Source organism: Martes martes (assembly GCF_963455335.1).
Source record: "Martes martes genome assembly, chromosome: 1".
Classification (NCBI taxonomy): domain Eukaryota; kingdom Metazoa; phylum Chordata; class Mammalia; order Carnivora; family Mustelidae; genus Martes; species Martes martes.
In genome coordinates this window covers 108,086,799-108,158,887 of record NC_137888.1, presented here as the reverse complement: position 1 = coordinate 108,158,887, position 72,089 = coordinate 108,086,799, and the positions used below count along the sequence as shown (strand labels likewise).

General features: G+C 42.5%; 1 protein-coding gene across 8 annotated transcripts; it reads right to left on the bottom strand.

Annotated features, from left to right (window-relative positions):
• Nucleotides 1-18,111: 18,111 nt before the first annotated feature.
• On the bottom strand, nt 18,112-65,965 carry RTP4 (receptor transporter protein 4). Of its 8 annotated transcripts, none has more exons than XM_080812682.1 (5): nt 65,645-65,846; nt 64,122-64,215; nt 38,876-39,010; nt 38,040-38,201; nt 18,198-18,765 (listed from the first exon to the last, which is right to left on the bottom strand). In XM_080812682.1, exons 1-4 carry the CDS (start codon nt 65,824-65,826, stop codon nt 38,070-38,072), a joined length of 543 nt encoding a protein of 180 aa, XP_080668808.1. In that variant the 5' UTR covers nt 65,827-65,846; the 3' UTR covers nt 18,198-18,765; nt 38,040-38,069. The 8 variants fall into 8 exon arrangements, with proteins under 8 accessions (XP_080668813.1, XP_080668808.1, XP_080668812.1 ...); XM_080812686.1 differs by having other exon boundaries at nt 18,718-18,765; nt 38,141-38,201; nt 65,645-65,829; XM_080812683.1 differs by lacking the exon at nt 18,198-18,765 and adding an exon at nt 24,143-24,896 and having other exon boundaries at nt 65,645-65,860.
• Between the last annotated feature and the right edge of the window lie 6,124 nt (nt 65,966-72,089).

Genomic DNA, 72,089 nt, shown 5'->3' with positions numbered 1-72,089 from the left:
AAATAGACAAGGACAATCTATTGGCATTAAACACTGGCTAAATGAGACCCAATATTATCCTTTATTAAGTCAAGCTGAGAAGTTGAATGCAGGGGGTGTTTTATATGTCAGCACCATAGCCATTATGAATGGACTGATTAATAAGTAAACAAACAAATACTAGGAAACCAGGCCTGTTTTGATCCTTCAAATTCACAATAACACCCTGTTAACATGAACTTCAAGTATTAACACTAATAACCACACTAATCACAGGGATGAAAACTCCAAATTAATTCAAATGCTGCTCAACAGACCATCACTGTGTCCTCACTGCTTGTTCCTTTTCTATCTGTTCAGATCTCTATGCAGTAATTAAATCCATTAAAATGTAAAACTAGCTTTTGTTCTCAAGGGGAAAAATGAAAAAGGGAGCTGAATAACATCCCTGAAGATGGACATGTGACTTCTCAGAACTTCCGTTATATCCAAATTCTTGGCCCTTTTTTTTGAAACAACAGCTCTCCCATGCAGGTATCTTGCTGCCAGGCTGGGTCCATGGTATTTCTTATCAAGAAAGAAGATGTGGCCTAATGAAGAGAATGAGTTTAGGACTAAGAGAAGACTTATATTTACATCCTGGCTCTGCTTCAAATAGCTGTAAGATCTTGGTTTTATAAAACATGTTGTTTTCTCTGGCCTCATTCCCCCATTTGTGAAATAGGAATTATATCTGCTCTCCCACGTGGACTGTAGGAATCAAAGGAGATGATAAAAGTGGGTGCTTTGTAAACTCTAGAGTATTTTGCAAAGTGAGTTATTATTCCCCAGAATGCTCTGAAGCTCACAGAAACTTCCATTTATTCTTTAAGTGAGGTGTGGGAACAACATGCAGAGTGAAAAAACAAGGTGTATGCATGGTTTACACTGACTTATTAAAGGATACATTTTTAAAAGAGAATGTAATCATGACTCTCATATGGATAGAAAATGAATATATACCAAAGATTTTATTTAATTCATTAACTAATGAGGAAATCAGTAGATGTTGCAATGAATCCAAAAACAAACTCACAGGGTTACATATTTTTAGTCAAACATGGAAAGCTGAAATGAATTTATAAAAAGACACAAAAGTGCTCACAATAATCAATTGCATCCCATTAGACTCAATTTGCATTTCTGTGGACAGGAATTATTTGCACTTCTATCCATTTTCTACAACTTTATTTCTATCTGTACGGGGCTGTCAAATAGCCAAATCAAAGAAAAGGAGAATCAGAGAAAACCTAGGTGGGTGAACAAATGATTAAATATTAAATGCTTTCCCAATTTTCCCTTACAGAGCCTTGACTGAAAGAATCCCAGCTGCACTCCAAGTAGCTGCTGAAATTTGGGTTTCATTCCATGCCGACTGTACAAACCTTAGGTAAGCATTGGGAAAACCCTGGGCTGGCCTCAAATAAACCTACTCAGCTGCCTTGGATTGCCAACAAATGTACTATGTGGGATAACCTTGGCCAAACTTCCTCCTTTATCCAAGCCTCAGTTTCCCTCTCTGAAAAATGAGTGCATTAGACCAGTTGACTACTGACCCATGTCAATGAAAGTGCAGACTAAAAAGTGCTTTCTGGAGTTGAGACTGTTTTATCCCCCCAAGAGGGTGTATTACTTTTATCTGACCACTCTGAACAGAGAAATAACATCATGTGGTTCTCCAACTGCTTTACTCCTAAAATACTCTTGTTTAAGAAAACTAACAAAATAAGAATTGTCCAAGAAAGACAATGGAAAGAGTATTTATGCACACTATCTGTGCTGGTTAATTTTATGTCAACTTGGCAGGTGTTTTGGACGAGTTGAACATTTTATCAGTAAACTTTGAGAAAGCAGATTGCTCTCCATAAGGTGGGTGGGTCTCACCCAATCAGCTGACGGTTTGTATAGCACAAAAAGACCAGTCTCCTGGAGCAAGAGGGAATTCTCTATCAAACTACCTTTAGAGTTCATCTCCACCATCATCTCTTCTGGGTCTTGAACCTGCTAGTCTGCACTATAGAATTTGGACTCAGCAGTCTCTATAACTCTGTGAGCCAATTCCTTATAATAAATCTATTTCACTCTCTCTATATATGTCCTCCTATTGGTTCTGGGTTTTGGGGGAAGAATTCTGACTAACACACCACCCATTACCCAAGTGGGAGTCCCCACAGAGGTAACGGGTCTTTTTGACTCCACTTATGGGCACTCCATAAAGACCTAAGAAGAGACTTCCCAATGATAACCTGGATGTCCAGGTCAACAGACATCCCTGGCTTTCCTAACAAGTGAGTTAAGAAAAAGTTTTGGGGAACCTGAGAACTGGAGGGCAAGGATAGAAAGAGAGTTATACCCACATCAGAAAGCTCCTGGGAAAAGAAACAGACTCCTAAGAAAAGGTTTGTGCCCACCTTTGTTGAGACTCCGAATGAAGACACAGTAGCACTACTGTGTTATCATTTATTGAGTCTGGCCAGTATACCAGGCACTGTGGTAAGTGCACTTTATACAAATTATACATGATCATATCAACAGTGCTGAATATAAAGGTATTATCCCCATTCAACAGATGAGTTTGTTGAGGGTAAGTAATTCACCCTAAGTCACCCAACCCCTGGGAAAGTGTAAGATAGTTCCCTAAGGAAAGAGTATGACCCACAACCAAGGACCAGTGAGAGAGACAATAAAAACAGCCAGGGAGCACCTACCAAAGGAGTTCAAGAGAAAAGAGAGGACATCAAGAGATTTGGGAAGGGGATTGGGCAGGCAGTCAGCTGCTTGAGAATGGCTTGGATGGGGGCCAGGATCTCCAACTGTCCTTCCCAAAGCTACTGCTCATTTATACATTTGGTTGTCAATCAGGGGTCACCACCAACATGTCACCTCTCCCTAATTAAGCCTTATTGGAGTCAGCCAAGGAAGGAGTTATGGTTGGCAGGATACAGCTCACCCAGCTCCAACACCACCCATGAACAGAGGCCATTTACAGGTTATCGATGAGTTTCATTTGCTAAGAATTACACTCCATTTCAGGGAGTCTGGGGAGCTGCTGATGCAAGCTCACATTTCTACATCCCTAGATTTCCTAAGTGAGCTCCTTAGAGACATTAAGCGAGGCATGTGATGGGGAATGGATTACAGGAAAAGGAGGTATCTCCATGCTGTCTATCTTGAAGAGCAGTGCAGGTGTAGGTGTGGTCAGGACAGTGGGTTGGAGATGACCAGTTCTGCCACCTTGAAGGTATGCAGGCTTGGATGCATGTCTTCCTTTTCTGAGCTTCTGAAAATGGAGATGTTACTGTAGGCCTAATATGGGAACCAAATGAATGTGCAAATTAAAGCAAGTGTCAGCAACCTTTTTCTGTAAAGGGACAGATAGTAAATAATTCAGTCTCTTGCAGTCACTCAAGCCCAATGTTGTACTGTGAAGACAATTGTAGACAATACATAAGAAAAAAAAAATGGGTATGGCTGTGTTCTGATAAAACTTTGTTTATAGATGCTGAAATTTAAACATTATATAATTTTCATGTGTCATGAAATAATATTCTTCTTTTGATTTTTTTCAACAATTAAAAAAAATGTCTTAGCTCTAGTCCAGACAGAAAGAGAAAGCAGGTCATATTTGGTCACGGGGCCATTGATTGCCAACCTCTGCCCTCAAGTGCAGCATAAAGGTAGAAAGCACAATAGGGGAAAGATGGTTGCAAAAATATAAGGAAGATTGCATTTTTTTTTCTATATTAATGTGAGGCTTTTAAAAAGCAATAGCTTTCTAGGTTTTGTGGTGCTACCATGAAGCGACTTGTAATCTAGAAGAAGAGGCTGGTGTAGGCTGGAGCACCCGACAGAGGGATTCATGGAAGGTGGGCATTAGGTTTGAGCTTGGAGGAGGAGGAGGACTGCAATAGGTGGGGCCAAGGCAAGAGAGCAGGTATTTGAGGAGGAGAGGAAGAGTAAGGGCCAGAGGACACAAAAGGACAATTGAAAGACAGCTAGAGAGAGGAATGTGGTATCATTGGCCATATCAAGACTCCAGTGTGATGCCTGGTAAATTGTGTGGATAAATAGAAAACCCAGATATGTCCAGCTCTAGGAGAACATATTGTCAGATTGGGAGATAGCAAGACATTTCAGAAGAAGTTATTAAAAATAACTCAACAATTGACATGACAGAAACAATAATGAAATAGTAATATCCCTTAACTGAGCACACGCTCAACTGAACATTTACTATTCTGCAAACACTATCTCATTGGGAATTCATAATAATGCTTTGGAGTTCTCGTTATCCCCATTATCCCCATTTAAAAATGAGGAGGCTGTGAAAAGGCTACCAGCATGTTCCACTGGGCTCAGTGATCATCCTTAAAACAACAAAGATCTGCATATTGTTTTCCAAAGACTCTTGGTAGGAATTGAGGAACACATGGTGAGGAATAAATAACCTAAGGGCTGGGGTCAGTGCCATGAAGGCAGACAGAAGCATGTCACAGGTGAGGCAGCCAGGGCTTCAGGTGAGACGCACATAAGCAGTGCCTGTAGATGAGTCAGTATCAGCCTGATTGGAGTGAGGGCAGACTTCTTAAATCCAATTGGAAGCCTGGAGCGGTTCACAAGGATGCTAAAGATGCCTTGCTGAGGAAGGCATGCTCTGGAAGGAGTTGTAGTAGCAGCAGCATGGGGGTTGGAATAATTAAATAACATTTTCAGATCTCCCAAGAGCCTTTAGACAAAAACAAAGAAGCAGGTGAGAAGAGGAAGTTGAGAGTTATTTGTGATTTTTTAATGGGCCTTTAATCAACAGACCCCCACCCGCCACCAGCAGCAGCCGGTCCCTGCAATCTGGGGAGACTGTGTACTCACAAAGCGCCCATTCAAATGCCGTGAAAGCTAGCACAATGCAGCAATCAGACAAGCCCTAGCTTCTCCATGACGCTACACCTGCACCTGTTTTCACAGCAGGAACTCCTTAATCAGCCTTAGAAACTTACAAAATGGAAGAGGTTGTCTATAATCACTTTTCCATCCAGCCTTTGGGTGTAGAGATATATAAGCCAATATCAAAGGCTAATTGCCCTCTTTCCCTGGAGAACCAGTGAGCCCATGTGGGTCTGGGCAGCTATAGGTCCACTATGAGCTGTTGACATGACTGAGTCCTTTGGACTGCGAACCAACTCCAGCTGTGAGGGTGGGAGTAGGAGTGTTACTGATGACTATAGCTGGAACCAGGGGGATGGAAGCTGCATTAACATCCTCCCCACCACTCTTGGGGAGAATGCATGAGCTGGCTTGTCAGGTGCGGAAGGAGGATGAATGCTTTTTTGATTGCTATAATTGCAGTAAATTGGACGCTTGAGAGCGCCTCTTTAACGAGAAGAATCTCATGGATGAGACTTAGGGAAGAGGCCCCTCTTTGGATCCCTCTCCTTTGTCCCATGTGTATGAGATAATTCCCCAGCCATTACGGGTTATGAATGGGCTGCTAATTTTAGTTGTGCAAGCCAAACAAAGACCCTGGTTGGTAGATCCGGAAGGTGATTCATCTGATATGATGTTTGTATGGTGAAAACTAAAGGTCTTGATAGGCACCCCTGCTTATTTCAAACTTTCCATCCAAACAGCTAGAGAAATTTTTAAGTGACCATCTCATCTCAGCACTGGCAACCAAACACAAACTCCAGTACATTCTTTTCTACTCAAGGTTTTTCCATCTTGGTGGTGCTGGGTACTTTGAGTGTGAGTGTCTTCTCATAATTCTCACTTGGGAAGAGTCACCAAGGCAACAGTGAAACCGAAGTCAGTGAAAGACCCACAGTAAAAGCCACAGAGACCCAACAAAGTCCAACAGTCTTTGATACCTCTGGGGAGAACAAACAAGAGGTGAGAGAATTTGGGAACTCGAGTGGAAGAGAAGTTCAGGAACTTGTGAGGAAGGTTGAAGGTGACTGGAGAGTCCTCATGCCTTCTTTACCTGACGTGTTTATTGCTTGTGAGTGGTTCTTGGACTTGTTGGGCTGAGAGATGCAGTGTCGTGACTTTTTTTTAATGTCCACCATAATAGGCAAGAGCATATTACACTGTATTTAGTTGGTTCTGCTTACTGACTTACTGTTTCTCTTTAGTAAGTTCCTCTATTTTGAAGGGCCTTGAAGTGACAAACTTATCCCAGTTTCCCAGGCACTTAATCGTTTCAGCTCTGGAAGTCCTGCATCCTGGGAGACCCCTCCGTTCCAGAAACCATACATCCTGCTTCACCAGGGCAGAGTACCAAGGGATAAAAGTGGAGAGGTAAGAGTTAAATGTGATGAATTTTGGGTCTTAGGCCGAAGGCCCCGACGTTATTTTGATAACCCATTTTTCATCAAGCTCTATCCAAACATTGCCATTGTCTCTCTCTGGAAGCCTGTGTCTCTCTAGCTTTTATTATACTAACTGATGCACTTGTCTTCTCTGTGAGCCATTTGAGGGTAAGGACCCCTCTCCCAGGGGCTGCATACCTGACACCTAGCAGGCTTGCGGTTAATGTATTATTGAAATAGATCCATCAGCCCTGGGGTCTACTATCTGTAGGTCCAGAGGTCATTCAAATGGACAGTTTCTTAAGATCATTGTGATAACCAAAAGGCTTGAATAGCATAAATAGAAAAGAATATGTCCAGGCCCTTAGAAATCTCCTACGGGGTGCCTGGGTGGCTCAGTGAATTAAGCCTCTGCCTTTGGCTCAGGTCATGATCTCAGGGTCCTGGGATTGAGCCCACATCAGGCTCTCTGCTTAGCAGGGAGCCTGCTTCCCCCCCCCCCCCCCGCCTGCCTCTCTGCCTGCTTGTGATCTCTCTCTGTCAAAGAAATAAATAAAATTCTTTAAAAAAAAGTTTAAAAAAAGATTTTTTAAAAAATCTCCTACAAATTTGCTGTGTGACTTTGAATAAATTACTTTCCACCTCTGCAGCAGTTTTCTGATGAGTAGTAAGACACTGATAATGTGGTGGTCTTATACTATATCAGCTCAGCAAACTGGAACTACAAATCCTAGAATTCTCTTCTTTATATGGTTTCAAGTTAGAGTTGGCCACAATACAATGTTGCAAATTAGGGCCATGTGAGCTTTAGAAGAGGGACACAAAGGAGAGTCATTTTATGCTTTTGCACTCTGAAAGTCGGTGAGGAAAGTCACTGTTATCATCAGTCTAAAAGCTTACTTGACTGCTATGGAGTACTGTTGGGCCTTCATCTCCTCCAGCTTCTCCAAGATCCTCTCCTTCAACTTCTCTGAGTCTTAGGCCAAGAGGGCCAACAGCACTCTGTGGTGTGGGGAGCCAGCTCTTCGTGTAGGTCAGCAGTGTCATTGAGATTGAAGGAACCAAGGAACAGAGACTATTCCAGATTATTATTACAGGTTCTAGTCTATTCTTGGTATCTCTACGTTATGTCTGTTCCCTTCTATATTTCTAGGTCTGCTGACTTCAGGGCCAACACTGAATGTAGAAATTATAGACTTTACTAGCCAACATTATCAGCTCCCACAAATGTGTATGGTCCAATCCTTGTAACATACTTCTTATTCTATACCACGTGAAGCAGTTCTGCTTTTTAGAATCCTGTGCTAGGCACTTTCTCAATGTTTCCCTGTTAATTTATTTAAGCCTTGCAAAACTTCTTGTGATGTAGATGTCATCGTATTTTATGTTATCTCCATTTTGTAGATGGAAAAACTAAAGCATAGAGAATTTAAGTAACTTGCTCAAAATCAGACAGCTTGTAAGAGGCCAAGCCAGGAATTGAACTCGGACACTTTGCTAGAGTCTATCTATGCCTTTACCCACTGTATGATACTGTTCCATTTGTAGAATGAAGCACTCTTCTAAATATCCTTGAAGTCTCTTTCAGTCTTCATACTCTATGAAATAGTTTCTGAATTGAACTTTTAACCCCCAGAATAGGGTATCTCAAAGTGTGTTGCAAGAATCATCTACACAGGAATCACCTGAGAACCTGGTTAAAACATAGATCCCCTGAGCCTGTTGGGTCTATGAGGTGTGATGGTGGTGATGGTGGAAGGAGTGGTTCCCGTGCATTTATAGATTATTCAGGTGATTTTGATGTATGTTGAAGTTTGAGAATTACTTAGTGCCCTGGAAGTGTAATAGTTAGAAAAAAATATATATATGTGGGGTTTTTTGGTCTTTGTTTATTTTATTAAATATTTATTTATTTGTTTGTTTGTTTATTTTGAGAAGGGAAAAGCTGAAATGAGTCCATTTAGAAGCTGTTTCTCCTGCAGGTTTACATTTAAGTGTAGGCTGAGCTGCAGGCTAAGTCAAGAAGGCACGGTTGATGGAGTTGGTGGTTATTGGAATGCTCTCGCAGGATTTGCCTCCGCTCCTCCCAGAAGCGCCCCTAAAAACAGTTTCAGAACGGTCTTTGCTGAGCTAAATCATCATCACCCTGCCCCATAACAGTCCCAGGAAGCAATTAGAGTGGCAGCAGCTGAAAAGAAACAATGTCACTTACATCCTGCCTTTCTGACCAATGCTCTGTTGTCAGCCCCATATTGTTAATGAGAAGTGTCTCCCTCCCCTCTCTGTGGTCTTATCAGCCATTTATCTTCTCCTGGGAAGTCAGAGTCATCCCGGCTGGAGATAAGCAGAGGTTCACTGGAGGGACCTTGCCTATTACCAGCCCCTGGGACCCAGGCTCCCAGAAGCAGAGCAGCCATAGGTTTCACAAATTAGTGTTAGAAAAAGGTACCATGACCGCTTCACTCATGGTCATCATTAGCAGGCATGTAGGGCTGATAATGAAGGGCTCTTCCACACAGTGATGCTGGCCTCAGGACAGCAGTACCCTTGCTGCAAAGCCAGTGAGCAGGCCCCCTCAGGCCTAAGATGGTTCTTCACACCTGGGGGTACTTCAGAGTCTGCAAAGGCTTTCCTATGTGCTACCTCCTTTTTTTTTTTTTTTTTAAATTTCTTTTCAGCGTAACAGAATTCATTGTTTTTGCACCACACCCAGTGTTCCATGCAATACATGCCCTCCTTAATACCCACCACCTGGCTCCCCCAACCTCCCACCCCCCGCCCCTTCAAAACCCTCAGATTGTTTTTCAGAGTCCATAGTCTCTCATGGTTCACCTCCCCTTCCAATTTCCCTCAATTCCCTTCTCCTCTCCATCTCCCCATGTCCTCCATGTTATTTGTTATGCTCCACAAATAAGTGAAACCATATGATAATTGACTCCCTCTGCTTGACTTATTTCACTCAGCATAATCTCTTCCAGTCCCGTCCATGTTGCTACAAAAGTTGGGTATTCATCCTTTCTGATGGAGGCATAATACTCCATAGTGTATATGGACCACATCTTCCTTATCCATTCGTCTGTTGAAGGGCATCTTGGTTCTTTCCACAGTTTGGCGACCATGGCCATTGCTGCTATAAACATTGGGGTACAGATGGCCCTTCTTTTCACTACATCTGTATCTTTAGGGTAAATACCCAGTAGTGCAATTGCAGGGTTATAGGGAAGCCCTATTTTTAATTTCTTAAGGAGTCTCCACACTGTTCTCCAAAGTGGCTGCACCAACTTGCATTCCCACCAACAGTGTAAGAGGGTTCCCCTTTCTCCACATCCTCTCCAACACACGTTGTTTCCTGTCTTGCTAATTTTGGCCATTCTTACTGGTGTAAGGTGGTATCTCAATGTGGTTTTAATTTAAATCTCCATGGTGGCTAGTGATGGTGAACATTTTTCATGTGTCTGATAGCCATTTGTATGTCTTCATTGGAGAAGTGTTTGTTTATACCTTCTGCCCATTTTTTGATATGATTATCTGTTTTGTGTGTGTTGAGTTTGAGAAGTTCTTTATAAATCCTGGATATCAACCTTTCGTCTGTACTGTCATTTGCAAATATCTTCTCCCATTCTGTGGGCTGCCTCTTTGTTTTGTTAACTGTTTCCTTTCCTGTGCAGAAGCTTTTGATCTTGATGAAGTCCCAAAAGTTCATTTTCACTTTTGTTTCCTTTGCCTTTAGAGACATATCTTGAAAGAAGTTGCTGTGGCTGATATCGAAGAATGCAACTTGACCATTCTCTTACACCGTACACAAAGATAGACTCGAAATGGATAAAAGACCTCAACGTGAGAAAGGAATCCATCAGAATCCTAGAGGAGAGCATAGGCAGTAACTGTGCTACCTCCTTTGAGCTTCTTCCCATCAATTTTGGAATGAATATCTTCAGGTACTTAGAACCTGATCAGAGAAAATGTTGATAATTTCCTATCTTTCTTGCCAAACTTCTCTGACAAAATGTGTGATTTTTTAAAAAGTATTTCAGGGGCACCTGAGTGGCTCGGGTGGTTAAGTGTCTGCCTTTGGCTCAGGTCATGGTCCTGGAGTCCTGGGATCAAGCCCCACATCAGGCTCCCTGCTCAGTGGAGAGCCTGCTTCTCTCCCTGCCCCTAATCCCACTTGTGCTCTCTGTCCTCTTTGCTCTCTCACTCAAATAAGTAAATAAAATCTTTAAAAAAAAAAAAGTAAAAGTAATAAAAAAATATTTCAGTTTTCCTCAATGTGATGATATAAGGCAAGTATTGGGTTCTAGCCAGGTGACAGGCACTGTTTGGCAAATTGCTTAAGTGATATCATTTAGTCCTTATGGTGCCGCCCAAACCATATCATCAATATCATGAAACAGATGAGGAAACTGAGGCTCAGAGAATTTACATAAATAATTTCATGATATTTTGAGGAGGGACTGGTGCATCTACATGCTGCTAATACAAGCATAAGCCAAGAAATTAGCTGATTGCCTCAAAGGCATCTTTGTATCGACCAGCTGATGGCAAACTTTTTAACATTAAGAACTGACTTAAATTTTCTTCTTGCCTGAGTCAGTTTAAGTGCCAAGCCTGGGGTGAAAGGAAACCAGTCTCATGCTTTCTTGAATTTGGAATTGGGTTAAACCTGGAGGGTGATTCTCCCTTTTTTGTGGACAAACTCTGATAATTCTTCACATTCCTCATCTCTCCCAAGAGGACTTGGCCTATGGCTGCTCCACCCCACATTGGTTTTCCTCCAGAGGAAGGAAGAAAAATATCTCCCTGCTTCCATTTCTTACTCCTTTTGAGTCTAATCCTAGTAAAAGGCCCCATCCCAGGCTCAGATGCCCATACTTATAAACAAGTTTTTATATTTCCATGTTGAGAAGGTATTTTAGAAATTTAAATCCAGTTCCTACCCAGTGCCGGAATCACCTCCAGAGTCAGGAAGATCACTACATAGTCAAGTATTCCTTTCCCTTTGCTGGATATCTTGAATTCAGCAATATCACATCACTCTCAAACACCGTAATACTGCATAACATTATAAGATGATTAGTTCAGAACAGAGACTGTAAATTATTTGTAGACAGGAATTATGTATGGTTTATTCACCCCTGATTTTTTGAGCTTTGACACACTGCCTAGCACATGTAGCTTCTTTTTACAAATTTGTTGTATATAAATTCAATTTGTTGAATAAATTCATTGGCTTCCTCTTGTTGGACTTGGAATGAAGGAAAGATTAAGAATTAAATGTCTGGGCTACAGGATCCTGAATCTTTGAATTCTGTTGTTAAACATTTCTAAGGACTCCCAAGTTAAATACATGCCAGGTATTATGTGAGAAACTCTTATTTTTTCCACCAATTCTAGTGACTAATAAGCAGATCAAAGGAGTTACCCTGTTTCTTATTCTCAAACCTGAATCTGAATTACACAGCTCTCCATTCCAATGGAGAGGAAGGGCGAGCCCAAAATTGGCCGACCATCATGGAGATGGAATTTTCCCTGAACAGTGTATCTCTGGAAACAGGACCAATCAGTGCTCTTGGCCTTGACCAATCCATAGTAACAAGCCTTCCTAATTTGTTATTCAAAACTCTCCACAGTCAAACTATTTTAAAGACTATAATCAAACTAACTCAGAATTCCAAACCAACTTCCAACACTACCAAAATGAGTCCTCCTGTCTCTAACTGGTCTACTCAGTAGAGACCATGTGCCCCAGAACATTCTTCTCTCCTTATCTTGATTGTTAAGTCCCTCCCTGTCATTGTCTCCTCCTATGCCTACTCTGCCCACTGTTTATCCAGGACCAGCCCAGTGTTCCTCCCCTTCCTGAACTGCGCCTAGACCTTTCTTCCTCAGATGCAGAGAGTAAGACACCAAGGAAAAACCTCTTATACTGTCTCTAACCCACACCTTCCCTACAACCCCTGCCCAGGATAGGGATGTATTGAATTCAGCAAGAAGGAAGGACCTGGATTCTGTACTTTCTAATTGTAAGATTTGGCCCATTCACTTCACCTTCCCAAATTCTAATGCCCTTATGTAGAAAATGGGGATAATTTCTACTTTACAAAGTTGTAAGAATTAAGTAATACCTAGTACTCACGCGATAAACTTTTACTAAGGGTTTTCTAGGTGGCTGATAAATGGTGACTGACATACAGTAGGTTATTACTAAATATTACTGGGTATTAATAAACTTGCATTAAGTGGTTTTGTAGGACTTGTCTAGTTAGAAAAATAATTGTTAAATTAAACATAGGACCTGTTTCCACAGTCTTCTTTATGCCTTATCTTTTTTGACTATGTACTAGACACAAAAGAAAAGAAATAGAAGCAGCTTAATGACTTTACACTTTATGTTCAATGTCCCATATGTTATCTATATTCTGTGTCCAAACATTTGGATTTCCATTGGTGGCACAACTGCAATATCTAAAGTAAAAATAATAGGTGTGACTATGAGTATTTTTCCTATATCTTTTGCATTGGTCAGTGACATTTGTTAGGTAATATTTGATCTTCTTTTTAAAGATTTATTTATTTATTTCAGAGAGAGAGAGAGATCCTGCACGAGCAGGAAGGGCAAAGTAAGAGGGAGAGAGAATCTCAAGCAGACTCTGGGCTGAGCCCAGAGCCCAACTCAGGGCCCAATCTCACAACCCTGAGATCACAACCTGAGGTGAAACCAAGAGTCAGATGCTTAACTGACTCAGCCACCCAGGAACCACAGGTAACATTTATTAAGCCAGCTTGAATGTTTTCTAAGAGAATAGGTTTGTAAAAGACATAGTAATTATCTTGAAATACATGAAAGCCTCTCATAAAAGATGAATTAGACCTTGTCTGTGTGTCCTCAGGGGAGAATCACCATTGACGAGTGGATATCCTTTCAGAGTAATGTGTGTGTTCATTTGGTTGGGGGTGGGCGTGGAAACCACTGAAATGACAGTCTGAGCCACAAGACTGACATGATTCTGGCAGGGATCAAGACTGAACAGAAGAGAAACAAATGCTTCTCATTTAATAATGGGGTTCCATTGACTCCATTTTTAAATGAGTAATTGATTCTATTTTTAATTGGCTAAAACCCATTTTACCTGAACCATCCCCCAGACCCTCACAAACACACTCACGCATGCCTGCACAGGCAAATACATGCTCACTCACACACACAATTGATGTTTGTCTTTGGGAATTTATCTTAATAGGCACCTGTTAAAAGGAAATTTCAGCCTCAGCATTCACAAGGGAATAAGAAAGGGAACCCTCAAAAGGCAACTCCACATTCAGCTTCCCCTGGGGATCCAGCACCCATCATGTGTCCACCTGTCTATGAAATTTGATTGATGACCAACATTATAAGGGCTTGGAATGCTAGGACCACATAATTAAAACTCAAGTCAAATTATATCAGAAAAGGGCAAGGCTCTATGGGGAAAAAAGTCTTCCTTCATGAAGAAGTAACTTTTCCTAGAAGGACGTGGGGTTGAGGTGGAAATTTCAATGGAGACCTTTGAACAATGAGACAACGAATATGAGAGAGGAGGAAATGGTCAAATCTGAAGATAGAGGTTCTAGGCTGAAAGCTCAAGAGTGGCCACAGAAGATCTTCATATCTTTAAGTCTCTTTATTTTTTTTTTTTAGATTTAAGGCAATATTCATATTTGCTACAATTATACTCTCTTCCTCTCTATGTATAATCCTCTATGAAAATCATCAAAAGTCTTTAGAAAAAGAAGGTGATATGTAACCATACCCCCAGAAATACTGGTCTTGAGAAAATGCAGACACAGTGGCAAGAGAGGAGGGGATGCCCTCACGTGCATCTGTACCTTCTACTGTCTTTATGTACCTCCTCTACAATCAAGCAGACAGGGTGTTGCTAGACATAAGAACCAGCTACACCCCTTCAAGAGATGGAGCCTATGTCTCCAACCTGAGTCTGGTTGGCTTTATGATTTGCTGTGGCCAATAGAAATGTGGCAGAAACAATGAGCTATTTTCAAAGTTAGGCGTTAAGAGAACCTGGAAGCTCCCTTTTCACCCCCTTGGAAAACTGCCGGGAGGCCACCATGAAAGAATGCCAGTTTAGCCCAGTGAAGAAAGGATGGGCATGTGAAGGAAGGTCGAGGAATCCCCAGCAACTGTCAGCCCTCACTGCTGGATGTAAGAGTGAGGTCATCTTGTCCCCTTCCACCCAGCCCAACTTTCCAGCTAAATGCACATTGAGGCCCAGGAGAAACCAGCAGAGCAACTTCCCAACCAATGCTCAGAACCTAACAAATAATGGTTTGTGTTTGTTTTAAGCCACTACATTTTGGGAACACATATTAAGCATCAGCTCATTTACTGGAGCAAGAGCCCCGGATGATGCCCAGGGATGTGAAGGCCAGCCATAGGAAAGCCAGAGGCAATAAGAGAGTCCCCCAGGGCTAGGGAGCACTCCAGAGAGGGAAGAGCCATAAACAAAGAGAGGAAGACATCTGCATGGATTAGAGACTACTGCTGTCTGGGAAGGGAAAGAGAGCGCCTGAGCAGACACCTAAGGCTCTAATGAAAGAAGGAACTTTCTGGCAGTACTGCTTAAGAATGGAATGGACCGCTTTATTAGGTGCTGAGTTCTCTAAATCAGGAGTATTCAAGAACAGGCAAGAGGGGTGATTGAAAGGCAGATTGGAGGACTTTGTCATTGGCTCTCTGAGTTTACTTCCAGTACCAGGCATCTGTTAGGTTCTCTAAATCCTGTTTGAGAAGATGGCAGTATTCACAGTTATGTCAATAAATCTGTCACGTTATCGTGAAAAGACTGGTTTATCAAGAGTGGCTGTGAAGTGTATGTGAGTGAGACAGTTCCTCTGTGTGCGAAGCTTATGGACATGGGTGTGGCCAGGCTGGTCAGAGCACACAGACGCATACCCACAACGGGCACCAGAAGACCTTGAGAATGAGTTACTGGATAAACATTTGGCTCCAAAATGAGGCCTCTAGGCAGAGATTACATCTTTTTTGAGTCTCTTTTTGGGGCCTGGCCCTGTTGTCACCATTGAGTGAACCTGAAACATGATCATAATAATGACATCAGTAATAATAATAACTGTAATGGGCAACACTCAAGTCCCCAGTGGCCTCTTATTGCCAGCAACAGATCTGCTGCCAGGAGGAGCCATCTCTCTCTTCTGTTCAGAAAAGGTTCATGAAATGCCAAGAGGTGTGTTTGGCCCCACAGCAAATTGTCACTTCCTTCCAGAAGCTGGTGGACCCTCTTGAAATTTCCTCATAAGAAAGGCTGCAGGCTTGATGTGTACTCATTACAGTGCCTTTCACTGACATTCTAAGGAGGGAATTAAACCTTGCAACGTGCTCATCAAAGGTTGTGCTGATTTTCTCTTCTAAAGAAATCCAAAGAGGCTCCCAAGACTGAGTTTTTTCATTTTGAACTCCACATCCCCACCCTCACTGGATGAAAGAGCTCAGAAGTAGAAAACACTTGGAAAACAACATTTAGAAATTACATCAACAAACTCTTTTGGGTTTAACTGCATACAGGAGAACCATATTTCAAAGCAAAGGAAAAGGAACCCAGCAAAAATATTTCCACAGGAAAACAAAGGGTGGTTGGTGGGCAACATGTCCTTAAGCATCCTCAAAAGAATGAAACTTCAAATATATACATGTAGGGTCTTTCCTTGAGAAATAGAGCCTGTTCAACCAGAGGGCACATCATTCTCTCCTTTTTCAATGTGAACCTTAACTGAAAGACAATCTCCCAAGAGAATCATTGCTTCTTGACTCTGAAACCTAATGGGGAAGGAAGAGACGTTATGGGAGCAATGGAAAGAATCTTTGCCCTAATCCTGCCACTAGCTTGCAGGGTGATCTTCGGTAAGCCATTTGCCGTCCCAGACCCTGGGATCATTTTGTATCTTTCCAGACTTATGAATTGGTGAAATCTTGGCATCAGAGCCTCTCAATTTCACTGTGTTTTGCAAAGCATTCAAAGGAACACATCCTGAGTGAATCCCATTTTGATATTAGAGATGGGCCATTTAGAGGATGGGGCAGACAAGGGAGGCTGCTCCTTTCCCACAGAAAATGCATGTGAAGTTGAACTGTGATCTACTCTTTGTACCTTGACTGTCATTCTTAAAGGAACTTTTCTATTCTGTGCTATTCAGAGACATGGAGAAGCCAATGAGAGGATGGTCAAGATTTAGGGTCTGGAGAGGAGGGTTGTATTATGAAGGCCCAGTGAGAAGGCACCAAATTTAGGTGCAACATATAATTTAGGGTGGCCCAGAATCAGAAGAAGCACCCAAGAAGGCAGCTGAGCTATGATTAAGAAATCATGATTTCGACTGTACACCTCACACTAATATAACACTATATGTTAATTATACTGAAATTTAAAAATCAAGAAATAAAAATTAAAAAAAAAAAGAAATTGTGATTTCACATTTGTGTTCCTTACCTGGGAAAAGCTATATGGGACCGTTAGTCTCCTCCAGAGTCCAGCGCTGTGACCTAGAATTGGAAGCTCAAGAAGTTGGCAGGTGGGGCTTGGCAAGGAAAGGGGGTTAGAATTGTGCTAGGGCTGTTCCAGTGAGGAGGCAAGCCCAGGGTGTCAGCTCACAGGGACAGGCAGGCCAGAGATCAACCCAAGCGATGCGTGCCAACCAGTGTCACGGCAACGATAGTGCCTCAAAGACCCAGGATTCAGTTCTAGCTCTGTTGGGCAAACCTCTGAGCTTAGTTTCTACATCCAAAAAATGAAAAAAATAATCCTAATTTTGTTTTTCTCTTGGAGTAATGTTATAAAGCTTGCATTCAAACATGAGTAGGAAAATTCCTTGTCCGCTAAAAAGTATGAATTAATATTTCTGAGAAGACTGTAAAGACTTGTGAAGAAAAGGGAAGGTGAATTCCTTCCTGGGTTCACTCCTCTAATGACATTTCAGACATCGATAACACCATTTGCAAAAGAAATCTCAAACATTCTGAGCGCCTCCCTCTTTAATCCACACACACCAAATACAGTGACCACCATTCTACAAAAGTAGAATCTTCAGTGTAAAGATAAAAGACTTTTGATGGAATTACTTTATCAACAATAATTTTTTTAAAGATTTTATTTATTTATTTGAGAGAAAGGGAGAGCATAGAGTGAGAGGGAAAACAGACTCCCTGCTGAGTAGAGAGCTTGCCGCAGGGCTTGATTCCAGGACCCTGAAACCATTATTTGAGCCAAAGGCAGACATTTAACTGACTAGCCACCCAGGGTCCCCTTATCAACAATAATTTAAAACCCTGGACCCTTCATGGTGTGTTTGGGCTGGTGGGGTAGAAGGTGCAGGGAATGGCAAGTCACAGGCTAGGTGAAGCCCTGAAGAGCCTTGCAGAGACACATTTGCTCTGGCTTTCAAACCTCTAATCTTTCATGAGGAGGGCAGGAAACTCCAGCTAAAGGGCAGATTTGGGCCATAGCTTTCTAGATCTTTAGCAGACCCAATCCTGAGACCCAAAAGAAAAAGTCCTTTTTTTTTTTTAAAGATTTTATTTATTTATTTGGCAGAGAGAAACACAGAGACAGAACAAGCAGGGGGAGCAGCAGAGAGAGAGGGAGAAGCAAGCTTCTGGCTGAACAGAAAGCCCGATGTGAGGCTCGATCCCAGGACCCCAGGACCACGACCTGAGCTGAAGGCAGATGCTTAACCAACTGAGCCACCCTGCAACACCAAAAACTCTTTTTTTTTTTTTTTTAAATAAAAATTCATCGAACTGCTGAATTCACCACCAGTCTTTGAGTGTGTACCCTGTTAATTTTCCTGGGGTTAGAGACTTTCACAGGGAGAAAGGAATAGAATTTATTTCAGCTTTATTGAAGTATAATTGATAAACACAATTGTAAGATATTTAAAGTATACAATGTCATGATTTAATATACATATACACTAGGTAAGTTCCCCTATTATTGAGTTAATTATTTCTGTCTGGCTTATTTCACTGAGGATAATGCCCTTCGCTTTCATCCATGTTATCCCAAATGGCAGGATTTCCTCCTTTTTTAAGGCTGAATAACATTCCATTGTGTGGATGTCACATTTTCTTCATTTATTCATTTGTTGACAGACAGATAGTTTCCATACCTTCACTATTACTGCAATGAACATGGGGTGCAGATATCTCTTCAAGAAAATTATTTTGCCTTCTTTGGACATATACCCAGAAGTGGGATTTCTGGATCGTATGGTAGTTCTACTTTTAATTCCTTGAGGAAGCTCCATACTGTTTTTCATAGTGGCTGTATCAGTTTACATTCCCAGCAACAGTGCACAAGGGCTCCCTATTCTCCACATCTTCACCAGCATTTGTTATTGCCTTATCTTTTTTAAAGGAATAGAGTTTGAAGAAGACCTGCAGAGAAGGCGAACAGAGTTAGGGTTAGGACTATGGGTTAAGACTAAGGAGTCTTGCTAGCCAACTAAGAACCCACTTGAAAAATATAGTTCTCATGGTTCACCTCCCCATGAGAGACTACGGACTCTGAAAAACAACCTGAGGGTTTTGAAGGGGCGGGGGGTGGGAGGTTGGGGGAACCAGGTGGTGGGTATTTGGGAGGGCACAGATAGCATGGAGCACTGGGTGTGGTGAAAAAACAATGAATACTGTTACGCTGAAAATAAAAAAAAAATATATATATACAGTTTTCTTTAAGGAGGGTTGACTGTGTGTTAGAATCTGAAGGACAGCCTCAGAGGAAGACTTTTTTTATAATGAGGTATAATTTACATACACAACTAGTAGGTATATGGACACATTTTATCTAGTTTCGTTTCCACTAACCTGGAGAGCGTTCCTTAACAGTTCTCCTAATGCAAGAGTGCTAGTGACAAATTCTCTCAGCTTTCATTGGTTTTTATTTTGCATTCCTTTTTAAAATATTTTCTTTGGATATGGATTTCTGGGTTGATAGATTTTTTTCCTCAGTGCATTAAGGATGTTGTTCCAATATTCTCTGTTTTGAATTGAGAAACCAGTGGTCATTTTTACAGTTATTCTTGTTTCTCTGTAATATGTCTTCCTCTCCTCACCCCTCCCCCATCTCAGCTTCTTTTAACATTCTTTTTAATCATTTGTTTAACCCATCTTGGCCTACAATAATGTGATTAGAATACAGCGTGGGGTGGGGTGTTTGTGTATATGTTTATGGGGCTTGAAGTATACTGTTTCTTATATCTGTGAGCTAATCTTTTTCATGTCCTTAAATTTTTTCAATCATTATTTCTGTAAATATTGTCTTGCTCTTGTCTCCTCCTGGTGATCAGGTTATATGTACACTAGACTCCTTGATATTGTATCACAAGACAATTGTCTCTGAGATTCTATTCATTTCCTTCTAGCATTTCATCTCTCTGTGCTTCAATTTGCATAATCTCTATTGTTCTGCCTTCAAGTTCATCAACCTTTCTTAAACATTATTTAATCTGATGTTAAATCCCATGATCTTTTCATTTCAAATATTGTATTTTTTAGTTCTAGAATTTTCATTTCTATGTTAAGTTTTTCTTTCTTTCTTAAGATCCCTACTCATTATGTAAATGTTTTCCTTTATTTATTAGAATTATAATAGCTGTCTTAAAGTTCTTGTTTGCAAATGTCATTGTCTTTCTCATTTTTGTTTCTCTGTTTCTGATTTTTTTTTCTTTTGATTATGGATCATGTATTTATGCTCATTTAAATGTCTAGGAAATTTGAATGGTGCATTATGGGTTCTACATTTTCAAGGATTTTGTCTTCTTTCATGAGAGAGTTTAATGTTTTATTTTCAGCAGACATTTAAATTGCTCATGGATCAACATAGTTCTTTCAAGTTTTGTTTAGAAACTTTTATTAAGCCAGTATAGAATGACTATTACCTTAAGGTTAGACTAATTCTATTTCTAAGGTGCTACCTTTCTATGGGTTTTATTTAATTTCTGGAATTTCATCCAAAGACTCTATTCTGCTGACTAAAATGCTCTCCCCTAGCCCTGTGCAAACATTGGTATTTGTTTAGATCCTGGATCCCCATAGTTGTTTTCCTCTGGTTGATATTTTCGGTCCAGCTTCATGCCATTTTTCTCTACACATGCACAGGTTAGTATTCAGCTGAAAGCTCAAGGCAGTCCCCAAGCAGATTTTTAAAGCTCTTTTTGTACCTAGGTCCCTTCTCTCACTTACCCTGTCCCAGAAATTCTAGCTGCCTTAGTGTCCTGAGTTCTGATCTCTGGCTTTTCAGCTCTGTAAGGCAGCTGTGGTCTGGGAGGGCTCCCCTTCTCTGCCCTACTGTCTGGAACATGCCTCTAAAAGAGAGCAACACTAATCGTGGTGATGACCTTGTTTGTTTCTCATCTCTCAGAGATCACAGTCCTGAATTGCTTTTAGTTCACATCAGAAAACAGTTATTTTATAGAATTTGTCCAGGTTTATAGTGATTTACTACAAAAGAGCTAGTGTGGTATCTATTAGTCCATCATGGCAGGAAACAGACATTCCACCAAACAGAATATATAACTACTTGATACCAAGTACTGTGTTACTCTTTGAGGCTTTACAAATAAATAGCACATTCCTGGCCTCATTATCTGGTAGAACAGACAGTTACACAAATAAGTTCAATGATGTCAGCAGAGCTTTCATAGAGGAATGTACTGAGTGTCAAAAAAAGAAGAGGAGGCAATATTTAACTATCTGAGGAAGTCAGGAAAGATTTCCTAGAGGAGATGGCATTTCGGCAGGAAGTTTCTATTTTGCTAGTTGGAGAGAAGAAAGACACATTAAGCAAACAGAAAAGAATAAAGTGTGTGTGTATAGTAAGAAACACTAGATGACTGTTATATAGGTTCTACAAGGGTGAAGGAAAACGGTTACGATGTGAAACTAGAAAAATAGGGTCCAGTTCATGAATGTCTCCTTAAATAGTTTGGCTTATCCTGCACAGGAACACATAGCATCATAATGATTAAAAAGCAAGGTATCCGTGAGACCCTGTCTATAGTTTATTAGTTGAGATTTTGTATAAGTTTATTATAAACCTCAGGGGTTTTTGTTCTTTTAGTTTTTAAAATAAGATAATGTCACAAAATGCCTTATTAGCCCAGTGATGGTTAATGTAACTAATGCCTGTGAAGCACTCGGCTCAGTGTTTGGCACTTATTTCTCAAACATGATAGCTGCTTGTGTTATTGTTATTTCTACAGGCATATGGGAGCTAGAGTTGGTTTGTGAGGTGGTGTGTTTTGTGAATAGGCATGTGTTTTTAGAAAAAAAAATGCTGTTGACTGAATGAGGGTAAACTGCATGTAGGGGAAGGATTGGAGAAGACTAGAATATGGAATGGTCTAGAAGATATGCTCAATAGAAACCAAGAAGGTCCATCTTCTGGAGGCAGAATCATGGCATGGTCAGTGCCTCAAACCATGAACAACTGCTTTGACCCTGTTGAGGTGTGTTTTACCTGCATTTAGTCAATGCTCATTGACATTTAATAATCCCTAGACAAGGAGGTATCATTACCAGGGGTGAAATGCTCAATTCAGACATTCACTTAAAAGCATTACCTAATGTGAGCATATTAGCTATTTGTGGAAGATCATATTTTTCAAAATGGTCACAACAATAACTCCAACCCCACATGTTCTTCTTGTTATGCAACATTGACACTTTACCCATTAATTCTGAGTGGGCTTGTCACTGGAGCAAAATGGAGTTATGTGAATTCTGAGCCACAGTCAAAAGGCAACACAGGTGATACCTGTTCCTCTTGGGACACTTTCTCTTTGAACTCAATTGCTATGCATGAGAAAACAAAGAGCTGACACAGAGAGGCCACATATAGGTTTTGTGGGTGACAGCCCCAGTTGAGGTCCAATAGTGGGTACCAACATCTAGACATGTGCATGCCTAAGGCCATTAACAATTCTGGCCCCCATCTTCAAGTTACCTCTGCTCCACTATGTGGAGCAGGGATGAGCTGTCCTTGCCAATCCCTGCCCCAATGCTGATTTATGAGCTGAAAAACCAAGGGCATTATTTTAAACCATCAAATTTGAAGATTTAAACCACCAGATTGCTTGGTAAGCAGCAATAGATAACTGGAATACTATTTTGTATTTTCTCCCTTTCATGGTTACTAAACATACAACTGCTAGCATTTTAGGGTCCTCAATTTTTAAAAGGTATTAAAAGGAGTCCCATATTAACAATAAAATATGAAGACCGACTGAGCTAGGAATTTTAACTGGTAGAGTATAGCAGAGGCATTATAACAATGATATTGGTTAGTTTTTTCTGATAAAAGACTATTCTCCACCTGTTAAGAAATGCAAAAGAGTTTCCTGAAACTGGATTTTATTTCCCATAGCAATTATCTTGACAATATATTTTCCTTTTACTCATGATAATGCACTTATTTCCTAACCAGACATAATTTGTTTTTTAAAAACAAGAAAATTATGCCTCTCTTGATGTTGACAAAACCAGGTGAGCTTAAGTAATTGGGAAAACAGGCATCTTTTGAAATCATTTCTAACATTAGGAGAAGGAAGGGAAAAATGAAGGGGGGGCGGAAATTGGAGGGGGAGACAAACCATGAGAGACTATGGACTCCGGGAAACGAACTGAGGGTTTTAGAGGGGAGGATGTGGCGGGATGGGTTAGCCCAGTGATGAGTACTAAGGAGGGCACATATTGCATGGAGCACTGGGTGTTATCTGCAAACAATGAATCATGGAACACTACATCAAAAACTAATGAGGTACTGTACAGTGACTAACATAATAAAAAAGAATGAAAGAAAGAAAGAATTTCCACCAATTTGTCCCCTTTCCTTCCCTCCTCCCTATACTTCCTCCACACAGCACCTTGCACACACTCTCAAATGTGGTTGCAACAGTTGGCAATAACAACTAAAGATTAGGCTTCCCAAAGAGAGAGACTAAGAAAACGAGCTGGAAACATCTCCCAGTAGTTAGTTCTCTTCTCCTTAAAGATGGCTTATGTGGAGAGGGTTCTGCTACACCTGGTTTGGGATAACAGTAGGTTTCCCAACATCCTGGAGAATTGTTGTTGAGGCCTTACAAATGGGAAGGGATTGTGTAGACTATGAGATACTACAGACAGATACAGTGAACATCTTCTCCAAATAAACATCAGGACACATTGATCCAATTAATGGTCTGACAATGGGGGAAAGCATTTGAACCCAGTACCTATAGTTTGTCTACTGCTCTGGGAGAGAAGAGAAATTATCCAATGATAGTTCAGTTGTTCTGATCCATTTAGGGAATATCCCACCCTATTCTAACATACAACATGTGTCCATCAAACTGGCCAGCATTAAAAATAAATAAGTAAATAAATAAATAACCCAAAAAACCCTTTTTATTCCTACCCAAATAAAAATACAGTTCCCTGTGAAACCCAGAATTTTTTTAATCCATCAGTTTTTGTTATTATATCAAATGAATTCTTACATTTGCATGTCACTTATACATTTTGAATTCATGTCTCAGAAATTCTCAGTGAATTCCCCCAACTGACTACTGCACAAAGACTTGGAGTGGTCTCCAAAAGAGGAGATAAGATGCTTACTAATTGTTTGTTGATTGATTATTAAAACCAGAAAATAATGGTTTGCTGTGTGTTTTAAAATGACTGATAAGAAGAAATGGCTTAAGACAAGGCTAATCTTTTAGGGAGTCTGAGAACCCAATTAAATCAGGAAATCTACCCCAGAAAAAGGCACAGGACACAGGGTATCCAATTTTTATTACAATTTCAGACAGTGCATGGACTTCAGGTTAAGAACCTCTGCCTAATGATGACGTTCTGCATGGAGTATGAACTAACTTCTTTGAATTTAAAATCGGTCACCATTTATTGCAAACCTACTAGATGTCAGGCACTGGGAGAGGCCCTCCACTTCTACTTCATCACTCTTTTGAGAAGTAGTTCGAGATGGCCACAGTTTACAGACCAGGAACTTTCTTCTCTCATCTTTTCCCCATGACAACTATTAACATTCTCAAAATTCAGCGTTCTTCCAAGGAACACATTCTGGAAATTGTTAATATAGTCAAAACCCTTTATTTTAAGGGTAAGAAAATTGGAGCTGAGAGAAAGAGAGAGAGAGAAGTAACATGCCTAAAGTCAGATGGTGAGTTGGTACAGGTTCGGCTTGGAACCCCAGCTATCCATCTATTATAAGAGAAGGGTATTTATACGCCAACCCCAGTCAGTTATTTGTTGCGGGCTGTTTGGCAGATGGGGAGATTCATTAACTCCAGCCTTTCCATCTTCCTTCAGTGGCCAAAGTGGGCTGTGAAAGAAATGCAAGTGTTGGTAGGTGCAAGTCACTCAGCATCTACAGAAAGTGAGGGGATATGTTCCAACTATTGATGATGTCTGTTCCATCTGCGTATCCATGCATATCAGATCTGTGGATTTGTTTGTGAGTTGGAAGTCTTGGCTCCTCACTTCAATACAGTTAAGCTCCATGTGAGAATCTATAACGAAACACCATTTGGAAACTCAAAGAAATACTTCTGGAAACAACCAAGATAATGAAAGGTTTGTGAAGCAAGCCAAGAAAGATGATGGCTCTGGGCTTATGTAGCCTGCAGAAGGGGAAGTTGAAACAAAGCTTAATTTTAAACCACTGAATTCAATCACTTTCCAAATTCTGTTAATTCTGCATCCACAGTGACTTCCTTTTCTACTTCTCAGTCCTCTGCCAAGGCTCTTGATATTTATCACCTGAATCAGTCACTTTCAAAACCATTAGATCTAAAGCTTCTTTCTCTAAAATAATAAAATAAAACATAAATAAATTAATTAAATTAATAATAATAAATAAAATAAAAATAAAAATATTTTATGCCTTGTGTATTATTTGGAAATGAAAATCATATATAATATAATCTATCAACACATATCATTTCACAAACAGCAACATAATGCCTGTGTGTAATACATGGAGAGGTAAAGGAAGGTAATTTATAACAAAATGATAACAGATTTGGTAAACTAGTGTACATAATCAAGTAGTAAACTGTTTGCATACTTTGAGTGTATAATTACAAATGCATACCAGTATAGATGTGTTGGTTTGGGATTCAAATATCATTAGTGTGTATATACATAAAACAGAGTTAAATGTCAGGCTCTGACTATTATAAAAAGAGATGTTCAATTTTTATGTGGCATTCAGGACAATTCTTGGTTATTTGTAGCTGGCTTGTACAATACAAGATGTCTATATTCTTAGCCTCTGTTCACTGAACACCAGAAGCAAACTCTAAAATCCCTCAAAGTTTCAAAACAGGCCTTAAAAGCAGTATTACCTCCCCTGAGAACCACTGAGTCATTATAATAAAATCTTAGTTGTTCCTTCAACTTCTAATCTCTCTCACCTACCCTCCACATACCCACCCAAGTCAACTTCCTCGAATGCAGGGAAGTCCTTTCTCCTAAACTTTCATGGCCCCTTCAGTCCAAATTCCTTTCACCTGGTAAGAGACCTGGGGGTTGGTCTGGCTAGCAAGAGTTTCAGAAAGTTAGAGCCAGAACCAGCACCTATAGTCAGAGGTTTTATATTGCTCAGTTCCTGGGTGTATTACTTACACCTTTTCATAGATATAACATGTAATGTTTAAAAGAAAGAAGTACCAGGGCCCCTGGGTGGCTCTATCAGAGCCTTCAGCTCAGGTCATGATCTCAGGGTCCTGGGATCAAGCCCTGTGTTGGGCTCCCTGCTCAGCTGGAAGTCTGCTTCTCCCTTTCGCTCTGCTGCTCCTCCAACTCATGCTCTCTCACACATGTGTGCTTGCTCTCTCTCTCTCTCTCTCAAATAAATAAAATCTTTTGAAAAACAAACAAACAAAACCAAAGAACTATATATAGCCTAGGGTCTATATATAAGACTCCATATAAAGCAGTCTGGTGTTCCACTAAGTGCTCTGAGAAGCCCTTGTTAAGGTCTGGGTTGCATAGAAGCAGGGGTGTGCTGTCAAGGTTCCTCAAATGTCCAGTCTCTCCTGGTGACTCAGGAAGTGAGTGAGGCTGTTACCGGAATCAGCAAGGATCTGGAAGTTCCTTGTCTCTGCTTGTGTTCTCTCTCTGGTTTCCTGGTCTGTGTTCTTGGGTATGCAGTGAACTGTGGACTGTTTGTAGGCTTGGAGCAGTCAGAAGAGGTAGAAGATGGTTAAGATAATATGAAGGATGAAGGATGGCAAATGAAAGTGTTGACAACTTCCTCCTCTAGGTAGAGCCCAGCAACAGTTCTCCAGGTTCCTTAAGGACAGGTGGTGCTCAGAAAAGCCAAAGAGCATGTGGTACTGGAGGTCATGTCCTCGTTCTTGGCCCCTATCAGTATATGCCTCCAGAACTTTGTCAAACCCAAAGAAGAATGAATATGGATACTCACTAAGGGGTGGATATATGGGTAGAGTAGAAGGAAGGAGTTGAAAGAGACCTAGAAGTTGAGAATAAAGTAACATGCTGCAAACATAATTTCTTTGAAATCTCGTGCTTTATCTTCATGCTTTATTATTGTTATATTTCATAGTACATCATAATATTTATTTTTTATACCTATTTAGGGGTGTGTGTGTGAGTGTGTGTGTGTGTGTGTGTAATATTCCCCACTAAAGCAGCTATGAGCTAAACTAGCACTCCAGGAATAAATATCATATTTCTCCTATAGTTTCAAGTCACCAGGACTGGGTACAAACACTTCATTAGGACAACTTAAGTCCTTTCCAGTTACCTGCGGCTCTTCAAGGTATTGGGCTAATCATGGTGCTCTGGGATCAGAGTCTTAGCAGGAGAGGAATCCATGCTTTGGGGAGATGTTCCAAGGAAAGTAATGTGGTTTGGTAGGGCAAATCTGCAGTGGCACTTGTGTAGGAAAAGACCTTAAATTTTAGGACCCAGATGATCCTGTCTAAGTGAAAGTCAGTATGGATGGTGAAGAGAGGGCTGGTTTATCAATTTACCCCATAATTATTTACTGAATCCCTACTTAGAAGTGCCAGGTACTGATGAGAGCTAATGTGGAAAACTCAGAACTGCCTCTTTAAAAAAGGACTACATGGCTATGGTTAGACAACTAATGAAATGGGTCGTGCAGAAGGGAAGGTTCCTTCAGGATAGGGCAGTGGTTCAGATAGCTGGGAACGGAAGCAAAGAACCCAAGTCCATGGTGCAGTTCTTCCATGTGTGGGTGCAGAGATCTGTAGGATTCTAAGGACATGCTTGACCATAAAACTTTAGGCCTGGGTACTTTAGCTCGGGTTTCAGGACATCTTCTGTTTCTGATTAGAGTAGTTAATGTTGGTAAGAGCAGTCAGTCAGGGTGGTGACATGCCAAACTGACAGTTCATAGCTATGGGTTTCTGTTGCCAGTACAGACAGTCCCTGACATAGGATGGTTCCACTTTACAATGGTACAAAAGCTATATACATTCAAAAGAAACTCTACTTCAAATTTTGAATTTTGATCTTTTCCCCAGTCTAGCTGATATGCATGATATTCTCTCCTAAGGCTGGACCGGGGCAGTGAACCACAGCTCCCAGTCAGCCGTGGGATCATGATGGTAAACATGCTGACAACCATTCTGTACCCATACAGACATTCTGTCTTTCAGTACCATATTCAATAAATTACATGAGATATTCACCATTTTATTATAAAATATGCTTTATGTTAGGTGATTCTGCCCAGCTGTGTTCTGAGCACATTTAAGGTGGGCAAGGCTAAGCCATGGTGTTTGCGAAGTTAGGTATATTAAATGCATTTTCAGCTTATACTATTTTCAACTAAATAATGAATTTGTCAGGATATAATCCCATTGTAAGTGGAGAAGCACTTGTATATGTTCCATTAAGCAGACCTCTTTTATGAGCTATTCCACACTTCTGGGCTTCGAGAGGAAAGCATCTGTCTGCAGTCCATTCGACTTCCGAGCTCCACTGAAACTGTGTTCTTACGGGTCACCATCAACCCCATACCATAAATGTTAGTCTTTGTTTTATGTAACTGAGGTGAATGTGACACTGCTAACAACTTCTTGGCTCTGTCCTTGAGTTCCTTTGACACCATCCTGCCCTATCTGTCATCCTGACTCTCAGCTCCTTCTCACTTTCTTCTACTTGCTCAGTCTCTTCTACTTGAGCTTTAGAACCAACATGCCTAATGTACAGTTCTAGGCATCTTTCCCTAATTGCATCCACATATCTGGATTTTATTACCCTCTATTTACTAATGACTGCATCCACCCCCCTCAGCAAACCCCTCCATTTATACAGCTTCTTGCTCCACATATTTTTGTGATGATTTACAGGCGGGGGTATGCCAGAGTAAACTCCTCCTGGATCATCAGAGCCTGTTGCTATGTTTCCAGAATTTTTTTGAGTTGCTTGTTAAACCATTGGGAGCTTGAAACCAGATATGACGGAAGCTTCTATAGCATGAAAATCAGGAAATGCTACAAATCCCCATCCATTTCCTTTCCTCCAGAGAAATGTTTTACTGGGCATCCCTGCCACAGGCACCTTTAACTTAGCATTCCAGTATGGCTCTATCAGTACTCCTCCTTCATCTCAAACCTGGCTCTGTTCCAACATTGCCTCCCAGAATAGTGAGGGAAACCACCACCCACTGAGTTGCTTCAGTTGAAACGTTAGGGACAACATGGTTATCATTCTCCCTAATTTCTTTATTTCCACCTATTTCTCTGACTTTTTTTTTTATTTGATTCTATTGAGCTGTAATTTACATGTGCTGAAATGTGGTCATTTTAAACTATATAGTTTGATGAGTTTTTGACAATTATATATACATATGAAACATCAGCTCTATCAAGATATAGACTATTTCTTTTAAAAATTTTTTTAAAGATTTTATTTGTTTATTTGACAGAGAGAGAGTGAGAGAACACAGCAGGGGGAGCAGGAGAGGGAGAGAGAAACGTAAATTCCCCGCTGAGCGGAGACTCCAAGCCAGTACTCAATCCCAGGACCCCAGGATCATGACCTGAGCTGAAGGCAGATGCTTAACCGACTGAGTCACCCAGGTGCCCAACATATAGACTATTTCCACAAGCAAATCAATTCCTTCATCCTTCTTCACAGCCAATTATCCCCACAACAGCTGATATTAGGTAACCACTGATCTGCTCATAGATTAGTTTTACCTATTCCTAACTTTTCTAGGAATGGAACCTCGTACATCTGTACCCTTTTGTGTCTGGCTCCTTTTACTCAGTGACATGGTTTTTTACAATTATCCGTGTTGTTGCACCTCTCTCCAATTTTTCCTTTTCATTTGAGTAGTATTTAGCCATATGTATGTACTGCTGTCTGTGTGTGTATGTGAGTTTTGAGATATTATTTATTTATTTGACAGAGAGAGAGAGACAGTGAGAGAGGGAACACAAGCCGGGGGAGAGGGAGAGGGAAAAGCAGGCTTCGCGCTGAGCAGGGAGCCCGATGCGGGGCTTGATTCCAAGACCCTGGGATCATGACCTGAGCCCAAGGCAGACACTAAATGACTGAGCTACCCAGGTGCCCCCACAATCTGTTTATCCCTTCTTTGACTGGTGTATATCTAGAGTGTTACTGGTTTGAATCTAGTATAAATAAAGATTGTATAAAGATTTGCAGATGGACATTTTTATGGGCACCGGTTTTCATTTCTTTTGGATTTGCAGACGTTGTAAGACTCTTTTAGAAAGGCAGGATCCAAACAGTGCTGCTAGAATTTCTTTTAGTTTCTTTGTCTAGTGGCAGAATAATATATTATTGCTTTCTTTGTTTTCTGAAAGACATTGTATAGGATTGTTATTATTTCTTCCTTAGATATTTGAAAGAATTCACCAGAGAAGCTATCTGGGCTAGGATTTTTCTTTGTGGAATGTTTTTAATAAGAAATTTAATTAAAAAAAATAGATATAGGACTGTTCGGAATTTCTAGTTCCTCAAGTCAGTTTTGACCTTTTTTCCAAAGGTTTCTTTTGTTTCATATCAGACATTGAATTTTTTGGAATAAAGTTATTCATAATAACTTTTATTATCCTTTTAGTTACTGTAGAATCTAGAATAATGTCCCTCTTTCCTTCTTCACATGGATAAGCTGGCCTTTTCTTGTTTTTCTTAATGAATTTCAATAGAAGTTATTAGTTTTATTGAAATGTTGGTCACAGAAGCCAATCAAGATGGTGATACACTGAGTGGCAGGTCATAGCTGCAGGACTCAACAGCCAACATCTACTCCTCCACTGGGCAGACCTCCTTTATAAGCTGCTCTTATCTCGAGGCTTCTAGACGAAGATATCTGCTTGGAACTCAGGGCCTAATGTTTACGGTTAACTTTTGGTTTCACTGATTTTCTCCATTATTTGTGCATTCTCTATTTGACTAATTTTTGCTTTTATTTCTATTATTTTTATTATTTCACTTACTTTAGATTTGTCACCTCTTTTTGTATCTTTTTAATACAGAAGCTGAAATCATTTATTTGATTTTAATATTTTCTACCATAATCATTTAAAGTTTCACAACTTCTTTTAGGCACTGCCTACCTGCATCCCAAAGATTTTGATATGCTGTCATTTTATTTTCATTCAGTTCAAGGTATTTTCTAATTCCCCACAGGATTTCTTTTTTTTTTTTTTTTTTTTTTTTTTTTACCCAACAGTTACTTAAAACTATGTTGTTTATTTTAAAAAATTTTTTGTTTATATTCTAATTCAATTCTGTACAAAGAACGTACTCCAGGATTTCAATCTCTTAAGACTTACTGATTTTATTTTATTTTTTAAGATTTTATTTATTTATTTGACAGACAGAGATCACAAATAGGTAGAGAGGCAGGCAGAACCGAGGCAAGCAGAGAGCCCGACGCGGGGCTCCATCCCAGGACCCTGGGATCGTGACCTGAGGTGAAGGCAGAGGCTTTAACCCACTGAGCCACCCAGGCGCCCCAAGACTTACTGATTTTAATCAACTGAAGGATTCACCTTATTTATTTTCCTGCTCCCAGTAATGATGATCCTGTGATATTTACTGTCCAATGTCTGAAAGTGCTTTTTGTTTCATATCTTTTCCCCAGTTTTCTACTCATTTCTAAATGGCAGTGCACGTCCTGTGTCTGTTACTTTGTGATGACCCAAGGCCTCCCTGACTTGCTGAATCTGGCTCATAATGATTAACTTCCTTACTGCTCACTTATCCCTCAAGTCTCAACATTCCCCGACTGCCCTCCTCCCCCAGAAACTTGGTTAGAGCCCTCTTTTGTTTGTGTGTGTTTTTCAGCATCCACAAACTTTCTCATATTTGTATGTATTCCATTCTATTTTCCTGTTATATTTTTACTACGTCCCATAAAGAATATGTATTTTTATATATAAGATTGAACTGTATGAAATTTCTATTTGATCACTTTTTTGATCTGCAAAACTAACATCTTCCCTTGGTTCACCTCACCACTGTGAGGATCAAATGAGATAATGTATGTAGAACAATGAGGAAAGTATCTGGTATATGGTAAGTGCTCAGTAAAGTTTAGCCCTGTTGCTGTTCCATTGGTGGTGTTTACCAGCTGCTTATCAGTTGGGCTTTGTCTCTGCTAGATGCCGGGCAGGTCCCTCAGATAGCTGCTCACTCTGATATGTCCCTGCCTCATGGAAGCCTCTTAGAACCCTCTCAGCTTTTCCTCAGCTCTTTGCTTTGAGTTAATGCCCAGGAAAGGGCATCCGTTCCTTTGTGACAGGGACAAGGTTCCTTGGGCTTCAAGTTGGTTGGGAAAATCCTTATACTCTATCTCTTCATCTCTCCAGGAAGTTTCTCAGGTCCCTAAGACCAGCTTCATGACCAGCATTTCTCATTCCTGAGGTGGAAAGGGAACTGGATCTCAAGTACATTCAGTAACCTTTTAATGTTTTATTTGTGGTTGTTTTTTTTTGCTTGTTTATCTTATTCTCATTTTTTATGTCCAGTAATGTTTGGATTGCTTGGCCAGAGTTTCTTGACTGAGTTCTGGACTAGGGTGTCCTAGAAATAAGATGTTACTGATGGCAGGAGCTGCTATCCGATGTACCTGGTGTTTCTATAGCTGCCCTGTCAGAAGCTCCCAGGAGACTGAAAGTAGAAGTGGCACCAGTCCTCCCTTTCAACCATCAGCTTAACCAAAGTGAGGAAGGCCCTTATCTAGAAGTCTTAAAATCTGGTTCTTGTCTACCACTTGCTGAGTGACTTGACCAAGTACTATTTGCCCTTTAGACCCCAGTTCTTTCAGCTGTGCAAGGCCCTGTTAATTCCCAGTTTCTAGGACTTACTTGAGGTTTTTTGTTTTCTTTTAAAATGCATTTTGGGGATTTCTATACAGAAGAAATTGGAGAAGGAGTTCTTTTTCTGAACTACATCTTTCTAGGACAATGCAAGTTGGTAGTTTATTAGCTAATGCTTTTGACCTTTTCTAAATGGAGGTTTAATTTATTATCTAGGAAAAACTCTGTGCCCTCAACATTAAGGACATAGAATGAACCTCAACACCAGAAGGACTCAACTTTGTGTCCCCCCTCAATCATGCGAGTGAATGCGTCAGCTCCTACTTTGAAGGTACCATTTCTCAAATAATAATATGGGGGATAATGATTCTTGGCCACCTACCCACATCAGAATATTGTCACTACACATTATTTAAAAGGCACTCTAAAATAGTGCTTCTCCTGGGATAACTAAAGTGGAAAATGGCAGTAATCACAGGTGCATATACCTCCGTGGGCTGCATTAGCCATGGTCCCTGGGAAGTAGTGGGGGCTGCTTAGCTGATAGGAAAATTGTAGGCATGTGGGCTCAGGTTCTGTGAGGAGCAATTACAGCCCAGAATACAGAGCAATTGCAGGAGGAAGTTGACAGCTGTAATTGAAGAGCATAATATGATGTCAATGGAGTGAAAAGGAGAGAAAAGAGTGCAATCCACAACAGCAGGATAGCAATGAAATCCCTGTGTTTGATCATTTCTGTGTCTTGTTTCTCTGTCTAAAGAGAAGGACTCCATAGGAAGTAGGCCAGGATTGAATCCTGATCTTGCATTTACTAATGTTACTGTCTTGAGCACATCATCCTCTCTCAGGCTTAATTCCTTCCTCTGTGGAAACTAGGGTGGTAATGTTTTGCAAAGTTGTTGCAAGGAGTAAATGAATTGCATACGTAAAAGCAGCGGGTGATAACACTTCAAGACCATAAACATACATTCTGAGTTCTCATGATGCACCAGGCACTGGACTGGCCATAGAGGAGACGCAGGTAGAAATGAGATAGTGCCTGCCCCTCAGGGAAAAAGAGGCTCTGGATGAGAGACACACATACACAACTATTCGGGAGCAGAAGGCAAACTACTGTTTTACCATAAAAGAATCCAACTCATTTCAAAATATTTCTTGCAGGCATTTTAAAGATCTGTCAGCTCCTCTTTTACTGTTGATATAGATCGTGTCCATAATTAAAGTGGATGTATCTGAATATTTTTTCTCTATCAAAACCATCAAACATGAGTTAATCCTTTGATAACAATGATCACAACCACAAACCACTGTATTTATAATACTTTCTGGGATTCTGGAGATCTGGAGGTATCCCTATATAAAAACTCGGTAATTAAAATGAATTATCAAGTGAAGCCCATGTTCTAAATTGTGTCATTGCTGAAGCACCAGTCATCTAAAAGGAGAGTTGGGGCACCTGGGTTGCTCAGTCAGTTGAGTTTCTGACTTTGGCTCAGGTCATGATCTCAGAGTCCTGGGAATGGGTCCCATGTCAGTGGGGAGTCAGCTTGTCCTCTGCCCCTCTTCCTGCTTGTACTCTCTCTCTTTTTCTCTCAAATAAATTAATCAAATCTTTTTTAACAATAAAAATTTTAAAAGTAAAAGGAGAGTTAGTTCCAAGAAAATCCTGGTCTGATTTGAGCTCTAAGGAGCATGTCATTGAGGGTTCTTCCTGCCTGGGTCCTGGCTACGTAATGAACCTGAGACCCAGGGCAGAAGATAAGCTCCTTCAAAAGGGTGTGACTCTCACATTCCCAGCCAGAGATAAATTATTTCTAAGATCCTGATGCAGCCCAAAGTAGTCTTGGCCACTCTTTGACCCCTGGTCCCCCCAACAATTGTTCATGGAAACCAGCTGCTCCATGCTCTACCTCCTTCACCCCAACCTTTGCCATTTGCTGCATTTTCCTGCCTTGAGCCACATTCAGTGGCCACAAACCATTCCCAGGTCAAATCCTACTAAGTGACTAACTAGGCTCCTGTCTTTGTGAAAGCAGAGGGGCATACACAGGCTACCATAGAGGTAACAATGTAAAGAAAAAAGGTATTACCCATAGGGCCTCAGGAAAGAAAGCTGCTTGGAGGAGATAGAATTGCAGATGGGCCTTGAAGAAATGTTTTGATTTCAGATGATGTAAATGACAAGGCGTGAACGTTCTCCAGTAATTTCTCTGGACCCAGAGCTATAAATGCACCGAGGCCCTCCTCCCGGAACTTTCCCAGACAGAAGAAGTTCTACCTCTGTTTTGCTCACCAAGGAATTCTCTGCTCCCCATCACCTAGGGAGAGGGCTTTGGATCTTTCTCTGCTTCTGAAGGAGAGCAAGATATAGAATAGGTGTCCACAGAATGCAGCAGGCCAGTGTCTGAACTATTACTTCAAAGTCCGTATCTTTCCCTACTCACCCCAAATCTATTCCATGTCTGAAAGTTCTCTGCTAGAGATATATATATTTTTTTAATTGCAAAAGCCTTTCAGTATTCTATGGAACACATGGCTGGTGTTCAAAAAATTTTTAAGAAATAATTATACAGGGGTGCCTGGGTGGCTCAGTGGGTTAAAGCCTCTGCCTTCACCTCAGGTCATGATCCCAGGGTCCTGGGATCAAAAAGTAAGGATAATTCATTTTGGAGAGTAGTTTGCAGTTTCTAAAAAAACTTCCATACTCACTTTTTTATTTGATTGACATAACAACTCTATATTAGCTTTTGCTACCTAAAAAACCACTCCAAATCTTAGTGGCTTAAAAAACACAATCAGTTATTCTCACAGAGTGAGACTCATTCAGGTGGTTTTGCTCATCTTAGCTGGGCTGTTCATGGGTATAGGGGTTAACTGGGGGTCAGGTGATGTAGGATGACGCATCTGGGACAAATTGGCTCTGCTCCACCTTCTGGGACCAGTGTGTTAGCCTAAGCATGCTCTACTGGTGGTAATGGAGGAAGCCCACTAGAAAGCAAGTAGAAACACAAAGGCCCCTTGAAGGCTAAGCTCAGAACTCTTTTGCTGTCATTTCTATTTTATTTTATTGCCCAAAGCACATTACATGGCTGCACTCAAGAGTCACAGTGTAGGGAAATAGCCTCTTCCCTTTTGGGGGAGATCACATGGCAAAAGGCATGGTTATGAGAGCAGGTAAAAAATTAGGAAATTTAGTGCAATCTCTTATAAATACACTGTGGTAAAAGGGCAAGCATTACTATCATTATGCTTATTCAATGTGCAAAGAACCTGAATCTCAGAGAAGTTAAATGTTTTTTTTTTTCCCCCCCATGGAATAAAGCTGATTCTTTTGACACCAAATGCCATTTACTTCTATTGCACCACAGATTTGCCTAGGAACCCATGTGCTAAAGTTAGATGGAGGGGATTCTAGAAGAATGATCCTTGGGAGACTGAATATTGTCAACGGTCAGTGGCCAGACCATATATATGAAAACAGAACTCTGTCCCACAACCTCTGCAACAGCCAGTCCGGGAAGACAAACCACAGCTTCTGCAAAGTTGACCCCAAACAGTCAGGACCTGACCAATAACTGCCAGCTGCCCTAGTTCCCCTACTTCTGCTTTAGGACTAATCAGAGAAAGCCAAATATGCTCCCCTAAACAATTGCATAGGATGCCCCTGTTCTAGATAGTCCTCCTTCAGTTCCCCATGCCAAAATCTCCAATCTCTTGGGGCATACTTGAAGCCTCCCCTTTGCTCACTACAAAACTTTCAGACTCTCTTGCCTGCTTTTGCCAGAAGTGTGGTGGTAGCTGACTCCCTTGCTAAAGCAAGCTCTAAGTAATAGTCTTTGCTTTTTCTCATTGGAGTGGTCTTTATTTCCACACCCTGCCACCTAGAGACCAAGCAGGAGACTCTTTAGGTCCTGCCTGTAAGATCAAGGGAAAATGGAGACTGGGCCCAAAATATTCACTTTAGATGGCCCCAATTTTTCCCCAGCATTGGGCAACCATCTTGACTCTTGACTCCAGGAAGTGATTGAAGTCTTTATTTTAAAAATGTTTTATCCTTGGGGAGCCTGGGTGGCTCAGTGGATTAAGCCTCTGCCTTTAGCTCAGGTCATGATCTCAGGGTCCTGGGGTTGAGCCCTGCATCAGGCCCTCTGCTCAGTAGGGAGCCTGCTTCCCCCTCTCTCTCTGCCTACTGTGATCTCTGTCTGTCAAGTATATAAATAAAACCTTAAAAAAAAAAAAAAGTCTTACCCTGTATTCTTCTCCTGCAATAAGTTGTGGATTTTAAGCATTGGCATTTTGGGTCCTATGAGTCCTCTTAAACAAACACTGACTAAACACAAAACTGGAACCAATCCATATCTGTCAACTGCTGATTATGTAAGAAAATGTGGTACATCCATACAATGGAATACTTTTCAGCAATTACAAACTAAACAAAAAAAATAAGATACAATAAACCACATGTCACATGCTTCCTCTTATATGACACTTTTAGAAAAGGCAAACTTCTAGAGACAAAAAGCAGATCAGTGGTTGCTAAGGACTAGCTGTGGGAGTGGGGATTGACCACAATTGGGCACGGAGGACCATTTTGGAAACATTCCCTCATTTAGAACATTTGGAACTGTTCTAAGATGGATTGTCATGATGGTTGCCCAACTGTGTACATTTACTAGAAACCACTTAACTAGGAATTTACAGTGGGTGAATTTTAGGGTATGTGTTTTATACCTCAATAAAGCTGTTTAAAAAGAAAGCACTTTGAAAAACAATGTGCCTTGGAAAAGAATAAACACATAGCATGGATGAAAAGGAAACACTGTCAGGAGAATTGCCAAGGACCCAATGTTTGCTGCGACATTAGCTGCTGCACTCTACGGCAGCTGGGTACTCAGAACTCATTCCTCTATGACTGGAGTGGGACCTTCTCAAGAGTCTTCTGTTTGACCCATTGTTTCTTACTTTTGTTGGCTTTTAGCACCCAGAAGGTCAGCACTCGTAGGCATGCCAGGTACCTGGGCTCTGGAGTCAGACAGACTCAGGTTTCAACTCTGGTTCTGTCATGTATCAGCTGTGTGACATTGGGCATATAATTTGGCTTCTCCAACCTTTGATTCCCTCACATATAAATTGGGACTAATAATTCATATCTCATGAGGTAGTTGTGAAGATAATATTAATTGGTACGTAACAAACTATCCCAAGCTCGAAGGATAAAAACAATCATTTGATTACGTTTAGTGATTCTATGGGTGAGAAATCCTGGAAAGGTTTGTTTGGGTGGTCTGCACCTGACCCACAGGGTATTAGTGGGGGCACCTGGGCTGGGGGATCTACTTCCAAGATATTTTCTTCACTCACATGCCTGGTGCCTCCATGATCATGTGTCCTCTAACCTGTCAGGGCCTTTCCATGAGATACAAGCTTCTCACAACACGGTGGTCTCTGGTAATTGTGCTTACACAATGGATGACTTCTCCAACAGTCAGGAAGCAGAAGCTGCCAGGCAAGTTGGGGCACTACCTGGAATGGCAGAGCATCACTTTCACTGAATGGTCTTGGTCAAAGCAGCCCCAGGACCCACCCACCCCCACACAGGTAGGTGTGGGTGGGTTAGCAGGTCACATTTTCACCTGAGTGTATGGACTGGGAGATACTATCGAGACATACTGAAAATACAATCTACCACAGAGTTAATGGCCACCTACTGCAGGGCTTGGCAAAACTTTACAGTAAGGACCAGGTAGTAAATATGTCAGACTTTATAAGCCATGTGCTCTCTGTCATGATTTCTCAACTCTGGTCTTGTAGCACAAAGGTAGTTAGTCATAGACAAGATGTCACAGATAAATTCTAAATGAAGAGTTGTAGCTGTTTTCTAATAAAATTTTATTTACAGAACAGAGGAGGCCAGATTGGTCCATGGGCTATAGTTTGTGACCTCTGATGTAATTCATGACATATAATAAGTGATCAGTAAAAGTAGAAATTATTATTGTCATCATTATTAAGAGCTTTTAGAAAACCCCTAACCCACTGTCTACCTTTTCTTCTATTCATAAGGTAACCTGACTTAGCCAACACTCACAGTTTAGTGTCTCTGGTCACCTAGACGCTCCCTCTTTTCACTTTCCTCCATGACTGGCACCTACACTTTGGGTTCCAGTAAACACCCCCCACACATACACACACCCCACCTTAACATCAGCTCTCCTTCTCCCTGATGGAGCCATGCAGGTTTGGTGGGGTTTATACCATACTGTTTTTAAGGCTCTCTTTAAGGCTCTTTTTAAGAAGGAGAATACAAAATTGAAGCAAGAGTGCATCTTTACCTAGAATGAAAAAAAAAAAAATCACAATAAATACATTTTAAAATGCTGAAAACCCCACAAAATCTAGAAAAATGACATACACTGACATCTGTCATATTTCCTCTAAAATCTAATCAAATTTTTATTTGATTTTGTAATATCATTTGCTCTAGAGAAACTAGAAAGATAATATAGTTTTCTTCTACCATGGTTAACCAATTCTTTATAAAAACATTTTTGATAGTTTAGGAAAGTTCCTTTATGCTTTATTAATAATGCCATCCGAAGTTTTAGGATTGTTGTCAAACAAGGGAACTTCTGTCAAGTTTTTCTCTTGTGTGAGTAGGACGTTTTCAGGGCATTTCAGGTTTCTTTGTACAGTGACTCATCTTAAGTACTCTGAATCAAGCTGCTCGTTAATGAGCTCACTGTTGATGTCCTTGGTATGGTATATATTATCGTTTTTTTATTATCCTTCATTGATATTATCATTCCAGATCAGGTTTACAGAATATTTTAAAATTTTCCAAAGTGCTTGCATGATTCACTTCACTTTGTTGATTGGATTATCAAACAATCCAAGAGTTACTTACTAATTTTATTAGAAAGTTATCTTTCTCTTTTTTTTTTTTTAAGATTTAATTATTTATTTGACAGAGACACAGTGAGAGAGGGAACAGAAGCAGAGGGAGTGGGAGACAGAGAAGCAGGCTTCCCACTGAGCAGGGAGTCCGATGTGGGCCTCAATCCCAGGCTCCTGACCTGAGATGAAGGCAGAGGCTTAAAGACTGAGCCACCAAAGCACCCCAGTTATCTCTTTCTCTTGAAGAAATATTGTCTTTGGTGATTTTTGGTTTTGTTACAATTTGCCTTTCAAGATCAGAAAGTTTCTATCCATTCCCTCACTAGTGTCGATGCCCATTGTTCTGAATTCCATTAATGTTTTTAAAAGTCCCTGAATTTTTATTATGAAAGGTTTTAAACATGCAAAGTAATTGTTTACTAGTACAATAAATATCCACTAATTTTTATCTGAATTGTCTTTCAATTCTTCAATAAATAAATATTTAAAGACTAAAACAAGGTATCCTTCATGTATGTTCAAATCAGAAAGCCATAAATTCTCACTTGCTTTACTGAAATGTTCCTATGTCTTTTCAAATCGCAGCTAAAATGGTTTATTTGAACATTACCAACTTCCTGAATAAAATTGTGCATCTTATTTATGTTCAGATATGTGTGAAATACATAAATGTGTCCCACTCAATTCAGACCGAGTGTATCCCCAACTTTCTCATTGCTAGACCACCCCCACGCCAAAAACAAAAACAAAAAATAAAAACCTTACAATCTATTTTATGCTACCTGACACTAGCAAAGTTGAGATAAAGGCAGATTGAAAGTAGGAAAGGATTGTGATTTTAACTAAAAGTGATTAAAATAACTTACCCAGGAAAACAGTATGGAGGTTCCTCAAAAAGCTAAAAATAGGGCTATCCAGCACTCAGCTATTACACTACTATGTTATTTGTCCAAAGGATACAAACATAGTGATTTGGAGGGGCACATGCACCCCAATGTTTATAGCATAGCCAAACTATGGAAAGAGCCCAGCTGTCCACTGACAGAAGAATGGGTAAAGAAAATGTGGTCTATCTATCTATACACAATGGAATATTACTCAGCGGTCAAAAAATTGCCATTTGTAACAATGTGGATGAAACTAGGGGGTGTTATGCTAAGCAAAATAAGTCAGTCAGAGAAAGACAAATACCATATGATTTCACTCATATGTGGAATCCAAGAAACAAAACAGATGAACATTGGAGAAGGGAAGGAAAAATAAAATAAGATGAAAATAGGGAGTAAAACCGTAAGAGATGCTGAACTCTGGGAAACAAATTGAGGGTTGCTGTAAGGAAGGTTTGTGGGGGGAAGGGATAACTAGGTGATGGGCATTAAGGAGGGCACTTGAAGTACTGAGCCCTGGGTATTACATGCAACTGATGAACCTCTAAATTCAATCCCTGAAACTAATAATACAGTATATATAAACAAAATTGAAATTATAAAGAATTTTAAAAAATACCTTAACTTGGAAAATTTACGAGAACAAACAAATACATTGCTAACTTCTATCCCCATGCCCAGTTTTGATTTTGGGTTTTTTTCTTTTTTAAGAGAGAGCAGGAAAGTTGGGCAAAATAACACAGCAAATATGGGAGCAGGGGATCAGCGACCTCTTTTGCTAACCACTCTGTGAGACTCATGGCAAATCTTTTCTTCTCCAAGCCTGTCTCTGTGTCCTCAACTCAGTATGAATCCACCTTAGCCTGGTTGTAAGTGTCAAGACACAGGGACTGAAGAGGAATCCAGATACCCAAGACAGCATCATGAGAAACATTTGATTAAAATGTTTTGATTTTTAAATGATTTGATTAAAATCCTTTGAGTTTTCATTCTTTGGGATTATTTTTCTCCAAATTTCATCTTTCTTCAAAACAAAAGGCCCAAAGGATTTTACCCAGACTCCCCTTGCTGCATCATAAGTATAATCAAAACATACCCTGCGGCTAGAAACATGTTGTCCCAGATGCAAAAAAAGCAAGCAAGAAAGATCCACAAAATTTCCTATACAATGACTCCAAAGAACATTTTGCAGAAGACAATTGATTTCCACCAGCACACTCATTAATTTTCATGACACCTTCTCTAAGTTTTAGAAACAAATGAAGTTATTAATATTTGAAGACACTGGGCAGTATTTTCTGGGCCACCTCATTAAAAAGGCTCCACTGTCAACTAAAGAAAAGGAGGAGGGTCTAGAACCAAAATCTAGTCTTAGAACAGGCTTATGAAAAGCCACAAGCCCCGCCACTGTGACGAAAAAGTGGGCTGGAAACACTGGAGGCATCAAACTGGTTCTCAGAATTGGTACTTCACATTCCCACATGAGTAGAAAGGAATGTAGGCAGGAGCACACAAGAGGGATGGAAGGACTTCAGAGGCCCTCTGCAAACTCCTCCTTCCATCTCAGGGACCACCTTTGGGCCAGATGCTGATTTATGAACTAATCACTCTCCTTGGAGCTGGGGGTGAAGCATGTGAGCTGTGTGAGAGAAAGACAGATACCTGAAAAGAAGTGGATGCTTTGCAAGGAAAGGGTGGAAAATGGGCACTGGGCAAGCAACCCACAGTGTTCATGAACTCATATTTTGAGCTGCCTTGGTTTTGCACTCAACTTCTTCAGCCCTTGACCGTCTCAGATTTTCACTGTCCAATAACAGTGGCCTGCACTTGACTAGCAGTAGAATTTTCTCCTGAGGAGGGAAGCGAGATGAGAGAAGACAGGGTATTCAGGAGATGGTGTGGAAGACTGCAAAGCACAGAGCTTAGGAGCAGAGCTGAGGACTAAGATTTCCAGCTCTGTTGTCACTAGCTGTTGGATCTCATGTACTCAGTCTCAGTGCCCAAATGAGCCTTGGTTTCCCCTTTGATTAAATGAGGATAACAGTACTGGCCTCAGCGTTGTTATGAAGATTAATTGAGATACTAGAGGTGGAATGCTTTGAGCTTGAAACTTCTAATGAATATTTGATTTTTAAAAAACAGTTGTTTTATTAAAATTTCTGAGAAGTGAGGACAGTCAATGGGGAAAATATTGGGGGTGAGGCTGGCAGAAACAACAGCTGGTCCTGGAGGCCCTGTGGGCAAAATCTGAAGAAAGGTTTGATTTGAGGAGAGGGGAAGTGGGCTAAAACCACTCCTTCCTGTTTCTGTTCGGTTTTTATAGAGCAGCCTCCAAGAACTATCGCTCATCAGTGGGACAGTTCAGTAGACAAGGACTAGCTCCAAGATCTTAGAGCTCTACTCCTCCTGCCTCATCTCTTACAAATCTCAAAAACAGGCATCCAACACAGGGGTGTGAACTTGAGCAAGTTATGCTCTTTCTTTGGGTCTTCCTTTCTCAACCCATAAAATGCTGATCCTTCATAGTCTCTCATATGCCCTTGGCTCTCATACACTGTGGGTCAAGGAACAAGATTAGAATTTGGGCACAGCACTTCTGAAACGTTCCCATTTCATCCTAAACTGGGATCTCCGCATGATGATGGCTCTGAACTTCCCTCAGCCATAAAGAACTTACTCTTCTTAGAATTTTCCTCTTCTTTTTGAGAATAAAAAGATTGCAAAAACAAGCCTCAGAATCAGGGCGTGGGGGTAGATGATTCACTCCCATCATGTTATCTTTTGAATGTAGTTAATAGCTCCCCCTGCACTACCCCCTTTCCTTACCTACCTGAATTCCACTGCAGACAAACAAAATGATAATGGCAAAGGCAATCTTAGAGAGACACTAGCAAGTCTGATGGACTCTGGTAATGAAGTTATTACAAACTCTGCCACCCACAAAGATCTGGCAAGAACAAAAGGATGGGTGTTTGTGCAGATGTCTTGTCGAGGTGTCACTTGCCTCAGGCTACCAAATCTCTCCGCAAATAAGTAACTCACTTATCCTCAGAGACCTCCCCGAAGGAAGGACATCCGTATTCACTCTGATGAAGAGCCAGGAAATTAATAAGAGTTTTTATGAAGAGCCAGGAAATTAATAAGAGTTTTTCTAAAGCCAAAAAGTCAATGCTAGCTTTGCAAACCTACCTGAGGCTTTCTAGGTTTTATACGCAGGTTCTCACTCCCATTTGGGAAAACAAATTTGAATTTAAGAACTAGAAGGGTTTTTAACTGATGCCAGCAGAGTACATTCAATACTTAAATCCTTTTTTAAAATATCCAGTAGGTGTCCTCTAGCTTCACTTGAAAACATCTAATGAAGGTTCCAACAGAGAATATGCGGAAAAGGGCCCTAGAGATAGTGAAATAGTGAGGATTGAGTGTGGAAGGGTGGGTGATGGAATGATTAAGGAATTCTGCTGGAGGGAAGACAGAGAGTATTAAGACCACACCTTGGGTTTGGGAAAAGAGGGAAGGAGAACTCAGTTTGGACTTCCTCAAAGGTCAGTGTTGGCATGGGCAGCACCTTATGGGGGTAGATGGGCTGGGCAGACAGGAAGTAGGGAGTGCACTACTTCCCAAGCCGTCCTTTCTCCAGTTGACGAGTTTGGCTGTTGTATATCATGGTCCTTCTGGATTGTGTTGCAAGGACAGAAAGACTGGTTTGGACAGAGGGAAACTTCCATGATTATCCTACATCTACTAGCAATTACCAGTATAATTCTGACAAGTTAAAAAAATTACCTGAAACTTGGAAATAGGTGAAAGAGACTGTCAGGTACTCTTTCAATGCCAGAGTTGACTCTCTACTTACCGGACTATTCTTCTTCACTGTAAGGCAAAAGCTCATTTGGAAAATTTTGGTCCATAGAAATGCAAATCGTTTCTTCCCAGTGGAACCTTAGCCTCAAAGTTTACAGCTTATGATCCTGTTAAACATAGACCAATGTTTGTACAGCTTGTGACCCTGCAAGCCATCAGATGGCCTGTACATATCTAGGCTCTCAAATGCTCTTTTGGCCAATTTTAAATCTTACTGCTCTCCATGTTAAAGAACTCAACAAAATCTGCGAAACATACCCATTTAACATCTGAACGAAAGGCATGGTTTTATCTTTTTGAAAATTGTATTTTACCAGGCAACTCACATCTGCCTCCAAGGATTTGGTCTCCTTCTCTGGTAGAAGATGCTTTAGGACTAGAAGGTGTCCAAGTGATGAGGGAGCAGGAGGCTGGCTGAGGACAAAGCAAAAGCTGGCACCTTGCACCCCCTCTCCACCCACTCCCCTCGGTAATATGCGTGACATTCCTCAGGCACCCCTGACTGCCCTAAAAGAAAAACAAATAGTTAACTTGCAGAGATCACAATCCTGCAAGACAGGAGTCTCCCTTGGTTTATCAATGTCCTAGAGATTTACAACAAATAAGCTATCTTAACAATAGCACAATTTCCAGAGGCAAATAACTCAGTTCCTCAAGCCCTAAATAATGTTTAATTTCTTCTAAACCCAAATCTCACTAACAAGGACACTTGATAGGAGAAATGTGAAACTTTATCTCTAGATCTCCAAGATAGTGTCGAGAATCATTCCCAAGCATATGGCCCACTGATATACATCTAAAGGGTCTCACAAGGAGATTTTTACTACTAGTAATAAATAACCTTTCTCCCAACAATAGCTGGCCCCTCAAGGTCCTGGAGACCTCGCTTCCAAAATTCCTTAGAGACTTACATCACCCCCTTTGTTCTCACCTACCCAACTCCTGTGTATATAATCAGCCACTCCTCAGGATAACGGGGCAGCAGCTCTTCCTGCCCACGGGTCCTGTCCCTGTGCTTTAATAAACCACCATTTTGCACCAAAGATGTCTCAAGAATTCTTTCTTGGTCATTGGCTCCGGACCTCAGCCCACCGAACCTCACCTAGGTTCTAGAACTTCATCACAAGGACCCGGCCTAAGGTCTCTGGACCTAAGCCACCTGGAACTCTCTCTCTCTCAGCTTCCCAGGGTCTCCAGGGAAAGGGCAACCCTCACTCTTTGGAGGAGAGAATTAGAACCTGCGAGCACTGCCCCTGCCACCCAGCTCCCAGACAGTGGTCAGAACACACCAGAACACTTTTCTGCAAACCGCAATTCAAAGTTTGTTTAGAATTTCCAGAAACCAGACTACATTGTTCCCAATTTACTCCCATTCCCCTGCTTCTCCCTCCCCTAACCAGTCCCTACTTCCCAAGATAAGCCTCAGAAGTTCCTAGTTCCACATTCCCAGGCTTTTAGTTTAATTAGGATGGTAAGGCAGCTTCCCCTAAGCATTCACCTATTTGACAGGCGAAAGTGGAAATTGGTGCCTTTTGGCTGCCCCTGAAACAACAGAGGTCAAACCACTACCTCCCCCATTCCCACTGCTGCAAAGGGGCACATCAGGATTGCTCTCTAAACCTGTTACCGGCTCTGACGTCTGATGAATCTGTCCTTTTAAACCTCCAGAAGCTTCTCTCCCTCCACCTTCCTGGCCCCGGGATGTTTAGCCATCATGCTCATCTCTGACTTCATGGGGGTGAAGATGTGAAGGTTAGGTGGGGCAGAGAACACGAAAGGTGAGTGAAGAAGGACTACTGGATGCATTTAGTATTCCCTGAAATGCACAGCTTTTGGCCCTGGGCTATCGTTAATGACCAACATGTAGAAAAACTTTTCCATTTCAGAGGATGTCTGATTTTGTTAACAGGTTTTTGGTTTTGTTTTGTTTTGTTTTGCTGAACCTCCTCCGGTCAGATGTCTGTTTGCCTCAGAATCAGAATCAGCTCAGTGCTCATTGTATTCATAAAATAAATATTTTTGTTTCCGATCCCAGCTTGGCTGCCTGGCCTGACTGATAATCCTTGCTCGTGGCTGGGTGAGGTGCTGCTGAATTTCTCTGCACACCTTTCTTCCCTCCAGTGACATCCCAGTGCATTCTTTCAGGCTTCCAGCTAATCCCTCAGCCTGGGGATACAGTCATGCTTCTCTCCAGACCAGCCCCCTCCTAGACCTTCACCCTTCCTGGACAAAACATTTGAAGGCCAGGGTAGCTGAAGTTTGGGTGGGAGGAAAGGCCAACAAGTCACATAATATTTATTGGATATTGAGTGTTTACATAAGGTGCCGTAGAAACAAAAGCACCAAATGCTTGGGTGTGGTAATCCTGGAAACCTAATTTGAAAACAATCAGCAAGGTACCTATTTAACACCCTGAATGGGGTCTTTTTTTGTAAAAACACCATCCTCCTTCCTGGAAGGAGGAGGAAGCCCCTGCCTGGGCAACTCAGTTGGTCTCCGCTCGGGTCCTGATGGCAGGGCTGTGAGTTCAAGCCCCTTGCTGGGAAAAACAAAACTGAAACAAACACCTTCCTCCTGTATAGGATAAAGAACTTTGGGATCCTCTGCTCCAGTTTAAAAAGAAGTTTCCCCAAGAACTGTGGATGAAGGAACATGTGCCTCTCTAAGAAAGAAAGCCAACTCCAAGTCAGTTGCACATCCCTTTACAAAAGCTTTGAGTTTCAGAGACGCAGTTGTCTCCAGGATCACATCCTGAGCAAGAAAATGAACAGGTAAGGGAAGGGCCGGGGTGGACACTCCGACTTTGCCCCAATCCCAACTTTGCTCCCAAGCGGGGAGAAAAGGAGAAGTGCAGAAGGAGAAGCAGGACTGAACCGGAGGTCATCCCACCCCGCAGCCCTCCCCCGCCTATCATATACCCCCCACACGCAGGCCTCCACCCACCAGCGCCCAACACCATTCCGAGGCCAGGGCAGCCCAGGTGCCCCCTGCCCCGCGGGCAGTTCTATCCAAAGCCAGCTCTAGCACCGCCAGCGGGCGATTTGGTCCAGGGCGGCTTTGGGTCTGGGTGGCCGGCCCTGGGCGAGCACGATTAGGAGACAGCAGAGGGGCAGGGCCTGCACCCCGCTGCGTGGCTCTCCCTCCGGGGCTGGCGGGCAGGGGCCAGGACCAGGGCGGCCCAGATCAGGTCTGGCATCTGCTTGGTCCCCAGCGTCCCGATGCTGGGCCCCACCCGCACCCGGCCAGGGCAGGGCCGGCGCCCACTCCGGACCAGTGTTGGAATTTCTTGCCGTCATTTCCAGGCTGGGCGTCTGTCCGCCCTGATTTATGGGCTGCAGCAATGCCCACAGACATAGTAGTAAGATTCAAACGTAACCGCGGCATTGTTTAAAATTTAGACCACCAAAAGAGCGTTTTCAGGGAGTATTCTGCCAGAGCAGGGGATGTTAAAAAGCAGACGTTTCACGGGCTTGACAGGGATTTAAAGCTCTCCTTTGTCCGCCCTGAGCCTCCCGCCACCCGGCCCCCCCTCTCTCTCTCCTCGCCTGCCTGCTGCTGACCCAAGGAGGGCCTGGATTGCACAATGAAAATATCCCAACCAACCGCATTCCTACAGGATCTGCATTGTGCCTAGAGGAGTCCGGGAAAAGAAAAGAAGAGCCAGGATGTGAGATGAGCCCAGGGAAGAGGCCTGTGAAAGTAAGCTCAGGATGGGGAAACCAGAGGCGCTGGGAGAACCCTGGAAATTTTACCAGACGCCTTAAAAGTGGCATTTCATTTTAATTTTTGTGAAAGCCGTATGTGCACAGAGCTCCAGAAAAATATTCTGTAGTGTTTATTGTAGAAATCTGCCTTGGGGCACCTGGGTGGCTCAGGTCATGATCCCAGGGTCCTGGGATCGAGCCCCACATCGGGCTCTCTGCTCAGTGGGGAGCCTGCTCCCCCCCCCCCCCCGTCTGTTGCTCTGCCTATGTGCGGTCTCTCCCTGTCAAATGAATAAAAATTTAAAAAAAAAAAAAAAATCTGCCGTTCCCTGCCCCCTCTACTTCCATTTTCATCTGCAGAATCAATCAACCTTTGCCTCAATTTTGTCTTCTAGTATTTAAACTCCATGTTTCTATTTCTTGATTTGTGAAGCCATCCACGGATTTCCTCCCATCAAGATAAAGATTCAGTTGTCTCACACCCTCAGCCCTTCCGCTTTTAAGTCCTAATTTTTTTGTTAAAATGCTATTCGGTGGTGATACCTATTTTGACTGAATATTATTCATAGCTAAACAATGCTGAGTCGTCTCATTGCCTTTATTGTACAACCGTTTGATTACTCCTCCCGTTAATGATCATGTTGGTTTTCATTTTGTTTCTCTGCATATTTTTCCCTGCGCCCGTCTAAATCCTCCCCAAACTCTGGTGGAAGTGTGAAGTCTTCTCCTTCGCGTTCAGATGCCTCAGGGAACCTCTCGGTTCCCTTTGTTTGCTCCTTGGAAGGATTTCCTCCTGGAGCCTTCCGTCAGCCAGCTCCAGTGTGGATTTCTTTCTCTTTTTAGGCCGGCTGGGAGCCATTTTCTCTGGCATTCTGAGAACTTACTTGGTCCCTCTGCTGTGTAGAAATCCCTACTAACTGGGCTCCAGATTTTCACTATACTTGGTTTACTTCCTTATTTTGGGAGGAGGGAAATCTCCTCTAGTAGCTTCCTGAAAATGAATGGCAAATATTTGACTTCATGTGTGACTGAAAATGAAGTTTATTCCACACCTACATCTGACTAAACTTTGGCTGGGTATAAGATTCTCTGTTGGAAATCATTCTCCCTGAGGATCTGGAAGGCTTCATTTCGTTGTATTCCAGCTTGCTATATTCATGTCAGCTTTTAGTGTCTTGCATTTGAAATTGGACAGAGGGCCAAGGACTACCAGATGTTTTAGGAAATCCTCTAAGATGAAAGGTAAATACCTTTCGTAAGAAAAATAAGTTAGAGGAGATAGGTAGTACAAGTATCAGAAAATGATATATGCATGATGTGGTTTTGGAATATAGATGAGGTTTGGTGGGGTGGGCTCTGGTGTTGATGGCGCAGAAAAAAATCCTGAGGGGGTGGGGGTGAAGGGTGCCTGGTTATATACTTGGGAGTTTGGGGGAGGTAAGGAAAAAGGAAGGTTTTCAAAAGAAAGTTCATATGCTAAAAAGGACCTACAAGATCCTGGAGGCCTTGCCATTGTCAAGGTTGTTTTTCCCCTGTGGCAAGGCCTTAAGACAGGTGGGAACTTCCTGGATGAATGTCATGCATATCCCACCCAGGAGTAGCGGGGTGAAGGTCCATTTGATTGGGGGGTTACAGCCTGATAATAATCACCTTTTCTTTAAATTGCTCCATGGGCATATAGGACTGGGAAGGCATATTTAGAGTCAATATATAGATTAATTTTTAAGGCTTTTGCCAGTTGCAAAGCACAGGTGGGCACGATTCACTCTGCTTTTGGGTCAGAAGTATTTGTTGACAGGTCTTTGGCATCAACACTCTGAGTTAAAACTGACTATAGTATACCCAGGTTTTCATACCCTCTTTTCCATGAAGCTACTGCCATCAGTAAAATTGCTGTCCTTTGCATTTTTAATAGGGGCATCTTTTAAATCTGGTCGACTAAAATAAACAAGATCAATAACTTCTGAATAGTTATGCTCTATAGAAGTACTATGGTCAGGTCCAGACCATAAGGGTAGCTGTGTTTAAAGTTTGACAGGTTTTAAATATTATTTCAGGCATATCTATAAGCATTGCCTGGTGTTTAATAAGTCAGCTTCCCATCATCCATTGGTGGCTTTTGGTCTGTAAGACACTCTGGACTCCATGTGAAGTCATTAGAGACAGGGACTCTCCCATAGTGAGCTCCAAGTCTCCTTTTACCAGGATGTCTGTTGTTTGCTTGGCTAAGCAATTGTTTGCAATTGTACATCAATAGAGGGAGCTTCTAGGATGGGTATGACTATGAGGGATGAAACTGTCAAAAGCCCTTTTTGTTTGAGGTCCAGGCTTAACAATACTCTAATTACAAGGAATCACTGGCAAGTGGAAGAAGACTTGTCTCAAGAGATAAGGGCATCCCCAAGAGCATCACCCAATCCAATCATAAAGAAAGTGGGGCTATTCCACAAGTCCATAGTTAACCCCATGGAGTCGGGTATGCTCTGGCTTTTAAGGAAAAATTCATCATCCCAGCCACATGGTATTTATCAAGGTGATAGTTGAGTTATACAGTTATCGGAGGATTAATCCCATTTTCCAGTTGTTTAAATAATCATATGTCCATAAGGTCCTGTTATTATCCCCACAGAATAAAAAGCATGAAGATTACCTATACATGAGCTATTGTGTAGAAATAGAAAAGCTATTTCTCTGAAGTTGACCTCAAGTTGTCTAGCTTAAGCAAGCAACATTTCAGAACAAAACCAGGATTTAATATCCACAAAGGTTATTGAAATGTAATTTTTCTCTCTAAAATAACACTCGTTGCCAGAGATAGCCAAATCAAGACTAACTTGTTCACAAAACAAGTTCAATATTTAACAAACTTGGCCTAATTATTTACATAAGCTCAGCAAGAATGATTGATCGTATAGATCTTTTAGAATCTGCTTTGCTGGAACTTTTTATAAGGAATCTCTAGGTTGAACTCTTAGTAGCCTCTCCAGGCCAGAAACAAAGCTAAGTATTTGCCATCAGACATGCCTGTAATACCTGTAGATTTGGGCAAATTCCTCTTCACGAGGTCCCCAATATATCCTGAGATTCCTGCCCCTGCCAGGAAGTGACATTCTTTACTCACCTGGTGAGGCTACTGGGAAATCTGTAAGCAAGGTACCAGGCCAAGAGTTCCAAGGGGTTTTATGGCTCCATGTTTCATAAAGTCAACCTCAATTCCTTCAAGATTTCTGGTCATATCTGAGTGTATGCATGTCTCTCTCAGATAAGACATTGCAGCCAAAGCCTTAGTAAAATAACCAATGTTTCCAATGGTGTCCTGTTATCAGGAGAACAGATTCTTACTGAACTTATGCAAACTGACTAAGATTGTCATGGAAGAAAGAATACTTACTTACCCAGACCTTTTGAATTTGCGGGTTCAGGTTAAATGCTTTAATTTGTTTTATTATTATTTCTGTATATCACTGATGTCTTAAGAGAAAGTTTCCTTAGTCTGGAAGGGCAAATATTAAAGAACCAGCAATGTTTTAACCAAGAGTTGGAAAAAAATCTATTTAACCATTTTTCTCAATTCACTTAGTCCCAATTTACTATTCTTGTTCAGTTTGACTGCAGCTTTAGTTAGTTCTGGAAATTCTTACCCATTTCAGTTTTGATCTTAAATGTACTAAATATCTGTATTTGTCCTAAAAGTCCTTTATATGAATCTCCTTCAAAATGGAACAGTAACCATAAATGACAAGACTCAAAATGGACATAGTTAAAAATCTGATGAGACGAGGCACCTGAGTGGCTCAGTCATTAAGTGTCTGCCTTCAGCTCAGGTCATGATCCCGGGATCCTGGGATCAAGCCCCACTTCTGGCTCCCTGCTCAGTGGGAAGCCTGCTTCTCCCTCTCCCACTCCCCCTGCTTCTGTTCCCTGGCTCACTGTGTCTCCCTCTGTCAAATAAATAAATAAAATCTTTTTTAAAAATAAAAAAATTTAAAAATCTGATGAGCAGGTGCAATATGGCTGGCAAGGAAAGGTTATTTCTGTGACAGTGACACTTCAATAATCAAAATATTAAGTGATGGTATTATACCAGAACATATAAACTTTAGGAACTGTATAGCAATTCTAGACTAGTTAGAGCACTTACTCAGATATAACCTAAGGCTTATCATTTGTTTAACAGTACTTCCGGAGTAACTGAACATACCAAATAAAAAAGCCTAATGAATCAAGGAGACTTCATGTACAATTTAAATCTTGGGAAGTTTGTTTAAAAAACATCAGGAAGTTGTTGTTGTTGTTGTTGTTGTTGTTGTTTACTTGACAGAGAGAGCACAAGTAGGCAGAGAGGCAGGCAGAGAGAGGGGGGAAAGCAGGTTCCCTGCTGAGCAGAGAACCTGATGTGGGGTTTGATCCCAGGACCTGGAGATCATGACCTGAGTTGAAGGCAGAGGCTTAACCCACTGAGTCACCCAGGCACCCCATCAGGATTTTTTTTTTAAGATTTTATTTATTCATTTGACAGAGAGAGAAATCACAAGTAGGCAGAGAGGCAGGCAGAGAGAGAGAGAGAGAAGGAAGCAGGCTCCCCGATGAGCAGAAAGCCTGATGCAGGGCTGGATCCCAGGACTCTGTGATCATGACCTGAGCCGAAGGCAGAGGCTTTAACCCACTGAGCCACTCAGGCACCCCAAGATGTTTTTTTTTTGGTTTCTTTTGGTTTTTTGTTTTGTTTTGTTTTTTTAAGGCACATGCCTAAATAGAATTACAGATCATTCCAAAACTCAATTGTTTTTATTTAAACAAGTTGACAGTAAGAGATTCCAAAGACAAATATGTGGGGTTATAGTTGTTAGCAAAACTTATCTCCTTTAATATTGAGAAGTTTTAACCAAGTAATCGAAGACCTGATAAAGGTAAAACATAGAATCTGGTTTTCTGGGCAGACAAAGGAGGAAAAAACCTTTGTTTACATTTTCTTATCAAGAGAAGACCAATAATCCAAGAAAATGCTGTCTTTTGAACACAGAGAGAGAATTTCAATCTTATACCACTGTACTTTTAAAATCCCTTTATTTTATTTTATTTTAATCTTAATCTGTTCTGACCACATGTAAAATTCCTTTCCAAAGATTTTCTTTCACAAACTTACAACTTTCTTTCACTCTCAGATTTTGTCCCAAGCCATTTCTCTCCAAACAACCATCTTATTTAGGACAAAATTACCTTATTTTACCTTTAATAAAAATGTATTCCCATTCCTTAGATCTTTCTTACACATCTCCTACTTCTTTTTTTTTTTTTTTTTTAAGAGAGAGAGCACGCGCAGGGATGAGGAGGGGCACAGATAGAAAGAGAGAATCTTAAGCAGCTCCATGCCCAGTGCAGAGCCCAATGTATGGTTCAATCTCATGGCCCTGAGGTCATGACCTGAGATGACATCAGGAGTCAGATGCTTAACCCATTATGCCACCAAGGCGCTCCTCTCCTACTTTTCTATGTACTGAGTTGCTTCCCTTATTTCCATCAGTCTTAATTACATTTAGTAGAATTTTGCACTCCTAGAAACCTTAGTCTCCAGTGAAAACAAAGTAGTAACCAATTGTGAACTGTTACACCAAATCTTTTTAGACAGCAAATTTGTGAATCGGTTAAGAACAAAGTGTGCTTACCAGCAGGCTCAAATATCCTTAGTTCCTTTGCAATAAGTAGTCAAAAGCACAAACCTATGTCCAGTGCTCAGTGCTTTAGCAGTTTATCCTATTTTGGAAAAGACCTAGATGTCCAATGAATTTAATTCCACTTACCACCCAGGCAAAACTATTTAAAGTTTCAGGCTACCAAAGACTCTGAAAGCTATCTTAACAATTACCCATGAAAACTTTGAGACAGACAAGATTAACCATTTTAGGTCATCTTTTTGCTAACAAATTGCAACAGAGATAACATGAGCTTATCTGACCTTTAGTAAACCTCAGTAAAATAAAAATTTCATTTTTGATGCTGATAACTCCAAAGACGTGTCTATCTTAATTAAACCAACAAACTTAAATTCATTTAAATACTGAATTATATTCCACCTGGACCCTCTTTTAAAAGTCAGTTTGCTCCCCATGTCAACTTTCACCTGAGACACTGGCAGGGAAACCCGGAGTGGGTGGTGTTATGTCCAGAGCATGCTCTTCTTCACTCCTTGACAGTTAAGGGAGGGGGAGGAGCCAATGGTGAAGGAGGCGCTGAGGATGATGGTCTAGAAGCCCATTATGCAGGCCGCACCCAAGGTGGTGCAGACACAGGAGGAGGGGGAGAAGAAGGCAGAAGTGAAGTGCTGCCAAAAGGCAGAGAAAAGGATTCTGGGTTCTAGAGCTCACCGGATCCAACAGAGTGAGAAAGGGACAGTCAGGGCTGGGGGGAAGGGATAGGGGGCTCCAAGATAAAGCTCACAGAAATTCCAAAAATGTGGAGATATAAGGAATCTAGAGGTAAGGAACACTCCAGACCACCCTGCCCTAAGTGTCTGGGGGGGGGGGGTCTTATTTATGACAGTCAACTGTAGTCAACAGAAAATAAACAGACCCTAAAAAAAAGGTAAACCATTAAAGATATTATCACTAGTCCTGCTTACATAAAGGTGCTGTCAGTAGAGAATCAAAAAAGATTTAAGATCCCTGGTTAGCTTTCTATAAAAGACCAACCCTAAAAGCCCTCGTGGCAACCCTGTCAGGACCTCTCTCACTCCAGAGAGTTTTTTTCTGTATCCTTGCCTAATAAACTTCTGCCACTTTGCTCACCCTCCCTTGTCCATGAGACTCATTCTTCAACACCATGAGACAAGAACCTAGCTCTCCTACTTCAAGAGAAGGGGACACCATGTTTTCCCACCAACAAGGGGGAATAGGCAATCCATGTTGGGCTAGAGAAGGCAGGGAATTTCCATGAAACAAAGGCAGTTTTGGTAGCTGCTTGGGAATATTCTTTAAAATCCCCGTCCTGAGGTAGACTAACCACAGTTGGCTCCAGTTATAGCCGTTAACTCAGGAAATGAGTGTGGGAGAAGCCCTCACATCTATTAGGTAGAACAGTGAGAGCAAGAGAGTCGAGTCCCCTTCATCTGGGATGACCTATATTTCCTCCAGCAAACTATGTTTACTGGAAGGAGGTCTGTTTAGATAATTATCATCCAATATATCGGGGGGGGTGGAGTTTACTAGCCAAACACTTTCTGCAAGAGGCCCTTAGGTCTGGGGACTGATTGAGAGCCCCCAAAAGACTGAATGGACCTAATACCTCTATTTGCCCTATTTCCTGCCGAAGATCTAACTGATAGACCCAACTGAGGCCATGTGAGTGATGTTACAGTAGCTCAGTCCTTTCCTAAGTTTTACAACCTGAATTGTTTCCAGTGTGTTAAAAAGATATCCCAAGGGAGAGTCCCTGGGGAGTGAAACAGAAGCCAACCAAGGTCACACTCCTGGAAAAGTAGAGAAGGCCCATTACCAAATCCCCCTCCCTGATTCCCAGGTGGCATCTCACACAGGATATGTCAGAGGTGCCGTGTGTCAAAAGTGACGGGAGGCATCCCTCAAGCAAAAAATCGCTGTTGATCACCCTCCTGCCTCATCATGAAGGCATCCCTGCCATACAAGGTCCCAGAAGGATGATGGCATCCTTCCCCGCCCCCATGGCATCCTAGGCTACAGATAGGTGCTGGTGGATGGACTGAGATACCACACCAAGTTGTCCCATGCCCCGAAAGCCGCCTTATTGCCCTGCCACTTTTAACCCATGGAGAATACTAGAAAAGTTTTACAAGGGGAAACTACCCAATTTTGTAATTTAAGTAGTTAGTAGAGGACATTGACCGAAAACAGTAAAGATAGAAATCCATCATGGGTCTAAGTGACATTCTAATGCATGTAGTCTTAAAAAACCAGCTTCTCTAGGAAATGGTCCCAGGTCAGTCTTTAGTTCAGTCGGGTACTGGTTTGGGCTGACCCTCAGGTTCCATGGCCACAAGCGGCTAGAAGAGAGATGTGGATGGGATCACATTAGACCAATGAGGTGGAAACCTCACACAAGAGGGTTAAGATTACCAGCCGTCCTGGTGGGGTAGGTGGTTGTCCTGTGCCCAAGACAGACAATTTTGTATAAGAACAGGAATAAAGAGAGGGTATCAAGTTTCTGGGTCTTATTACCATCTCAGGCACGGTACTAACTTCCAGCCAAAAGACAGGCTTTCTCCTCCCCTTAGAGTAGCCATGGGCTGGAGGAATTGACATGAAAGTGTTCCAATTAAGACATACTCCTTGAAAAGCCCCTGGAATGAGAGTAAAGGAAGAGTAAAGGAAAAGTACTCACCAAGTTTGTGCCAAAGCTCAGAGTCCAGATGAAAAGACTCAAAGCCCCACTTTTGGGTGGCATATGATGTCGTTTTGGAATACAGTTGAGGTTTGGTGAGGTGGGGTCCAGAACCAAGGGTCAAGAAAGAATTCTTGAGACCTCTTTGGTGCAAAAAGGTGGTTTTATCAAAGCCTGGGAACAGGACCCATAAGCAGAAAGAGCTGTTGCAACAGGGTTGTGATTATATAATATGGGGTTGGGGGAGGTAAGGAAAAGGGAGGTTTTCGAAAGAACTTTCATATGCTAAAGAGGACCTACAAGGTACTGAAGGTCTTGCCATGGTCAAGGTTGTTTTCCCCCCTAGCAAGGTATTAAGACTGTTGGGAGCTTCCTGGATGAATGTCCTGTACACCCCATCCAGGAGCAGGGAGCAGGGGTCACAGGGTGTCAGCTTGTGCTTTGTCCTTGGCTAGCCTTCTGCTCCCGCATCATGCAACCTAACAAAAGCATGAATGCCTCACAGAGATATTGAGAAGTTGGAAGACCAATATCAATAATATGTCTCGATGGGAACCTGTCCATTCATTGTGTAGGGGGCCCTGGGATCAACCCTCTCAATCAGAAAATCATGTCCTTTGGTTCTAAGAAAGGTTTTTAAAGTAATCCTTTCATTATTTCTTTCTTTTCATTTTCTATTTTTTTTTTCTTTCTGGAGCTCCTATTGTTTGGATAGTGGGCCTTCTGTACCAGTCCCCTACAACTGTTTTATCCATTTCCTGATCTCTAAATAGAGGACAAATAGGTGCGCAGCCAGTAAGAGTATTCTCAACTTATGCAATCAAAAGAAGCCAGAAATGAATGATCAGGAGACTGAGACCAGCTAACCAATTAAAAAAAGAAAAATCAGAACTCTATAGTCAGGAAGATCTGAGTCACTTTTCAGACCCATAATTCATTGGCTGAAAGAGAAGGTGGTTCCAAACGAGGAAGATTGCTGCCAAAATCCCCAATCCTTCCTCAAAGAGGTGTATGGCCTTTTATTTGTATAACTGTATGCTGGGAAAAGGAGAATATCCAGACATTTTGAGGGCTTTTAGATTCAGAGTCTGAGCTGATATTGATCCTCAGGAATCTGAAATAAATCACAGACTGCTATTGGAGTAGAAGTATGTGGGGACCAAGTAATAAGTTGAGTCCTGGCTCAGGTCAGGCTCATGATGGATCCACAATGAATCTATAGCTCAGCTGGTGGTCATTTTGCCAGTCCCTGAATAGATCATTGGCATGCACACATGTGGAAGACGCCAGAACCTTTCATTGGTTCTTCAGTCCATGGGGTAAGAGCTATTGTAATGAAAAAAACTGAGGACTTCTCTTTCTAAAAATCTCGATACAGTAGCATAAAAAAAAAAGATATCATGCCTCAGAGGGAATGGCAGAGATTAGAGCCACCCTTAGGACCAAAAAGACACAGAGGTGGTGATCTCCAGCCTGTTCTCATTTGATTCAACAGTCTGGCTCCTAGAGAAACCAGTCAGATCCCGGAGGATGACAGGGTACTATCTGAGATGCAACCAAGTAGAGGTCTCAGGTACAACCACTGTGCCAGAAATGATATTTTTGCCAGAGCAAATTAACATGGCTTCAGAGACATGGTATATGGGCATTGATCTGACGAATTGATTCTTTCTCAGAAGTACTTTTCATATAGCGAGTATAGCAGCTTACATTTATACTTTCATCCCAAGACCATGTTAATTCTCTTATCCTCTGTCATAATATAATCTGCAGAGTCTGAACCATTTGGAATTTCTTCAGAACATCACATTAGTTTACTCCATCAATGATATCATTTTAATCAGACAAGAGGAGTAAGAAGTAGCCAAGTGCATTGGAGACCTCACCCTCCAGAGGTGGAAGTCCCACAGAATGCTACAAAGATTCTCTGCCAAATCCACACATGTCTTAGGGGTACAGTAATTTGGAGCATGCCACAACAACACTTCCAAAGGGAAGGGCAAGTTTTTGCATCTTGACCCTCACACCACTAAAAGGAAGCGCAATACCCGGTAGTCCATACTTCTATGATTCATTCACCAAGGGATAGAGAAAGCTGCCAACTTGAGTGGGACCCAGAATAGGAAACGGCTCTGCAGCAGGCCCACAATACAATGCCCTGCCACATGGCCCATACGATCCAGCAGACCCTTTGGTACTAGAGTTAGCTCTCATGCCAGGCAGTGTTTACATCAATCTCCAGCAGGAGAAATACAATTTATAACACTTGTGTTCTGAAGCAAGGCCATGCCATCTGCATCAGAGAATTACATGCCATTCAAAAACCAACTCCTACAAGCCACTTGGCTGCATAGAGGTAGAACTCCTGATGGTGAGATATTAAAATATGATGGAGCCAGAGATGCCCATCATGACCTAGATTCTGAAAGGCCCATTTAGTCAAATGCAGGCTCAGCATAATCCATCAGAATATGGAAGTGATGCAGCCTGGGACTGAGCACACGTCAGGCAAAGAGAATACAAAGGAGCTGGGTGAAGTGGTGGCGCAGCCCCTAGGTCAGCCTCCACTGGTGCACTAGTGCCTCTCCCTCAGGTCACAGCTGATCACCTGTTCAGGGAGAGGCTGTTACTTAGGACCAGTCAACAGAGGAAAGGAAAGGCCACTCTTGCTTCACTGGTGGTTTAGTTCAATTATGTGGTAAAAGCTGAAAATAGACTAATTAATTTAAGATAGGGTCATACTGGAGTCCTTATAAAACAAAGGGGAAATTTGGATACAGAAATACACATGTGAAGAGCACCACGTGAAAGTGAAGGGAGAGATCAAGGTGACAATTCTTCAAGCCAAGGAAGTCCACAAACATGGCCAGAAAAACCCCTAGATCCTAGGTGAGAGGCTGGAACAGATTCTTTCTCACAGCCCCAGTGAACTAACACATCGCATAATATCTCATTAGATCAGTGACCAAAGTTGTAGCAAAAGAGTTACAGCAGAGGTGATAAAGGCATGGAATTCCCTGGTTTCATCAAAGACAGCTCCACCTGGAAGCTGCCAGCCAACAGATCAAGGACATAGCCTCTTAAAGAGGCAGCTGGGGTACCTCTTGGAGATGCTGCCTTGCAAAGATGGGTCACAATCCCACCAGGGTGGAGTATACATCCTGAATCAATGACAACTGTGGGTGTGGTCCCAGTAGGTAGTGTATGGGTATGGAAATCAAGAGGTGGAAGTACGGTGGACCCTGTTTATCATCACTCACATGAAATCAGGTGCCATCTTCAAGGTGTCCCTTCAACCACAACACAAGGCTCCACACATCTGGCCATGCTAGGTGGGGACTGCTCCCACTAAGGAACACAGCAAGAACCCCGTGACAAGAGCCAGCTATGACTGGTTGTTTCACAGATTTTTTGCCAACAGAACAACAGCAGGCAAGAAAGTGTCACTCTCCTGATCGTCGGAGGGATATAGGACTCCTGTTACACAGTGGGGGCAGGAAGAATACATTTGGCACCAAAGTGATCCACTGGGGGCTCTCTTGGTACTTTTCTGTCCAGTTTTGACAGTGGGTGGACAAATGCAGATGCCACAGACTGAGAAAGACCTTGTGACCAAGGGCCCACACCCCTCAAGGATGAAGGTCTGGATAACCCCATAAGGTAAGCAGAGGTGCCTGGGGAAGGGGAATGGAGAGTGGATAATAAAGGGAGATAGTGAATTATCTAATTGCCATCCCAAGACAGATGCAGTGATGGGGCTCAATTTGCCTGTGGACATTTTATGCCAAGCAAGTGGATTGAAGTGGTCCAAAATATTGACCATAATGGAAGCTGTGGTCCCCCACCCAGATCCCTGCCTTTGGGACCGGTGCATTCATTCCCTCAGTTTTCAGGAACATTGCTGGCTAAAGACTTGTAGTTGAACTCCCCCCAAGGACTCACCTCCAGCCAAAGATAGCTGCCTCACCTAAGTTTGCTGCAGAGAATAGGTCTAACTTGTTTTATGAATATTATACCTTCTCTTGACTTTCTGAGGCATAAGTCATAGTTTTACTGTTGAAATATGTTTTGGTTTGTGTTCTTATCCTTGAATTATCTCTGTTTTCTTGACTCCTTACTTTTTTTTAATCTTTTTTTTTTTTTTTGCCTTCACATTTGGAAAGATATCAAATATTTGACACCCCTTGGCAGTCTGTCCAAATTAAGTGTCTGAGACCAAAGAGTTGACTAGAAGCTCTGTAGGGTTGTTGTATCTGGTGGATTCACTCTGGAGCTACTTCAGCTAGTCATTCCATTGGATGAAACGCCCCCCTCCACCACTACCCTTTTAAGTATATATATATTGTTTTTTCTCTTGAGCTCGTAAGTACCCCCAAAGAGGACCCATCCACTCTCCTGTGTATTTGAGGATTAGATGGGTAAGATCAAAGGTTGGCATGGCTCCCAGGTTTCGTGGTGGGGTAAGGGAGTCCCAAAGAGTCAGTGTGTAGACCTGAGCTATCTTTCTGATTGCTGGGTGGCACTCTCTCCCTTCACATCGCCCAAGTCCCTGAGTCCAGAGTCTCTCTAAATCTTCAGAGACTAAACTTCCATTCTTCTCCCTGGAGCCAGTTAAGAATGGTCACCCGCTATAGAAGGATGGAGGAAAGACACTTGCTGCAAAGGCTTTCAGCCAGTCCTCTTACTTCAGCAGCCTCAGCACCCACCTTCAGAGCCACTGTTGCCTACAGTTTTTGAACTTTCTGAAACTATGCCATATGAATTGTTTTGTACCTCAGTTTTCCCTTGCCTAATTTCTGTTCCAGATCTCTCTGCCCTGTTAAGTCAGTTATCTACCACTAGTCAATCAGTTTTCTGGCTTCTGCCCATTTTCTTTACCCTTGTGTACTGATGCCTTTTTTTCTCCTTTCACTCTCACTCAGTAAGGTTTCAAGGAAGCTCAGAGAGAAATGCATGTGTTCAATCCACTATGTTTAATTGGAAGGCATTAACCTGTTTTAAAGATGGAGAAACTGAGGCCCAGGGAATGATAATGACTTGCCCCACATCCCACAGCATAACCAGGCTAGACATAAAGTGTCTAGTCCCCAGGCCAATTTTCTTTGTGAAGGAACCAAAAAGGTATGAAAACAGGAGGAACACAGAGAGTCCAGGGGGTGGTTTGGGGAAGAGGTAGTGATAAAAGGAGCATGCTTGTGGGAATGGCCTAAGAGGAAAAAAGAAGATAGCATCAGAGAAAAAGAGATAGTTTTATTCTTGGGTTTCCTGCTGACATTTCACTATTTTCAAATTCCTTCAAGACCTTTATTGCCTGTAGATACCACTCTCTGTGTTTACCACTCTGCTTTCTCAAGTCAGACTCCTATTCTTATTCTCTACTCCATTCTTTCCTAGAAATATATAATATTTTGAAAATGTGATTCCACTCAAATTGCCCATATCCTCAAATGCTAGTAATGACCCCTCATTGCCGATGGGGTAAAACGCATATTTTCTAGATATTTCAGTAATTTAAGCTCTTGGACTGGTTGGGGAGAAATGCTGATAGGAAGAAAGGGATAACTTGACAACAGAAGGGACAGGAAGTGTAGGTGACAGGGAGGAGAAATTAAAAGATGGCTCTAAGGTGATCAGCTTGGGTGACTGAATCAAATTAGGCCCAGGAAGTGAGACATGCTGATCAGCCTGGTTTTAAACATGGCGACTGTGGTTTGAGAGGTACGTAGAAATGCCTGGCAGACATGAAGATAGGGAGTGAACTATGCAACCATGCATCACATGACTTCAGGATTGGCAAGTTCTTGCAAGCTTCCTCCTCCAGTGCTGGAAGATGTGAAAGAATAGGATAGCTCCGGGAGTCACCAAATCAAAGGGAGTCTCTTGTATGGGGGCATTTGGGTAGATTTAAGTAGGGGAGAAAAACAAACAAGAGGGGATCTGCATATCAGTGTTTCTAATCTCTCTTTTTTGGTTAAGATATAATTGCCCGATCCTTGGGACAATATTGATAACTGTATTACTTTCCTATTTTAGCTGTAATAAGTCACCACAAATTTAGGGACTTAAAACAACACAGATTTATTATCTTACAGTTTTGGAGGTCCAAAGTCTACAATCAGTCTCATTGGGCTGAGGTCATGTGTCAGCAGGACTGGGTCCTCTTGGAGCCTCTGGAGGAAAATTTGTTTCTTTGTCTTTAAGAGCTTCTAAGAGGTGTCTGCGTTCCTTGGCTCATGGCCACTTCCTCCATCCTTGGAGGCCATCATTCCAAGCTCTGCTGTCATCATTAAATTTCCTTTTTCACACTTTGACACTCTTGCTTCCCTCTGATGAGGACCATTGTGATTACATTGCGTCCATCCAGATAATGCAGGATAAGCTCCTTATCTCAAAACCCTTAAATTAATCACATGTGCAAAATCCTTTTTGCCATGTAAAGTAACATATGCAAGTTCTGGGAAGTGGGGAATGCATATCTTTGGGGGGCTATTATTCTGCCTACCACAATAACTCTCTGTTAACACTAACGACCCTCAGTTCTTGTGAAGATATGTCAAGATAGAGACAGACAGAGAGAAATGAATGAGTGGATGAATGAGTGAAGGGCTTTTAGTGATTCAACACTAAAAGCTCTTCACTTCACAATAAAAAAATATTTTTTATTGGTCCATTATCTGCTAGGTTATGTTTTAGACTATCTTCTAAGGAGATCTAGGAAACTAGTGTTTATTCTTACAAACTTGACCCTGCTAGATCTCAAAGTATATTCTGTGTCATATTAAAATAGCAACCAGTTCACTGATTACCATGGAATTAAGACAGAAGAAAAGAAGACAAACTTATTTCCCTCCTTCAGCTTCTGAGTTTTTGCCTACAAAGACAAAGAACAAAACAATACAGATCCAGAGGTAGAAAAATACATCCAGTTCAGAGAATGTATCTCGTTGCATGGAATGAAGGTACATGCGACCAGTGTTTGGAACAGCATATCTGTGTGAACGTCTCCAGGTAGCTTGAGTTCTACTGAGGATCACAAACCCCCTAGCTGTCCTGGGTGTGAAATGTAGGTGTGACCCTAGTGCAGAGGGGGCTGTTCTTCCTCTAGTCTGAGTGTATGACCCTATTATCGTTGACATGGTCCATGTGGCTTGTGAGGGTGACTGCTGCGTAGACTGTTGGCGGGCCAATCTTAAAACCTCAGAGTATGTCCTCCAGGGGGTCTGTGGTGCTGTCTCCTGTGTGGATTGTGAATTTCCCTCTGGGGCCTCCCTGTCTGTCATTGGAGTGGGCTGTTTACTAGTCTCCCATGTGGGCTGAATGCCAGCCCCTGGTGCTTGGGTCTCTGCAGTGGTATGGCTGGGCTCTGGCTCCTTAAAGACCTGGATAGACCCACATTCCTGGTTTTTGCTGTCCACATCACGCATGTGACATGAGGAACTCATAATATCCAAATAGGAGGATGGGGATATTGGTTGTTCTGTCATGTTGTTTTGTGACCTCCACGAACAGCAGCCCAGAGTGCATGCTTCACAATTTTTTGTGTCATGGGACCCATCCAAAGGCACCTCCCGGATGATGGGGAGCTCCGGAAACCTCCTAAAGCCATTCCCGTAGAATTTCTCCAGAATACGCCGCACCACATTTTTCAGAATCCGCATGGCACTCTCTGGGGAGAACTCAGGATTCTCAAATCGAGACCAGGAACACTTCTGGCACCTCTGAGCAAAGAGCCGCATAATCACCTGGCCCTGGGACTTCCGGGGCTCCAGGTGCATGTGACAGAGGATGTGCACCTGAGCAGAAGCCCAATTTCGCCGGCATGAGGAACACTGGAACCTGCAGACAGAAGGAAGAAGGCTGTTGTGCCTTCAGGTGATCATTGACCTGAAGGACTCAGGCCTGGTCTCTGTCTCTGTGACCTCTCCCAATTCGAGAAGGTGCATATGATATTAAAAATTTGCCAAATAAGAATGAGAGGGATTGTGTTTTTTCATAAAGCCTTTTCCTGTGATCCTGAGCTTCCACCTACGTGGTCCCAAGTTTGCCTCTTTGCTAATAAAACATCTCTGGATGGCTCAGAGGGAAAAGTAGTTCTGCCACCTGACAGCGAAACTTGGTCCTCCACATGATCGCAGAAAACGTGTACAGTAAATCCTTTAAGGCAGGCACTGTAAGAGGGGCTACGTTGTTAGCCCACTTCATCTTTAAAGCTCCCCTCCGAGGGAGGCATCATTAAGCCCAATGTCCAGATAAGGAAACTGAGTCACAAAGGGATACACAGCTTGTTTTTAAATATATATATGTAAAACCATTATCTTATGGGAATGTAGAAGGAGGGACACTTATACTGCCTAGGAAGACCAGGGAGTGCTTTAAGGAGGAGGGGGCACTTGAGTTGGGCCTTGAAGGATGAGCACAGGGGAGGGGTCAAAGGGCCTGCCGGACACGCAGAATATCATGGTAACGGAACAGAAGTGTGAAAAGGTGCAGACTTGGTTCGTCATCCATAAGGTTGGAGCAAAGGACAGATGGAGTCAGGGTAGGACAGAGAGGGAAGCAGGACATCAGGTGGGGTGGAGAGAACAGCAAAGGTCCCCGTGTGCCGCATAAAAGGAAATCTGGTGGCCTAGGTCAACATTTCTCACTGCCGCCCCCCCACCCCCACCCCATCCCATTCGACCCAGGCAAGGAAGTTGCTCTCTGCAGTGTGCAGGTTCTCTGCGGGTGAAAGGGGGAGATGGCCCCTAGGGGAGGAGCGTTACTTACAGACTCCAGGAACCGGGTTTTAGATAGCTTTCTTGCTGCACCATTCCCTCTATTATTCCCAGGCCTTCAGCAAAGTCTCATTCAAAGTGATTGTGTGGCCTTCCTCCATTCTTGGGGCTTTAAAGGAAGGCCCTGGTCCCTGGCTGGTGCTCGACCCAATGGGGCTGCTGCAGCCTAAGGAAGTCAGGACTGAGGGCAGAAATAGCAGAAAACTCTAGATAGACCAGGCTGGAACAGGAGGTGGTGAGAGAACGGGAGGGCAGGTTATGGAATACGGAAGCATGCCTTGAGAACTTCCAGGAATAATTAAGGAGGAAACCTAGCAAAAGAAGAAACTTTGGTATGGCTAAGCAAAATGAAAAGAGCAGCATGACCACAAAAGAATAGAGATCCTGGGGACACTGGTTCCTTTAACAAGCTCTCAAAGGAATCAGTCCGCCGTGGCTAAGCTGACCCCCTTTGCCGGGGAAGGTCTGCTGAGAGGTCAGCTCTCACTCACCTGCCAAATCCTTTCTGCTGGTACTGCTTCCAGCCCTCGGCGAGGGACTCTGGGTCCAGTTTCTCGTCCAGTTTCAGGGTCCATGTGGCCCGGGGTTTCTCCTGCCGCATCAGCTCTTGAAATGTCCGCTCCCAGGTCCGAATATCTAAAACTGCTTTCTTCCCCTGAGGCTGGGAAGCCATGTCTACCGAGTCCCTCGGTCTTACTCAGCAGCCCGGAAGAGGGGAGGGGAAAAAAAAAAGCAAAAAACACATCAGTTTCGTTTTCTCGGTCTGGAATGCCTCAGCTGTCTTCTTAACTTTCGTTTCAGGCTGTTTGAGTGCACAAAACAGGTCTTTGTTTCGAAGACAGAGGGCAGCAGAGTTTTGCCAGTTTGTGAACAGGCCTCTCAGAGATATTCCAGAGCACAGAGCTCTGTTCTAGATTCTGGAGGTACTGGTAAGTGCCTTGGATATTTTATTTTTCTCTGATTTTTACACCAGGCAAAGCACTGTGCTCGGTGGTGGGATGAATGCCACAAGAAGCCATTTCTCCCCCTCAATGATGCTCACGCTCTCATGGAGACACGGGAAGGTAGCTGGGGGGACCTGTGTCCCATGCTGGTCTCCTGCACCCACTGGCCTGTCACCACATCCCCTGAGGGGATTATTCCTGGTCTTCTGGAGGAGATAGCACAGAGAGGTGGGTTACTTTGCCCAAAGCCACACAGTCACTGAGCAGTGTAGACGGGCAAGAGACTTGAACCCAGGCCTGCAGGGCTCCAAAAACTGTGATGTCTCTACCTACCTCCATCCCTGAGAAGACACTAAGGATGGTTATGTCAGGTTCTAGGCAGGCACTCTGGAGCCAGGGTGGGAGGAAGCATCTTGAAACCTGACCAGGGGGTTTGGTCTAGTGAGATCTCTTGGGTCCTGGGGTGGGACACCAAGCTAAATGAAAGGATTATTTAACTCTGCCATTTGCCATGTAAATTATCTTGCAGGGTGGGACACAAGCATGTGGGAGCCATCTTTTGGGGACAGGCTAGAAAGAATTCCCACTCAGGGGGAGAGGGACTGGAGCTAGATGACCTGTAAGTCACTACTAACTTAGAGTCTGAGATTCTAGAAGGTGAGCTCTGTCCCTCTGGAGTTCAGACTCAAATGGCAGAGCTAAGACAAGCAGGACCTTATGTTCTTGGAAGCCCCACTAGGGTTACTGTGTCCCAGACAGGATCAGCCTAAGCCTTCTCAGATGTTCTAGACTTTCACATGCTCCCCTTCTTCCCTCCCTGCCAGGGTGCTCTGTTTTATACAAACGTTCTGTTTTTATAACTTTACACATCGAGGGGACCTATGTCTATACAGGCAATGAAGGAAACTCTTGTGTACCTAGATAATTAGAGGAATTTGGAACTGAACCCACAGAATGTGAGAAAAGCCTGGAAAGCCCTTAGGAATCAACTTTTTCTCTTTATGGCAGTCATCCACTATTTCCGTAGTTACTCTAGCTTGGGGTTGGAAAGGGCTGGAGGGACTTGGTTTGGTTAAATGAGAGAAACAAGAAATTAGAAGTATAGTCCCAGGGCACCTGGGTGGCTCAGTGGGTTAAGCATCCAACTCTTGATTTCAGCTCAGGTGTTGATCTCGGGGTCATGAATTCAAGCCCCATGTAGGGCTTCATGTGGGGCATGGAGCCTACTTAGGAAGGAAGGAAAAAAGGAAGAAAGAAAGAAAAAAAAGGAAAGGAAGGAAGGGAGAACGGAAGGAAGGAAGGAAAAGAAATGTAGTCTCTCTAACATAGCAATAATTTTTTTAAGATTTTATTTATTTACTTGATAGAGATCACAAGTAGGCAGAGAGGCAGGCAAAGAGAGAGGGGGAAGCAGGCTCTCTGCTCAGCAGGGATGTGGGGCTCGATCCCAGGACCCCGAGACCATGATCTGAGCCTAACATAGCAGTAATTTTACTTATACTTTAAAACAGCTCTTCAACTAGCAGAAATTCTATAGGTAGATGCCGAACAGATACAGAAATTTTTAAGGTGGCTGATCTGGGGAACAATGAGGCTGGGTGACCCCTAAGCTAGGTCCATTTCCCTGCCTTGGGGATTCAGAATAAGGAAAAAATGCATACTAGGATTGGAGTGCCTGCTGCTGGGTTGGAGATGCCAGACACAGCTTCACCTGCCAGACCTGAGGATGACCAATCTACTAAGTGGCAGAGCCAGGACTCAAACTTCTCTGGAGCCACACTAAATACCAGGAAAGCGTGGGCTTGTCTAAATAAGGAATGGGTTGCTAGTGGTAAAAAACAAAACAAAACAAAACAAAAACAAAATAGGCAAAAGGAACAATTCGGAGGAATTCAAGTGGGGGAGGGGGGTCTTTATGCTGCTCGTCTAAGGGTTCTGCTCTCTGGGCTGGGGCTCCTGGACACATGCTAGGAAGGACTGCTTCTCCCCTTAGGATGACTTCTCAGCAAAAGGTCAGTCTGGAGGGGAGGGAAGGCATTAAGATCACACTGTCCGAGAACACAACGGAAGGGGCAGGTTCTCCTCACCGCTGTCCCTACACTACACATTACAGAGACAGCCAACTACTTACAACAGAAAGCAGAATGAGACAGCTGTCTTCAAAAGAGCAAATAAGACGTCTATTAAATACCTATAATCTGCTCGCCCTCACTCTCAGGCTAGCAAGAAAGATCTGTGAAGAAGCATCTACCTTCACCTTCCCCATCTCACTCTTCTCAGCTTATCCTTTTAGTTCAGAGCAAGGAGTGGAGCCAGAAAGCCCGGGGTTGGGTCCTAGTCCCGCCATCTCTGCCTTGGCAGCCTGGGGAAGCCCTTTCACTGCTCCGTACCTCAGTTTCTCCATCTCAAACGCGGCGATAATAACACCACCTTACCTCCCAGGGCTGTTCTGAGGACTGAATGACTTAAAAAATGGTTATCAGCCCTTGGCAAGCAAACAGAAGTGTTTGCTACTTCTTGTTGTCGCTGCATGACACGTTTCTTTGTTAAGTTACCACAAAGCCTTTCTTAAACATGTTGGGAATACAAACAAAATAAAAGTTTATAGAGACAGTAGTATAGGGTGAAAAAAAGCTACAAATAAGCTACATATCAGGCCTCGGAGAACGCAAGAGTCACTAAAGAATTCATACTGGGCAGAGACGTCCACTCCTATCACCGTACATTCTTAGATATACAGGTACATTCCGAGTTGATCCAGATACACATTATTCCCATCACCCTACTGGTACGTGACCCCTGGCCCCGCTCTGTGCACCTCCCTGGGCGAGGCCAATGCTGCCCAGGGCTCACCTCCGGCCCCCATCTCGGCAGCAGCTACCTGTACAAAGAGAGCTCAGAAGCGGAACAGTAGGAAACCCAGAGGCTGCTGTTGCTCAGGCCAAGGATGAGGCCCACTGGAAACTCCACTCCAGAGAGCAAATGTCATGTCAAAAGAACTAAAAAATAAATAAATAAGCCAGAGGAACAGGGTAAAGTCAAAAGACTGGGAACAAAAAATCACCAGTTTTCAAGGGAGCAGCTGGTTTCACAATTTCTAGGAAAACCTGTTTGGCTTCAGGCCCCACGTGGTCCACTTGGGAGGCTGGGGTTTGCCCCGGTAGGCAACCACTTGGTTATGTGGGGTAGAAAGACCTTTGGTGAACCCCAGACAGGAGGGTGACCAACGCCAGGCTGTCCAGCAGCCCCACACACAGAGTGCTTGACACTACTTCCTCTTTCGATACAGGTAGCCTTAAAACCAGTCAGAACTATGGTGAAGATGTGTTAAAGCAGGGTCCTTAAGCCCCTCAGGCCTCCGCCCCCACTGCAGACCAGTGCCAGGAAACCAGCAGGCCAAAGCCAGGCTGTTCACTGGCTTTTCTCCTCTCCGTGACTCACTTTACCCAGCTGTTCCCGCCCCCCAGGGATCGCCTCTCACATTAACCACCTGCACCAAGTTCTTGTCTCAGGCTGCGCTCTCTGCACCCCAGCCAAACAAAAGAACAACTTAATTACTTTTTCTTTACTTCCTTCCTCTGTGTACAAAGGCCTTTTCTGATCTGACACATAAGAAGCCAAGAAGTCATCACTGCCACAAGTAAAAAACGAAACAAAATGAAAACTAACGACTCTTCTTAGAGCCTTTACAGACATGGGGTTATAGGGCAGACTGCTGCCCTGAAAACTGGAGAGACAGATGGGTGGACACAGAGAGTCACAGCTTACCAGAGCCAGGAGCCCGGGAGCAGAAACCGCTGCCACGGGAACCAGCAGAAACGATGGAAACTGTCACTGGCCAGTTGCTAGAGGCTCAGTGAATACTAGCTTCAGAATTGACTATCCAGGAGGCACCGTCAGGGGACAGTCCCATACTTTCGTGAAATCTACCTCCAGGAACCCCAGCAGGGCCTCACTATAAAGGCGGAGAAAATTCTTTTGCTTCCAGCAGGGGGAGAAGAAAAACAACAGTTTTTTAAAGATACCCACAACTCTGTTCTTCACAAGGTCTTCCCCCAAGGAAAACTATTTCACCAGAGCATAGCATACTTGGGTTTCAGCCTAACTGACCTGGGGGTGGAGTGGGAAATACCGAATGCCAACACCTGCTGGCCTCCACCATGTACGTGGGAATGACCCCACTCCTTCCCAAGTGTGACCTCCGTTCTGCCTGGTATAAGGACAAGATCTACCAAGCTTGCAGTGATGAGAGAGGAGAGCTGGGCATAAGCTCAAAGGGGCAAAGTTACCCCTGTGCTGTTCTCTGGGAGAAGAACCAGGTCCCACAGAGGGCAGACTCATCCTCTTCTCAGCTCATGATATCTAGGGGAGAAATAAAGAATTCAGTCAGTCATCAATATTTCCAAACATACACTAGAATCCTTCACCCGCCAAGCCATGGAAGAGATTTTAAAGGTCCTCTAAGCCCCATTCTTTACTGGCTTACTTTATAATGGTTAACATTTGAATTGTAAGTAAATATTTAGATAAAATTCTTGGGCTGACTCAAGGGGGGAAAGCTTGGGCATCAAATAAGAAGACAAGGGTATACGTTCCCCCTCCAGGACTTACTGAGTTACGGAAGCTCTTTGAACCTCAATGTCCTCATCTATGAAATGGGAATAATACTCAGCCCACTGTATTTAATGAGGTATATAGTAATATGATTTAAATATGAACCATTACTACAAAATATCAGATAGTATTATTTCAAAAAAGAAGACTATATAGAGGCTTGAAATAGATGCATTTGGATGGACTAGAGCACTAGAACTCAATAGTTCAAGAGTAAAGAAAACACAAGGGCCCACTTACAGAAAGAAAAAAGAGACATTTCGACCAAGAACTTCGAGAGGGTCTGTGTCTGTGTGTTGGGGAGAAGAAAAGCAGAAGATTAAAATGAATAATTAAATTTTAGAGCTTTTTTCCGCTAGAATGTACCTTTATCCCCAGCACTCTCTTGTCCCTCTTGTAACCCAATGGCTTTGGGACTCTTAATGAGAAATGTTTCAGAATGGATACACTTACTGGAGCTTTATAAAATATAGATGCCCAGGCCCACCTCTGGAAATTCTGAATCTGCAGGCGTAGCGATGGAGAGGGCATATATATATTTTTTTTAATTCCAAGAATGATACTGAAATACACTCTTGCATAAAAATCACTATACATTCAAAATCTGAGGCTCAGGCACTCTGAGCCACTCCCCAAGAGCTTTCATTCCTAGTGGCAGCGACACCAGGTGAAGTCAGGTGCTCTAAGTCCCAGTTGTGCGTTTTTTTCCACTGTGTGACCCGAGAAGGCATGGCCAGCCTCCATTAGTCCTGTCTTTAGGGCGGAGTTGCCGTAGCACCAGCAAGCAGCTTGCTTTCTGATGGATGGGGTCTAGGAGACGGCCACAGTCATAACGTGCAAAGTGAATCAAAGACAGTGCCCATCGGAGTCCAGGGAAGAGGGTTAAGAACAATGGAGGCAGATCTGCTGGGGCCGTCGCAAGGCGAAGCGGCAGGGACGGACGCTGCACATTCTGCCAATGGTCACACCAGTCAGCGGGAACTTGGCTTTTTACCCCTGCAGCCTGAGGCTGGCCCCGAGAGTGCAGCTCGGGCCTCGGGGCGATCCAGAAAGCCCTCCTGGAATCACTGAGAGTTTAAGCCTGTGCAGAGAGCAGCCGGGACCCCGGGCCAGCAGCAGGAGACAAGCAGGCTCAAAGTCACCGTGTCCCGGGACCCCCTGGGAAGGGAAGCCGGGCAGGCTGGGAGGTTGCAGGTGATGAATGTGGCTGGAGGCATCAGCACCCCCTCACTGCTTTCTCCCCCTGCTCACCCCTTCCAGTCCCACGATTTATAATGCTCTGTCGTGTCTGATTGGGGTCTCAGTCTGATGAATGTCGTAAGGCTGTAAACACTCCAAGGCTTTACTTGTGTGTTTTCTCCCACTTTTTTTGTGGGAT

What these genes read in the sequence shown, in the direction of transcription:
- RTP4 (XM_080812680.1), bottom strand. Translation starts at nt 65,826, where the DNA reads ATGGCTTCCCAGCCTCAGGGGAAGAAAGCAGTTTTAGATATTCGGACC. An exon ending in CAGCAGAAAGGATTTGGCAG is followed by an intron (nt 64,216 to 65,644) that starts GTGAGTGAGAGC and finishes TTCTGTCTGCAG; the next exon opens with GTTCCAGTGTTCCTCATGCC.